The 72089-nt window shown below is 32.9% G+C and overlaps 2 protein-coding genes across 3 annotated transcripts; one reads left to right on the top strand and one right to left on the bottom strand.

Annotated features, from left to right (window-relative positions):
* Positions 1 to 37519: 37519 nt before the first annotated feature.
* Positions 37520 to 41527, bottom strand: LOC115713329 (protein LPA3). 2 transcript variants are annotated; one of them, XM_030641810.2, is made up of 10 exons: positions 41081 to 41527; positions 40804 to 41013; positions 40336 to 40383; positions 40209 to 40248; positions 40021 to 40121; positions 39431 to 39623; positions 39249 to 39347; positions 38641 to 38758; positions 38402 to 38540; positions 37520 to 37754 (listed from the first exon to the last, which is right to left on the bottom strand). In XM_030641810.2, exons 1-9 carry the CDS (start codon positions 41168 to 41170, stop codon positions 38420 to 38422), a joined length of 1020 nt encoding a protein of 339 aa, XP_030497670.1. In that variant the 5' UTR covers positions 41171 to 41527; the 3' UTR covers positions 37520 to 37754; positions 38402 to 38419. The 2 variants fall into 2 exon arrangements, with proteins under 2 accessions (XP_030497670.1, XP_030497674.1); XM_030641814.2 differs by having other exon boundaries at positions 40804 to 40998; positions 41081 to 41519.
* A 22518-nt stretch (positions 41528 to 64045) lies between these two features.
* Positions 64046 to 65733, top strand: LOC115713325 (scopoletin glucosyltransferase). Its single transcript, XM_030641806.2, has one exon. The coding sequence runs from the start codon at positions 64161 to 64163 to the stop codon at positions 65697 to 65699; it is 1539 nt and encodes a 512-aa protein (XP_030497666.1). The 5' UTR covers positions 64046 to 64160; the 3' UTR covers positions 65700 to 65733.
* Positions 65734 to 72089: the final 6356 nt, after the last annotated feature.

The following is a 72089-nucleotide window of genomic DNA, read 5'->3' on the forward strand; positions in this document are numbered from 1 at the left end:
AGTGTAGCATCACCAGAAGGAACAGCCTTTTTATTCTTCATGGCTTTTGTTCGCTTCTTGGTGTTCTTCCACTTCTTCTTCGATTTGGGCTTCGAAGCACAGGCAACATTTGCTTCAGGTTTCATCGTCCCATTACCATTCCTAGGATTGTGAGGTTTACTCCCTTTCTTCTTGGGTCCTCCAATCAAATTTTCATAAGTTTGAAGGTCATTGACTAATTCATGAAAGTCAATTTCCTTCTTATTCATGACATAATTTGATGTGTATGGTAGAAATGCTGGAGTCAGGCTATTCAAGATAAGACTTACTTGAGTAGCACTGTCCATTTCAGCACCATGATCCTGGGCTTCTTGGAATTAACTTGACATAAGGAGAACATGGTCACGCACGTTTTGATGAGGTTCCATCCGTGCATTAATGTACTTCTTAGTCGCGTCAAAGCGTGACTAAAGTGATGCCTTACCGAATAGCTCATTTAACTTCGTCATAACTTCAGCAGCCTTCTCGGTTTTAGAAAACTGAGTTTTGAGGGTGTCAACCATGCTAGAAAGCATAAAGTATAGAGCTTTCTCATTTGCTTTCTGCCAACGCTCATACTTTTCTTTCACAGCTTTGGAAGCATTGTCCCCAGGCACTTCAGGTGACGGCTCAGTTAAAACAAACAAGACACTTTCTCCTATGAGAGCAATATTAATGTTCTCATTCCACTTATTAAAGTTAGATCCATTCAGCTTGTTTTCAGTCAACAGTGATAACATCGGATTCATTTTGATAATACAGGATACTGCAAAATAATAGAAATCAACAAATAGAAATTAATAATGGTTTAACACAAAATCAATTCAGAAATTATAAGCACATAGCAAGTAGGAATGATATGAGAAAATACTTAAAAAAAATCAATCCTAAATAATTTCCAAGGTTTTTCAACAAACTGATATCAGTGTCCCGTTTAGGCGAGAGTCAAAGGCACCATCCATTGAATAGAGTTGTCAGCTCATCTAAAATGTTAAACATTCTAGCAACCTTTTATTCGATCAAGATTGGAATCCAACGTTGTCCCGTTTAGGCGAGAGTCAAGGCTATTCTATCTTATGAGCTACTTGTTGGAAATAATTTTACCAGGATCTAGATTTACTAACAAGTATGTTGGATTAACAACCTAATATGAATTCTAAAACAATGAAAATAAACACATATAAAGTTAGAAAACCTTACAGTGGGTGCAGCGGAATAATATGACTCCTTCCGTTCAGATCTCTAGCCCTTGATTCCTTTCTGTAGCAGAGCATCACCAAGATCTGAACCTGGATCTTCTTTTCTCCTTCTTTGATGTAGAATTTTCATAGTCTTCCATACTATGATTGAGATACCACTTGATGTGTGTGGGCACTACTCATCTCACAAGGATTTCGAATTTTTCTCTCTCTTTTCTCTCTTAATTTCGTGGCTTTTCATGCATGCAAGAGAAGAGAGCAAGGTTGCTTTATATAGGGAGAAGGGAGAGCACAACTTTCCAAATAAAACAGTTTCCTTAATTACTATGTAATCAATTAACTGCCTTATTTAGTGTGATCCACCACTTTCCTATTATAGCTAGGCTTTGATTAGCAATTACATGACAATTAAAAAATAAAAATAATAATTGGGAAACACAAAGGGACTGCTCGGCCATAGAGGGAATATGGGCCTCACTTGGATTTTGAAGTTTCCTCAATTTTATTTCAATTTCTCCAAAAATGCCATTTTTCCAATTCTAATCATTTAAATGCCAAAACTAATTATTTAATAACTAAAATAGATTATTAAATAATATTGTCATTTAAAATAATTATTAATTAGACATACAAAGTCTCTTAATTAATAATTAAACCTAGAAACCCTTTTCTTTACGATTTTATCCTTAAACTGTGAGAATTCATAAAGTAGACATAGTCTAACTTTTAGAATTATAATTGATTAATTAAAATCAATTAACTGAGTCTTACAAGCAGTATGGTCTCAACTAGTATGGGGACCATGGGTCTATATAACCGAGCTTCCAATAAGTCGAACCGAATTTACCAAGTAAATTCCCTAACTTATTAATTCCTCATTGAATCCACACTTAGAACTTGGAATTGCACTCTCAGTCATATAGAAACGCTCTATATGTTCCACGATATAGACATGTCATTAGTTATCCATTGTTATAACCCTAATGTGATCAATGATCCTCTATATAGATGATTTACACTGTACAGGAGTAAATTACCGTAACACCCTACAATGTATTTTATCCTTAAAACACTTAACCCTGTATAAATGATATTTCACCTAAGTGAAATGAGATCTCCACCATTTACCTTCGTTTGGTTAAGCTCGAAGGAAATAATCCTTTACTTCTATTTGCCAAATAGAAGCTATAGATTCCATATTTATGTTAGCGCTCCCACTCAATTGTACTACCATGTTCCCAAAATGTACGTATCACCCTGATACAAAACTAGGCTTAACTAACAAATCAAAGAACACGAATAACACTCTTGAAATTGAGCCTAACCATATGAGGATTTCGATCATGTGATCTAGGATCAACTTATGATATTGAATTGAATAGATATTTACGGTAAGTTTCAAAATCTAATTCAAAGTTCAATATCGGTCCATTCCAATGCATACTCCATGCATCCGATACTGGTAAACTTTGCCAATATCCTGGAAAGGACATAACACTTTTCCAAGGTGTAAGAATACCTATCGCTGATTATACCATGTCAGTCTAAATCCAGTGTTCTGACAAATCAGGGAATCTACTTTTGAACATATAATTTAAGATTATATTCCACTGTGCTGACAGCACTATAATCTTTAACCAACTCATATGTTCTGGACTTAAAAAGAATTCATACATTATATACATATAATCATGAAATAAATCATGTGAACCATGCAACATAAAATGTTATTTCTGATCTTTATTAATAAGTAAATCTGATTATATGAAATGAGTTTTATTTAGGGCATAAAGCCCAACAAACTCCCACTTGCACTAATATAAAACAAAAAGTGCATTTCAAATAATCATTAACACCTCGATATACCAATCAAGTGTAATAGTAGTAAACTCCTCGTAATAGGATCTGACAGGTTGAATTAAACACAACCTCTTCTCCACTATTACTCTTCCTTAATCACAAAATCCTTGATAATGTGAAATTCCTCTCTATATGTCTACTCTTTTGGGATACTGGATTCTATACTTTTGGGCAACTACTCTTTTGTTATACAGGAAGTAACCCTAGTAGTTAAGGCAAGTTGGAACACTGCCACAAATGTATAGAACTTTCCTTAGACTGAAAAAGTATCTTTCCTGCAACTTTTAACATTCAGTCTCTTTCTGGTAGACCAAGAGATTTCAGATAGGTTTTTACACTTCTCCAAAATTGCTACTCCACCCCCAAAGTAATCACCATCTCATCAGCAGACTTTCTAGCACACAGGCAAGTCTCAAAATCTGATGTGGTGTAGTCTAAGAGTTTCAAAACCACCCTTATTGACTAACATATAGTTCCTCTTCTTAATCTTAAGATTTACTTGATTGTCTTCCAATGTTCTTCTCCTGGATTAATCTGATACCTACTCATTACTCCCACTCAACAGCAGGTGTCTGGTCTAAGGCATACAAAAGCATATCTGAGACCTCTCACTGTTGATTTAAGAAATTCTTTCATGGCTTTATCTTTTCTGGAATAGTTGAAACTTTTCCTTAGATAAATAAAATCTATGTCTAAGAAGTTGTGAAGCTTCTATAGATTTCCATTGGAAAGAAAATGTATCAGCATCTCATGCTTGCATTAGAGTAAGTAATTACCAGGTATACCACAAGCCATAGGTTTAGATAAACTCATACCTATAATACTAGGAACAGGAAGTTTTGTTAAGTCCATTGAATAGACTTATGAACGAAAATTTCCTTTCATGTCCTTGTAATAGAAAACTTTAGGTTACTCCATGTGAATGGATCAAACTATAGTTCTCTTCGCTTTCTTCTTAGTTTCTTATCTTGACAATCCATTACTTGTTTAAACTCACAATGGATTTAATCACTAGTGTCTTCCAAGTCATAAGAAGGTGAGTTCCTAGAAACTCTCCCACTACGACAAGGTACCGTGAACTATGTCTAAGAAAACTAAATGGTATAGACCTCTTCAGTTATGTTAAGACAACAGAGGCAGTGGGATCATCTTGTAAAATAAGATGATAGAACACTTTTGGAATCAAAAAAAAATATCTCCTTTATTTGCTACTTTATTTTCAGACTTAGTCATTTTCTTAGAAAAGCAGTATTTGTTTAAACAAACACTTTCTTATCTAATGACTATGGGATGCTCCACCCCTAATCACTTAGAATAGCTAACAAACATACAAACCAAGGTTAGTAGTTCTAGCTTTTCTTAAGATTTCGATTAGGTCATCCATGAATCTAGTAATGATTTACATTAAGTATACAACCATTGCATCATTCTGAAATTTTATTTCCATAGAAGGATTTAGGCAACGACTAGTAACTAATCATCAATATGCAACTCGAATTTCTGGGGAGGTAAATTTGGATATTATTCAAAATCAAATTAATGATCTTTGAACTGCATATCTACTAACTTTTTCTCCACCCCTATCAGTTCGCAAGATCTTTAACCACTTACCTTCACCATTGCTAGAAATTCATGAAATTTTTCAAACATTTCAAATTTCTTTTGCATAAGGTAAAATCTAGAGTGATCGTTTTAAGAATACAACGAAAACTCATATCCACCCCTGAATGTACATCCATCTGCGAATGAGATGAACTTAATTTCAGTGGATATAGGCATATTAACTCTTTGCAGAGAATGATCTTGTCAAAACCACTATGAACAAGATACAAATGCCATAGATTTATAAAATATGTGGTTGTATCTTTTGATGACTTACTTTAGTTACATCAAAGAGTTCTTAGAATAGTGCAAGTGGATTCTGGTCACAGAATACTAAACTCATACAGTTTGAATCCATTGAAAGAAAATGGTTATTAAACACTTGTGAAAGTGTAACTGTATAATTAGTAATTCTCTCTTGGACCACCACTACTAATCTAACTCTATGATTTGCCTATACAAGTAGGAGATATCTAAGATTGAGGATTTATATCATTTAGGGATAGAATTCCGGGAATATAATCATATGCGTCATCTAATTTCTTAAGAGAAAATATGACTTTATATGATTTATAGACCATTCATCCAATGATATGTCATTAAGCTAATTCGAAATGAATAAGCTAAGAGGAATTAGGATAATTTCGTTTTAAATAAGAATCCAACGATGCTCCGATTAGTGAGAGTCAAAGTAATCTTATTTATATAATCTTCTTGTTTCATATTGTAAAACACTAGTCTGAGGTGTCATCAATTGATGAACAGCTAGATGTTGCATATACAATATTTATCTTTCGAGATTTAGCACTACTATGTTAGTCTAATGGTGAAAATCCATTAGGGATTTATCTCATTAGAAAAACAAATCAAGTTAGACCAACAATGAAGATTCGAAATTAAACTACAATTTAATAACAGAAAATAACATGGTTCAATACAAATTCATACACAATTCAGAAATTATGAAGCAAATAGCAAGTAGGAATGACAAGTGAAAATACTAAAACATACAATCCTAAATAATTTCCAAGGTTTTCAACAAACTGATATCAGTGTCCCGTTTAGGCGAGAGTCAAAGCTACCATTCATTGAATAGAGTTGTCAGCTCATCTAAAATGTCAAACATTCTAGCAACCTTTTATTCGATCAAGATGTGAATCCACGTTGTCCCGTTTAGGCGAGAGTCAACTATTCTATCTTATGAGCTTCCACCATTATTTCATATTCTTGCAAGTCTTATACAGTCGCCACCATTAGGGTGGTCATAAACTATATAAAAAACTTACAAGATTACTTATCTTTCGAGATTAAACGGTGCTAACTTGCTAATGAACGTTCCTCCATTAGGGAGGATTACTCACTAAAACAATAGCTATGTAAAACCAACAATGGAGATCGAATATCCTTATAATAATAAAGCTCATTATTTAATGAAGGGTTGTATTTTCTTCTAATATTTATTTTGATCCATTTATTTTAAATATATATTTATTTAATTAAAATTTCCAATTTAGAATGAAAAATTCCAAATATAAATTTTAATTTAATATTTATCAATTATACTTAGATGGATAAATAACGTGAATTATTTCCATCTTAGTAATAATTTCCATAAATATTTAGAAAATTATTCAATTTAAGTTGTTTCAAAATTAATTTGAATTAATTTACAACTCAAATTTAATTTTCTATAAATATATATTGCATTTTCGAAAATGCTTTAAAATAAAATAAAATAAATCCTGGAAAATTACTCTAATTTTATGTTGTGCCAAAATTAATTAAAAATTAATTTTCAACAAAAAATATAATTTTCCTATTTAATTAAATATCTAAGAAAAATTTCAAATATTTAAGTATCATGATTAAAAAATCAACTTAAATATTAATTTTCTATTTAATTAAATACACTAGAAAAATACTTCAAGCAAAACAGATAATATCTATCTAGACTTTTCATAGACTAATTAATTCAATTTCTAATTATTATATATTTTAGTTCATTTATTTTAATTAACCATCAAATGAAAAAGTCACTTATTTAAGTTGGTCCAAAATTAAATAAATAATTTTCAACTTTAATCTATTTTTCAAATAAAATTCGAAATTTCTACATTAAAGAAATGTAATTTCGAAATTTTGGGAAATGATTAATAAAATAAAATAAAATAAAATATATTCTGAAAATTATTCAAACTTAAGTTATTCTGAAATAAGATTCCAAACTTAAAATAATTTTCAACTTTAATTAAATAACATGAAAATAACAATATCAAAGTATCATGATGAAAATCAACTTAGATATTGAAATTTTTAATTTAATTAAATGTATTAAATTCAAGAAATAAATAATTAAGTAAAGAGGAAACTTAATTATTAATTCTAGTTTAATACTAGGAAAATATTCTAAACTTAGATTGTACCAAAATTAATTATGAGACAATTAATTTCACAATCAATGATATTTTCCTATTTAATATTAGAAATAATAACTAGTACTAGAAATAACTATCTAGAATATATCATTGACTAAGTGTTTTTCTAAAATTAACTTTAAAATATTACAATGAAAAATAAATTTCATATATTTTAAAAGTTAATTATGTTGCTAATTCAATTTTAATTAGGTTAGACTAATATAATTAACCTAATACAATTATTTAAATACGGCAAATGGGCCTTCACAATTGGGGTAGTTCATGTGAGGAGGAGCTGGGTTCAGTATGTCGTACCCACTTCTATGGCCCCCAACTCTCACACAAGGCCCAAAAGAGAGGAATTTAACCTTAAAATAAACAATTGTTATTCATTGAATAAGCCCAAATCTAATTGGGCCTAAATAAATTTTCTTATGTCAAAATTTATTTTAGCAACCTAGTCCATTTACTTAGTAAAAACTTAAATGGGCTTCCTATATGCATCTAAGCCCAAAAGCAAACATATAGGCTCACACAGGTCAAATGATTTGGATGGGCCCTATCATGTTACTAGGTTTACACAGATGAAAGAAGTACAAAATTTACCTGTTACAAATTATTTATAAGATCTATCGTCAATTGGACTATGATTAAAATCAGATCATTGGATCATGATCTGTCAACAAGTTAATCATAGCAATTTAGATCAGATAAATAATAGGTTTGTTAAAAAGTTTTGAATAAACAATATTAATAAACAAACATTGTCCATGTAACAAATGTGAAAATAAGATATTAATATAATTAAATTATTATTCTTAAACTAACCAAATAAAGGAAACTAATTTTAAAATATCTAGGTTTATTTGAATCAAATTAAATTAAATATCTAATAAGATCAATGATTTGAAAAGAAAGAATCTCCAATATCACTTTCAGATCTTATAATTTAATAAAATAAACCAATTTTAAAATAGATTTGGTTAGATAATTATTATTTTAGAAATAAAATAATAAATGAATAATAATTACCATAATATAATATCTCAAATTAAGCAATATTCAAATCTCTACAAAAATATCTATGTTATTTAAATATTTAAGATATGATTTATAAATTTCCAATAAGAAAAAAAATGATATATATAGAAAAAAAAATATCATTTTTAAACTTATAATTTATAAATAATTAAATATTTAACAAAATAACAAATTTTTGAATTTGAACAACATTATGGTAAGTATATCTATAAAAATATCTATGTTAATTTCAAATTTATTAATTATTTAATTTGTCATATAAGATAATTTTAATATAATATTTCAAATAAAAAGACAAAGTTATCTTTTAATTTAAAATATCTTAAATATCAAAATATCTAATCTTATAATTAAATAATAAATAAATATTAAAGAACTTAACAAATTTTTAAATCTGACCATAATAGGAAATATTTAAAAATTGGAAACAATCCATAATAGAAATATTTAAAATTGGAAAAATTCCAAATTAAAAATATTTAAAATTGGAAACATTTCAATTTAGAAATATTTAAAATTGGAAAAATAAATTTTGGGAAACAATCCCATGAAAAAATTGATTTTTGGCGAAAAAACCTCAAAAATTCGCAATTTGTGAGGGAACTGCCAAGATAGGCTGCATGCAGCATCCATGATTTCCAATCTTCCAAAATTCATATCTTTCTCAATTTTTATCGGAATCGAATTCCGTAAAAACGAAAATTGCTCAATTTTTCACAAGGAATCCAAATAAAATATTTTCAAAAATTGAAAAAATATATTTCATGGAGAAATTTCGTACAACACATACATTCATCACATAAGCACATAAACCAACATGAAACCATCCAAATCAACACAGAAACATGCAATCATCGTTTTAATTCATATTACATGAAAGTAAATCATTACCATGGCTCTGGTGCCAGTTGTTGGAAATAATTTTACCAGGATCTAGATTTACTAACAAGTATGTTGGATTAACAACCTAATATGAATTCTAAAACAATGAAAATAAACACATATAAAGTTAGAAAACCTTACAGTGGGTGCAGCGGAATAATATGACTCCTTCCGTTCAGATCTCTAGCCCTTGATTCCTTTCTGTAGCAGAGCATCACCAAGATCTGAACCTGGATCTTCTTTTCTCCTTCTTTGATGTAGAATTTTCATAGTCTTCCATACTATGATTGAGATACCACTTGATGTGTGTGGGCACTACTCATCTCACAAGGATTTCGAATTTTTCTCTCTCTTTTCTCTCTTAATTTCGTGGCTTTTCATGCATGCAAGAGAAGAGAGCAAGGTTGCTTTATATAGGGAGAAGGGAGAGCACAACTTTCCAAATAAAACAGTTTCCTTAATTACTGTGTAATCAATTAACTGCCTTATTTAGTGTGATCCACCACTTTCCTATTATAGCTAGGCTTTGATTAACAATTACATGACAATTAAAAAATAAAAATAATAATTGGGAAACACAAAGGGAGTGCTCGGCCATAGAGGGAATATGGGCCTCACTTGGATTTTGCAGTTTCCTCAATTTTATTTCAATTTCTCCAAAAATGTCATTTTTCTAATTCTAATCTTTTAAATGCCAAAACTAATTATTTAATAACTAAAATAGATTATTAAATAATATTGTCATTTAAAATAATTATTAATTAGACATACAAAGTCTCTTAATTAATAATTAAACCTAGAAACCCTTTTCTTTACGATTTCATCCTTAAACTGTGAGAATTCATAAAGTAGACATAGTCTAACTTTTAGAATTATAATTGATTAATTAAAATCAATTAACTGAGTCTTACAAGCAGTATGGTCTCAACTAGTATGGGGACCATGGGTCTATATAACCGAGCTTCCAATAAGTCGAACCGAATTTACCAAGTAAATTCCCTAACTTATTAATTCCTCATTGAATCCACACTTAGAACTTGGAATTGCACTCTCAGTCATATAGAAACGCTCTATATGTTCCACGATATAGACACGTCATTAGTTATCCATTGTTATAACCCTAATGTGATCAATGATCCTCTATATAGATGATTTACACTGTACAGGATTAAATTACCGTAACACCCTACAATGTATTTTATCCTTCAAACACTTAACCCTGTATAAATGATATTTCACCTAAGTGAAATGAGATCTCCACCATTTATCTTCGTTTGGTTAAGCTCGAAGGAAATCATCCTTTACTTCTATTTGCCAAATAGAAGCTATAGATTCCATATTTATGTTAGCGCTCCCACTCAATTGTACTACCATGTTCCCAAAATGTACGTATCACCCTGATACAAAACTAGGCTTAACTAATAAATCAAAGAACACGAATAACACTCTTGAAATTGAGCCTAACCATATCAGGATTTCGATCATGTGATCTAGGATCAACTTATGATATTGAATTGAATAGATATTTACGGTAAGTTTCAAAATCTAATTCAAAGTTCAATATCGGTCCATTCCAATGCATACTCCATGCATCCGATACTGGTAAACTTTGCCAATGTCCTGGAAAGGACATAACACTTTTCCAAGGTGTAAGAATACCTATCGCTGATTATACCATGTCAATCTAAATTCAGTGTTCTGATAAATCAGGGAATCTACTTTTGAACATATAATTTAAGATTATATTCCACTGTGCTGACAACACTATAATCTTTAACCAACTCATATGTTCTGGACTTAAAAAGAATTCATACATTATATACATATAATCATGAAATAAATCATGTGAACCATGCAACATAAAATGTTATTTTTGATCTTTATTAATAAGTAAATCTGATTATATGAAATGCGTTTTATTTAGGGCATAAAACCCAACACTACTACCATTGTTTCGTAATTTGCAAGTCAAATATGGTCGCCACCATTAGGGTGATCTATACCATATAAAACACTTACAAACTACTTATCTTTCGAGATTAAACGGTGCGAAATTGCTAATGAACGTTCCTCCATTAGGGAGGATTACTCACTAAAACAAACGTGATGTAAAACCCACAATGGAGATCGAATATCTTAATAATAATAAAGCTCATTCTTTAAAAATGTATTTTCTTTATTATTCTAATAAATAAATTCTCATTAAATTCGAAAATTTAGAATTTAAATTTAAAAATAAGAATTTAATATAATATTTATAAAATTATACTTAGATGGTGATTGAAATAAAATTAATTATTTCCATCTTAGTAATAATCTTAAATACAAATATTAAGGAAATTAATTTAAGTTGAATTAAATTAAATTAATTGGCAACTTAAAAATTTCCTTGAGAATATATTTATTGAGTTCGAAAATTTAAAGTATAAAAACTATACAATTTTCGAAAAAATAATAAAAAATAGAAAAGAAATACTTCAAGCAAAAATATCACCTATCTAGATTTTCTTTTGACTAATTAATTCAATTTCTAATAATATATATTTTTTAAATTTCTTTTATTATAAATTAATCAATACATGAAAAAGTCATTGATTTAAGTTGGCCCAAGAATTAATTAAAATAAATAATTAATTTACAACTCAATCTATTTTTCAAGATAAATTTGAAAAATATTGCATAAATAAAATGCAATTTTCGAAATTGATTAAGAAAATAAAGAAATATATATATATATATATTGAAAATTATTTAAATTTAAGTTGAAAAATTAAATTTCAACCTAAAAATAATTTTCTATTTAATTAAGTGTCATGAAAAATAAATATTTAAGTATCATGATGAAAATCAACTTAGATATTTAAATTTTTCAAGTTAATTAAATGTATTAAATTCAAGAAATAATAATTAAGTGTAGAGAAGACTTAATTATTAATTTCTAGTTTAATACTAGGAAAAATATACTTAATAAAATTGTACCAGAATTAATTATTTAAATAATTAATTTCACAATGTATAATATTTTCCTACTAAATATTAGAAACAATAAGTAGTCTAGAAATTACTATCTAGAAAATATCTTATTTGACTAGGTATCTTTTCAACAAAAATTTGAAAAATATCTAATTTAAGTTATATAGAAAAAATCTAAAACTTAAATAATTTCAAATTTAGATTTAATTAAATATCAAAATTAAGTTATAACCACTTAATTTGAAGATAACTTTTTAAGTTAATATTCAAAAAGATATTAACCTAAAAAAGTATCTAAAATATTCCATTTTAAGTTAATATTCGAAAAGATATTAACTTAAAAAATATCTTAAGAATCTTTAATAACTAATGCTTAGGATTCCTCAACTTGATTTAAAATTTAAATAAAATATTCAGATTTAAGTTAGATAAGAAAAATTAGTTGATACAACTAATTTATAACTTAAATAGGAATATTTAATTAAATAAGTTCGAGAAAGAATCTAGTTAGTTAAAATTCTATATTTAATTAAATACAAGATAAATACAAATAGTTTGTCTAGAAATAATATCTAAAACTAAAAGTGTTTTTCTTAAAATTAACTATAAAATATTAAAATGAAAATAAATTTTCATATATTTTAAAAGTTAATTATGTTGCTAATTCAATTTTATTAGGTCAAACTAATATAATTAACCTAGTACAGTTATTCAAATCAGGCAAATGGGCCTTCACAATTGGGGTAGTTCATATGAGGGGGTGCTGGGTGCAGTATGTCGTACCCACTTCTATGGCTCCCAACTCTCACACAAGACCCAAAAGAGAGAAATGTAACCTTAAAATAAATAACTGTTATTAATTGAATAGGTCCAAGAACTAAATGGACCTAAATAAAATCTATCAGGGTGTGACATTTTATTTAGCAACAACCTATATGCATCTATATAATAAAATAAACACATAGGCTCACACACGTACACACTTGGATCGATCCTATCATGTTGCTAGGTCATACACAGATGAAAGAAGATTGTAAAATTTACCTGTTACAAATTATTAACTTGACCAAGGGCGCCATCAGATCATTAGATCTGGCAAAAAGTAACCATGGCTATTTGCAATCAAGTAATAATAGGTTTTAAAAACTTACAAACAAGCTAAAAACACATACTCCTGCAACAAGGTTAGCTGGATAGTTGGAAGTAGGATTTATTTAATTTTAAATAAATAAATTTCGAAAATTAAAGTAATTAAATAAATAAATAAAATAAATATTTTATTTTGAAAAAATAAAATAAATAATAATATTAATTTATTTTTCGAAAAATAAAATTAAAATTAAAATTTAATTTTCGAAAATAAAAAAAAAATATTTATTTAAATTTCGAAATTATAAAAAAAAATATTTAAAATTAAACCTACATTTTTCAAAAATTAGGTTTCAACCAACCTAAATATCATTTCAAAAATTTGCTAACTACTTTTAAAAATTAAATGTTATTTTATAAATAAAAATTAAATAAAAATTAGAAAAGATAAATTAAATATCTTTTTCAGATTTTAAATTTAATTTAAATAAATAAAATAACAAAATTTAAAAATTAGCAAAATATCTTACATCTATTTAAAATTACATGATTATAGTTATCTTATTTTAAATTTAAATAAGGTCAAAATATTTAAAAAAAAAATTAATTTAAAAAATTTAATATCTGACCTTAAATTTAAAAATAAGATAAGATATAATCAAATTTAAAAAATAAGATAAATAATTAAGCAAAAAGATAGATATTTACTAATTTCAAATTCAAATTATACTAATATCTTGAATTAAAATAAAAAAAAATATTAAATTAATTCATTATGATAATTAGAGTTGAATTAGGAATAGTAAATCTATAAATACAAAACTACACAAAAAATCGGAAGTTAATTCCATGAAAAAGCATGAAAAAAACGAAGAAAAACAAAAATTTTGGGAGCTGTACGGACAGTATGCCAAGCATAAGCATACTGTCCGCGCGCGCGTCCCTTGGTGACAGCCGAGAAAACTCGGCGGAACAGGGGACTTTGCAGGATTTGCGCGCGCGTAGGTGGGGCACCAGACGAGGTCCGCGCGCGCGTGTGAGTGCACAGCCCCCTTATCTTTTTTCGAATCTTCAAAAAATCATAACTAATTCAAATTAAATCGAAATTGAGTTCTGTAAAAAAGTAACTTGCTTAATTTTTTCCATATTATCTAATAAAAATAATTCCAGAAACAAAATTTCAATTATTTTTCACGAAAATTCACAAACATCAATCAATCATCATATAACACTCAATACAACATGAAACCATCCAAATAACAAACAATCGTTTTAAAGTCCAAATTTCATGGAAGTAAATCAATTACCATGGCTCTGAGGCCAGTTGTTGGAATTTATTTTACCAGGATCTTAGATCTACTCACAAGTATGTTGTTTAAACACCCTAAATATGAACTTTCTAAAACGATAAATTAAACACATGTAAAGTTAAGAAAACCTTACATTGATGCAGCGGAATTAATGTCTCCTTCCGCTCAGATCTCTAACCCTCGTATCCTTTCTGTAGCAGAGTATAATCAAGATCTGAGCCCGAATGTCCTTCTTCTTCAAGTTTGATTCTTCACAGTCTTCCAATGTATGATTGAGTTACTGCTTGTTGTGTGTGGGCACTCACTCTTTCACTAGGGTCGAAATTAATGAAGGAAAAAGAGAAGAGAGGGTTTCGGCCAGGTATAGAAAGTAGGGAAGGCTCAGTTTTTCTGAAGAGAGAAATTTCTGTCAGAAAGGCTTGTGAAAACTTATTATTTGACTGAGCCATCACTTTCTATTTATAGGCAACTACTAGGTTTAGGTTAGGAATTATTTGGCATTAAAATAATGAAAATATTAATTTGAAAAACCTCAATAAGTGGCCGGCCAAGGTGTAGAAGTGGACCCCACTTGATTTTGCAGTTTTATCAAATTTTATTTCTATTTTCTCAAAAATGCCAATTTTCTAATCCTAACCTTTTAAATGCCAAAACTAATTATTTAATAACTAAAATAGATTATTAAATAATATAGTCATTTAATTTAATTATTAATTAGACATATAAAGTCCATTAATAAATAAATAAACCTACAAACTCTTTTCTTTACAATTTTACCCCTGCTTAGTGAAAATTTATAAAACTAGACATAGTCTAACTTTAGAATTATAATTGATCAATCACGAATCAATTAATGAGTCTTACAAGCAGAATGTTCTCAACTAGAATGGGGACCATGGATCTATATGCTGCACTTTCAATAAGTGAACCGAATTTACTAAGTACATCCCTACTTATTAATTCTTCGTTGAATCCACTCTTAGAACTTAGAATTGCACTCTCAGACTTATATAGAGCATATTGTATGTTCCACGATATCAATATGCTATCTCATTTAACCATTGTTATAATCTTATTGTGATTTAAAGATCCTCTATATAGATGATCTACATCGAGATGGGATTTCTTTACCGTTCTCACACCTCAATGTATTTTGCCACTTAAAACACTTAGCTACCTGTAAATGGTGTTTAGTGATCTAATAAATAGTCAGTTAAACAAGAGCTCATCCATTTACTTCTATTTTCTAAGCTCGAAGGGAATCATCACTTTACTTCTATACATCAGTAGAAGCTATAGATTCCATATTTATGTTCAGCACTCCCACTCAATCATACTATCATGTTCCCAAAATATACGTATCACCCTGACCTAAAAGTAGGCTTAACTAATAAATCAAAGAACATGAATAGCACTCCTGAGTTGAGCCTAAGCATATTAAGATTTAGATTCTTTTAATCGTAAGATCAACTACTGATATTGACTTGGAAAGATATATATAACGGTAAGTTTGTAATATCTTAACTTAGTTACAATATCGGTCCAGTCCAATGTATACTCCATACATTCGAAACTAGTATACTTTACTAATGTCCTGGAAAGAACATAATACTTACTCCAAGTGTAAGTACACATCATCGCTGATTATCACATTAGTGTAAATCATATAACACTGATGAAACAGGGACCAAGACTTTTGATTCATATGATCACAATCACATTCCACTGTGTTGACGATACTGTAATTGTGAATAAACATATGATCTGGATTTAACTGATTCTGTGTGTAAATGTAATAAACATATTTAAACCATTAGTATGTAAAATTCATGCAAACATCAATCACTTCAAATTTCTTATATTGACAACTAATCAGATTGTAAAGAGTTTTATTTAGGGCATAAAACCCAACATTCTTCTAAATTTTGAAACCCTCAGTGATAGAGTAGTGCCCACACACAGCAAGTGGTACCTCAATCATAGATTGGAAGACTGTGAAGGATCACACACAAAGAGAAGGACATTCGGGCTCAGATCTTGATAATACTCTGCGACAGAAAGGATACAAGGATTAGAGATCTGAGTGGAAGGAGACATTATTCTACTACCATCAATGTAAGGTTTTCTTAACTTTATATGTGTTTATTTATTGTTTTAAAAAGTTCATATTTAGGGTGTTAAACAACATACTTGTGAGTAGATCTAAGATCCTGGTAAAATAAATTCCAACAACTGGCCTCAGAGCCATGGTAATTGATTTGCTTGCAATAAATTTAGACTTTAAAACGATTGTTTGTTATTTGGATGGTTTCATGTTGTGTTGTGTGTTAATTGATGATTGATTGATTTTTGTGAATTTTTGTGAACAATAATTGAAATTTTGTTTCTGAAATTATTTTTATTGGATAGCATGGAAGAAATTAAGCAATTTACTTTTTTACAGAACTCAATTTCGATTTAATTTGAATTAGTTATGATTTTTTGAAGTTTCGGAAAAAATCAGGGTCGTGCAACAGGGCCGCGCGCGCTGACGAGGGTGACACCCTCGGACAGCACGCGTTCAGACAGTTTCTCGACCGAGCGCCTGTCTGAATCACGCCCATCCGTGCGCGGAAATCCTGCAGCCCTCCTCTTGCGCCGAGTTTTCTCGGCCCAGCACTCCCATGCGCGCACGCGGGCAGTATGCTCAGCATACTGTCCGTACAGCTCGCATTTTTTTCGTTTTTCTTCGATTTTTCATACTATTTCATGGATTTAACTTACGATTTTTTGTGTAGTTTTGTATTTGGACATTTACTATTCCTATTTCAATTCTAAATATCATAATTAAATTAATTAATATTTTTTTAATTTAATTCCTGATATTAGTGTAATTTAAATTTTAAAATAGTAAATATCTATCTTTTTTGCTTAATTATCTATCTTATTTTTAAATTTGATTATATCTTATCTTATTTTCAAATTTAAGGTCATATTTTAAATTTTAAATTAAATATTTTTTTAAAATAATTTGTCCTTATTTAAATTTAAAATAAGATAACTATAATCATGTAATTTTAAATAGAAATAAGATATTTGGCTAACTTTTAAATTTTTTTATTTTATTTATTTAAATTAAATCATAAAATCTAAAAAAGATATTTATTTATCTTTTTTATTTTTATTGAATATTTAATTTATAAAATAACATTAATTTTTAAAAGTAGTTAGCAAATTTTGAAATGATATTTAGGTTAGTTGAAACCTAATTTTTCAAAATTGTAGGTTTAATTTTAAATATTATTTTATTATTAATTTCGAAAATATATATATATTTTTTTAAAATTCGAAAATTAAATATTTTTTTTATTATTTAATTATTTTTCGAAATTTAAATATTTAAAATTAAATAAATCATACATCCAACTATCCAGCTAACCTTGTTGCAGGAGTATGTGTTTTAGCTTGTTTGTAAGTTTTATAAAACCTATTATTGCTTGATTACAAATAGCCATGGTTAACTTGTTGACAGATCCAATGATCTGATTTTAACTCATCGTTCCATTGGTCAAGTAAATAATTTGTAACAGGTAAATTTTACAATCTTCTTTCATCTGTGTATGACCTAGCAACATGATAGGATCCATCCAAATGTGTGCCTGTGTGAGCCTATATGTTTATTTTATTATATAGATGCATATAGGTTGTTGCTAAATAAAATGTCACACCATGATAGATTTTATTTATTTCCATTTAGTTTTTGGACCTATTCAATTAATAACAGTTATTTATTTTAAGGTTAAATTCCTCTCTTTTGGGCCTTGTGTGAGAGTTGGGGGCCAATAGAAGTGGGTACGACATACTGAACCCAGCTCCCCCTCACATGAACTACCCCAATTGTGAAGGCCCATTTGCCTGATTTGAATAACTGTGCTAGGTTAATTATATTAGTTTAACCTAATAAAATTGATTAGCAACATAATTAACTTTTAAAATATATGAAATTTTTTTCATTTTAATATTTTAAAGTTAATTTTAAGAAAAATACTTTTAGTTTTAGATATTATTTCTAGACAAACTATTTGTATTTTTCTTGTATTTAATTAAATAAAGAATTTTAACTAACTAGATTCTTTCTAGAGCTTATTTAATTAAATATTCCTATTTAAGTTATAAATTAGTTATTTTAACTGATCTAACTTAAATTTGAATATTTTTATAAATTTAAAATTAAGTTGAGGAATTCTAGGCATTAGTTATTAAAGATTCTTAAGATATTTTTTAAGTTAGTTTTAAACTTAAAATGGAATATTTTTCACATTAAGTGGTTAATACTTAATTTTTTGATATTTAGTTAAATTTAAATTTGAAAATATTTAAGTTCTAGATTTTATTCTAACAACTTAAATTAGATACTTTTTCAAATTTTTGTTGAAAAGATACTTAAGTCAAAAAAGATATTTTCTAGATAGTTATTTCTAGACTACTTATTATTTCTAATATTAAATAGGAAAATATTATACATTGTGAAATTAATTATTTAATAATTAATTTTGGTACAATTTTATTTAAGTATATTTTTCCTAGTATTAAACTAGAGATTAATAATTAAGCCTTCTCTACCCTTAATTATTTATTTCTTGAATTTAATACATTGAAAAATTAAATATCTAAGTTAATTTTCATCATGATACTTAAATATTTATTTTTCATGACACTTAATTAAATAGAAAATTATTTTTTAGTTGAAATTTAATTTTTCAACTTAAATAATTTTCAAAATATATTTTTTCTTTATTTTATTAATCAATTTCAAAATTGCATTTTAATTATGCAAGATATTTTTGAATTTATCTTGAAGAATAGATTTAGTTGTAAATTAATTATTTATTTTAATTAATTCTTGGATCAACTTAAATCAATGATTTTTTTTTCATTTATTGATTAATTTAAAATAAATAAATTAAAGTATATTATTAGAAATTGAATTAATTAGTCAAAGGAAAATCTAGATAGGTGATATTTTTGCTTGAAGTATTTTTTCTAAGTATTTATTATTTAAGTATTTCGAAAATAAAGGTTTATACTTTCTTTTTTAAAAGACAATAAATATATTCTCATGAAAATTTAATTTGAGTTGCAAATTAATTTAAATTAATACAACTTAAATTAATATTTTCTTAATATTTATATATCAAAATTACTACTAAGATGGAAATAATTCAATTTTTATTTCAATCACCATCTAAGTATAGTTTTATAAATATTAAATTAAATTCTAATTTAGAATTTTTTATTCTAAATTCGATATTTAATGAATATATTTTATTAAAATAATAAAGAAAATACATTTTAAAGAATGAGATTTATTATTATTAAGATATTCGATCTCCATTGTTGGTTTTACATAGCGTTTGTTTTAATGAGTAATCCTCCCTAATGGAGGAACGTTCATTAGCAAGTTCGCACCGTTTAATCTCGAAAGATAAGTAACTTTGTAAGTGTTTTATATGGTATGGATCACCCTAATGGTGGCGACCATATTTGACTTGCAAAATATGAAACAATGGTAGAAGCTCATAAGATAGAATAGCCTTGACTCTCGCCTAAACGGGACAACGCTGGATTCCAATCTTGATCGAATAAAAGGTTGCTAGAATGTTTAACATTTTAGATGAGCTGACAACTCTATTCAATGGATGGTAGCTTTGACTCTCGCCTAAACGGGACACTGATATCAGTTTGTTGAAAATCTTGGAAATTATTTAGGATTGTATTTTTTAATATTTTCTCTTATCATTCCTACATGCTATGTGCTTATAAAATCTGAATTAGATTTTGTGTTAAACCATTGTTGATTTCTATTTATTATTTTGTAGTATCCTGTATAACCATGATGAATTCCATGTTATCACTCTTGACTGAAAATAAGCTAAATGGATCTAACTTTCCAAAATGGAATGAGAACATTAATATTGCTCTCATAGGAGAAAGTGCCTTGTTTGTGTTAACTGAGCCGTCTCCAGAAGTGCCGGGGGAAAATGCATCCAAAGCTGTGAAAGAAAAGTATAAGCGTTGGCCAAAAGCAAATGACAAAGCTCTATACTTTATGCTTTCCAGCATGGTTGACACCCTTAAAACTCGGTAAGCTAAAACCGAAAAGGCTGCTGAAGTAATGACGAAGTTAACTGAGCTATTCAGTAGGGCATCTCTTCAGTCTCGCTTTGACGCGACTAAGATATACATCAATGCACGAATGGAACCCCATCAAAACGTGCGTGATCATGTTCTCCTCATGGCAAGTTATTTCCAAGAAGCTCAGGATCATCGTGCTAAAATGGATCACACTACTCAAGTAAGTCTTATCTTGAATAGTCTGACTCCAGCATTTCTGCCCTATACATCAAATTATGTCATGAATAAAAAGGACATAGACTTTCATGAGTTAGTCAATGACCTTCAGACATATGAAAATTTGATTGGAGGACCCAAGAAGAAAGGGAGTAAGCCTCAAAATTCTGGGAATGGTAATGGGTCAAACCTGAGGCAAATATTGCCTCTGCTTCTAAACCCAAATCAAAGAAGAAGTGGAGAAACACCAAGAAGCGTGCCAAAGCCATGAAAAACAAAAAGGTTGCTGCTTCTGGTGATGCACTCAAAGGAAAGTGTTTCTACTGCAATGAGAAAGGTCATTGGAACCCCAATGTCCTAAACTTCTTGCAAAGAAACAAGGTATTTCTTTCTATAAACTTTAAGAGTTTTGGTGAATTATTATCCAATTGGATTATTGATTCTGGACTAACTTTGTTTATTTGTTTCTTCTTCTTGTAGGCCAAGCTACTTGAACTCAGATGTTATCTTAGTGAGTTGGATCGGAAAGCTGGACAAAGGGTAAAGATCGTCCAAGATGAAGATGAAGCTCATTTATCTATTTTTGAATTAATTGTTTTAGTTTAAAGACACTTTGGATTTCGAATTTTAGTTAGGGATTTTTATCCCTATTTTTCTCATATTGTTGCAATACATTTTTTTTTAATATTAATAATATTTTATTTTATTTTCTATTCAAACAAATTGTAATTTATCAGATTGAGCTTCATTTACTTTATCTTTCAACACAATTACCACATTATATTTATATGTTTGTATGTGTAAGTGTTTTTATTATTGATGCAAATTCTATAATATTTACAACTCTTCATAGAGTTATATATTAAATAAACACTAGAAATTATTTCTATGTTTATTAATAATTGTTAATTCTAATACAATTATTGAGAATTTATTTAATAAAAGGATCTTTTGATCTTATAGGGGTGGAGAAAAGTTAAGAAAACTATGCAGTTCAACGATCTTTTATATCTAATGAACTCTGGATTGTATTCAACTCCACATAATCTCTATAACACTTAGAGAATCATGATCTTTATAACCTTTAGGGGTGGATCATAATCTCTATATACTTAGGGGTGGAGTTTAATCCACAATACCCTATGTAACACATATTTTCTTTAAACATGGAAGTAATATAATGACTTAGCTATTATCAATATAAATCCTTGATCTTGATTGTATGTTCCAATTTAGTTTTACTGTTGTAGTAAATAATGATACCTATAAAAGTTCTTTAATAATGTTTCACACTACCTTAATTGAGTGGGAGAATTTTAAAATTCTTTACCCATCTTCATTAGGTTGACACTTGTGATAGGAACTTAAGAACACTTCTGAAAAGTAAATCTAACCATTCATGTGGATAGATATAACTTATCAGAATTATGAGAATAAGATAAAAGAACTCTAGTTCAGTCTATTCGAATGACTTGAACTAAGAATTCTTAATCCTCATAAAATTTTATGGTATCTTAATTTTGATTACTTAATCTCTAGCAAGTATTTTTCACTTCAAAAACTAATTTGCTATGTTGATGATTTAGTATTAAAAGAAACTTAAAGTTTCAGACTGATACAAAAGGTCACAACTAGATAACTCTCCAAACAATAAAGAGGTTAAAAGCATTATTTAACCAGACATCTACTATTGAGTGGGATCTATCTGAAATGTAATCAAATAAGGAACATTAGAAGATATTCAAGAAAGATTTATGAAAGTGATCTATATGTTAGATATTAAGGAACTGTATATCAGTTATCCTTGTATCTACCCCAACTCATTCAAAATTTTGAGATGGTGGTTACTCTGGGGGTGGAGGAGTTATTCTATAATAATTCAAGCTCTACCAGAGAAGATTTATAACTTTGTAAATTCGAAATTACCAGAAAGTTATATTACTGAAGAAAAGTCTACGCTGTATTATCTCAATTCCATATTTTAAAATATGAGACATATGTCTTCTGTTTATTCAGATGTACTTTAAAACAGTAAGGATTTCAGTATCCCTTGATGAGTAATGCATATAGTAAAGGATGTTTCATAAACATATTTATGAACTAGTTTCCAGAAGTTTCGGTGGATTCAAATGTACTACACTTGATCTAAAGATCAAGACATCAGATTGACATATTTGCACACTTTATTTTATGTTAGTGCAAGTGGGAGTTTGTTGGATTTTGTGTCATAAATAAAACCCTTTACAATCTGATTAGTTATCAATATAAGAAATTTGAAGTGATTTATGTTTGCATGAATTTTACATGCTAATGGTTTAATATGTTTATTACATTTACACACAAAACCAGTTAAGTCCAGATCATATGTTTATTCACAATTACAGTATCGTCAACACAGTGGAATGTGATTGTGATCATATGAATCAAAAGACTAAGTCCCTGTTTCATCAGTGTTTTGGATTTACACTAATGTGATAATCAGCGATGATGCGTACTTACACTTGGAGTAAGTGTTATGTTCTTTCCAGGACATTAGTAAAGTATACTAGTTTCGAATGTATGGATTATACATTGGACTGGACCGATATTGCAACTTAGTTAAGATATTATAAACTTACCGTCATATCTTTCCAAGTCAATATCAGTAGTTGATCTTATGATTAAAAGAATCTAAATCCTGATATGCTTAGGCTCAACTCAGGAGTGCTATTCATGTTCTTTGATTTATTAGTTAAGCCTACTTTTAGGTTAGGGTGATACGTATATTTTGGGAACATGATAGTATGATTGAGTGGGAGTGCTGAACATAAATATGGAATCTATAACTTCTACTGGTGTATAGAAGTCAAGTGATGATTCCCTTCGAGCTTAGCTAAATAGAAGTAAATGGATGAGCTCTTGTTTAAGTGACTAATTCTTAGATCACTAAACATCATTTACAGGTAGCTAAGTGTTTTAAGGGGCCAAATACGTTGAGGGGTGAAAACGGTAAAATTATCCCATCTCGATGTAAATCATCTATATAGAGGATCTTTGATCACAATAAGATTATAACAATGGTTAAATGAGATAGCATATCTATATCGTGGAACATATAATATGCTGTATATAAGTCTGAGAGTGAAATTCTAAGTTCTAAGAGTGGATTCAACGAGGAATTAATAAGTAGGGATGTACTTAGTAAATTCGGTTCACTTATTGAAAGTGCAGCATATAGATCCATGGTCCCCATTCTAGTTGAGACTATACTGCTTGTAAGACTCAATAATTGATTTGTGATTAATCAATTATAATTCTAAAGTTAGACTATGTCTAATTTGTGAATTTTCACTAAGCAAGGGAGAAATTGTAAAGAAAAGAGATTCTAGGTTTATTTATTAATTAAGAGACTCTACATGTCTAATTAATAATTAAATTAAATGACAATATTATTTAATAATCTATTTTAGTTATTAAATAATTAGTTTTGGCATTTAAATGGTTAGAATTGAAAAATTGGCGTTTTTGAGAAAATAGAAATAAAATTTGTGAAAACTGCAAAAACCAAGTGAGGCCCATTACACACCATGGCCGGCTACTTAAGCAGTTTTTTCAAATTGATATTTTCATTATTTTAATGTCAAATAATTCCTAACCTAAACCTAGTAGTTGCCTATAAATAGAAAGTGATGGCTCAGTCAAATCATAAGTTTTTCAAGTATTCTGTCAAAAATTCAATTTTTTAGAAAACTGAGCCTTCTCTCTCTCTTCTATAGCCGAACCTACCCTCTCTCTTTTCTTCTTCTAAATTTCGAAACCCTCAGTGATAGAGTAGTGCCCACACACAGCAAGTGGTACCTCAATCATAGATTGGAAGACTGTGAAGGATCACACACAAAGAGAAGGACATTCGGGCTCAGATCTTGATAATACTCTGCGACAGAAAGGATACAAGGGTTAGAGATCTGAGTGGAAGGAGACATTATTCCGCTGCCATCAATGTAAGGTTTTCTTAACTTTACATGTGTTTATTTATCGTTTTAGAAAGTTCATATTTAGGGTGTTAAACAACATACTTGTGAGTAGATCTAAGATCCTGGTAAAATAAATTCCAACAGGCTCACATTCACACTTCACAGTTTCAGATGAAATTCACTTTCTAAAAATTGAGCCTTCTATTCTATACCATAGCCGAAACCTTCTTCTTCTCTTTTCTTCTAAAATTTTATCCAGCCTTGAGTGATAGAGTGAGTGTCCACACACATCAAGTGGTATCTCAATCATAGTGTGGAAGATTGTGAAGAATCCAATCAACAAGATGGAGAATTAGCATCAAAGAATGAGAGAAAGAGATCCAGGTTCAGATCTTGATAATGCTCTGCTACAGAACGGAATCAAGGGCTAGAGATCTGAACGGAAGGAGTCATTATATTCCGCTGCACCCAATGTAAGGTTTTCTAACTTTATATGTGTTTATTTCATTGTTTTAGAAATTCATATTAGGATGTTAATGAAACATATTTGGTAGTAAATCTAGATCCTGGTAAAATATTTCCAACAGACATACCTTAGTAAAGAACGTTCTTTCTTAACTATTAAGCCTTGTGGATAGATGTATGGGCGCCTAGATATAAGTCGGTAATATATCATTGTTATATGCTTTTCTTACTGAGTCTATTGACTTACAATTGCTATTTTCATGTGTAGGTAAAGGAAAAGCAAAGGTTGAATAGGAGTGAGCTCCGAGATTGGATGGTGATTGTACATGTTGAGACAGCGCGACCTGGAGTGTTCGGTCTCGGGACATCTTGGATTCTATTTTGTAGTTGTTGTAAGACAAGTTGTAAAAGTATTTCGATAATGTTTGTAAAAGTTTAAATACGGGATCCTAGTTTACGTAGATAAATATACATAAGTTTATAAATTTTAATAATTTAAATCAAAAGTTTTAATTTGTCATGATTTTTGAGGAAAATCCTTTGATTAGCGAAGGTGGCACGTTATTTAGAAAATCACTGTAGCGTGCCTAAGTATCAGGGTGTTACAATTTTGGTATCAGAGTCGCCAAGTTTGTCTACCGAAGATCATCAAGACATGTACAATCATCGTCAAAGAAAAGCTCGACTCGCGGTTCAGTAAGCCTTTACTTATTTATAATGTATGTGATTAGAAGAGCATGTTAGGAAGCATAATTGTAACACCCTAACTACCTTAGGCGTATTACGTGATTTTTAAACGTACTGTGCAGCTCGTTGCTAATCAACGAGGTTTATGGAAAAACGTGATTAATTAAAATTTTGCTTTTTAATTAAACTTATAAAACCATATTACAAAAGACTCGGGATCCCGATTATAAAAATATTTACAAAAGTTTAACTGTTTAACTGTTACATAAAAATAAGGGTCGTCTAACGACCAGTTACAAAAATTTAGCCTTGCTGTCCCGAGGATCGTACGCTCCAGGCCTAACCGCCCCGACATGTACAATCTCATAAGCTCGCTCACGGTCCATCAGCTATAGCCTTGCCTTTACCTACACATAAACGTAAACTGTGAGTCGACAGACTCAGTAAGAAAAGCATAATAATATAACACATAATTCTAACTGTCGTGTCCAACACGATACTGAGTCCCGCTACTGCCATGTCCAACATGGTACTGAGCCACTACTGCCATGTCCAACATGGTACTGAGTTTTGAACGTTCACAGGGACGGTACTATTGACAAGTATCCTCCTGATCGGTCGAACCGGTCATACTCCGCCGCCGGTCATACTCCACTGTACCGACGGGATAGGTCAATAGATCGAACCACCAACCAAATGTCACTGATCGGCCGAACCTGGCCATACTCCGCCGCCGGTCATACTCCACTCGTACCGACGTGACAGGGTTGGATGGTTCGAAGCCTATATACATAACTCATGTAAATTAACAGGCTTCCTACATGCACGCTAAACATGTATTCTACATTTGCATACCGTTATACTAATCTTACCCGGATTCCGATTTCGTGTGTGCCTCAACCCGACTAGAACCGAAGCCGAGCGGCGGACATCGGCTCCTAAACCATAAAAATCACAACGCTATAAGTGACACGCTTAATCACTTCCCGGACTAAAACTTGGAACTAAAAGTTTCCCTATCGATAAAAAGCATGGCAATACCCCTAAAAACATAAAAACGAGGAAAACTAGGGTTCGAAAAATTCCCCAACCGGCAGACCAGGTTGCCCAACCGAATTCCGGTTCGGGAATTATCGAACCCTCATCCGAATTCCGGATGCACAACCGAATTCCGGTTCCTCGCGCAGCAAACCAAATTTTTCATAACTCGACCAATTCAACCCCAAATGGTTCCAAACTTTCCGTACTGTTCTATACCTTCCCTAGAACATTTCTAAGGCCTCAAACTAACCCAGAAACCACAGAATCAAAAATCACCATTAAAGCTCAAGCTTTGAGTTCTAAACTCAAACTTGAGCAATTCCCACAAACATGCATTCAAACCTAGTTAATTCTACTCAAATATGCATGAAATCACCTCTGAAAACTATTAGAAACTACAAAGAACAACACAATAACAGAATCACTATATTTTCCTCCAAAAACCACATTTTTGCATAGAAAATTCAAAGCTTTAAACAATCTATCCAATATGCTTTCAAAATCACTTAAACAACCCTAATCTAACATGCTTAAACTCAGAACAACAACCAGATTTCAGCAGCAACAATAACAACTATTCAAGCATGCATTTCATCAATTTTCATAAAAATCTCAAGAAAACTAATTAGAAAAAGCTAGACAAGAATTACCTTGATTAGAGACACACTAACTAGCTGAAATTTACTTGAAATTGAAGAGGAAAAATCACCCTTGAAGCTGTCTCAAATGGCCAAAAAGAGAGAGAGAGAGTTGAGAGAGTTTTCTTTGAGAAAAATGTAATTTTTCTAAGTTTGGGAAAAAAAAATGAAATAAAAGCTATAAAATCCCATTTTATTCAGCCAACAATTAAACACTTAAACATTTAAATTTTCAAACAAAAAGTCATTAAAAGACAAAACACTAATGGGGCAAAAAGACCATTTTGCCCCTCCACCATAAAATCATGAAAATCATACTAAAGGGGTATTTTTGGGACATTCTAAATTCCCGGCCATTCCCGACATTCCCAATGTCTAAAACCCGTCCCCAAATTACTAACATACTAAGTTGTGATTTCTACTGAGCCAAACGCCGAGTTCCAAAATACCGGACACCGGAAATGCAAAATATAAAAACTACTGATGACATAATCATGCATTTCTGAATTCCATAAATAACAGTAATAAATTATTTAAATAGCTATAAATAATTTCATAATTAAACATAAACAACTGCTAATTTCCAAATTAACTAAGCGGGCTTTACAACTATCCCCCCCTTAAAAGGATTTCGTCCCCGAAATCTAACCTGAATAACTCTGGATATTGAGCTCTCATATCTGACTCTAGCTCCCAGGTGGCTTCCTCCACCTTGCTGTTTCTCCAGAGAACCTTGACCAATGCTATGGTCTTATTCCGAAGGACTTTATCCTTTCTATCCAGGATCTGCACTGGCTGTTCCTCATAGGTCATGTCTGGCTGAAGCTGAAGACTCTCATAACTGAGTATATGAGAGGGGTCTGAAACGTATTTTCTCAACATTGAGACATGGAATACGTTGTGCACTGCTGATAAGGCTGGAGGCAATGCTAACCGATATGCCACTTGACCTATCTTCTCGAGAATCTCGAAAGGTCCTGTAAATCTAGGGCATAACTTGCCTCTTTTCCCGAAACGTTTAATCCCCTTCATCGGAGATACTCGTAAAAACACATGTTCCCCTACTTGGAACTCAACATCTCTGCATTTCGGATCTGCGTAACTCTTCTGTCTGCTCTGTGAGGCAAGCATTCTAGCTTTTATCTTCTCTATCGCCTCATTGGTCCGCTGTACTGACTCAGGACCTAAGTATTTCCTCTCCCCTGTCTCATCCCAGTGGATAGGGGATCTGCATTTCCTACCGTACAACAGTTCATAGGGAGCCATCCCTATCGTACTCTGATAACTGTTGTTGTAAGAGAATTCTATCAACGGTAGATACTTACTCCATGAGCCTTCAAAGTCCATAACACAGGCTCTCAACATATCCTCCAATATCTGAATTGTCCTTTCGGACTGACCATCTGTCTGAGGATGGAATGTTGTACTGAATTTTAGCTTTGTACCCATTGCCCGTTGCAAACTTTGCCAAAATTTGGAGGTGAATTTCGGATCCCTGTCCGAAACTATAGACTTCGGTACCCCGTGAAGTCTCACTATCTCTCTGACGTACAGTTATGCCAACTGATCCACTGTGAACGTTGTTCTAACCGGCAGAAAATGAGCAGATTTCGTAAATCGATCCACCACTACCCAGATGGAATCAAACAAACCCGTGGTCCTAGGTAACCCGACCACAAAATCCATCGTGATATCTTCCCATTTCCATTCTGGTAGGGTTAGAGGCTGCAACAACCCTGCTGGTCTCTGATGTTCAGCCTTAATCTGCTGACAAGTGAGGCATCTCGATACAAATTCTACCAAATTCTTCTTCATACCGCTCCACCAGAAGTACGGTTTCAGATCTTGGTACATCTTGGTGGTGCCGGGATGCAGAGAATACGGGGTAGAATGAGCCTCCTCAAAGATCTCATTTCTCAGTTCCATACTGCTCGGAACACAAACTCTGGCTTTATACAAAAGCATCCCACTGTCTGACACTGAAAAGTCCTTGGCTTGACCAGCCAATACCTCATCTCGGATCTTCACTAACTCCGGATCTGTCATCTGAGCGACTTTTATTCTTTCCAATAGATCAGATTGCAGCGTCAAGTTGTGAAGCTGACCTACCACAAACTCAATGCTGGATCTAACCATATCCTCTGCTAGCTGAGGTGAGATCTGAATCATGCTAGCTACTTGCCCGGGACCCTTTCTGCTCAGGGCATCAGCCACTACATTGGCTTTTCCGGGATGATAGAGAATCTCACAATCATAATCCTTCACTAATTCTAACCAACGCCTTTGTCTCATATTCAAATCTTTCTGAGTAAAGAAATATTTGAGACTTTTATGGTCGGTATAGATCTCACACTTCTCCCCATAAAGGTAATGCCGCCAAATCTTCAGTGCAAAAACCACTGCGGCCAATTCTAAATCATGAGTCGGGTATCGCTGTTCATAATCCTTTAACTGACGGGAGGCATAGGCGATAACCCGGTCGGCTTGCATCAATACACACCCCAAACCCTGTTTGGATGCGTCACAATAGACTACGAACTTCTCCTCGTCCGAAGGCAAAGCTAGCACCGGAGCAGTAATCAATCTCTGCTTCAGCTCCTGAAAGCTAGCTTCACATTTATCTGACCAGATAAATCGCTGATTCTTCTTTGTAAGCTCGGTTAGGGGCATTGAAATTTTGGAGAACCCCTCCACGAACCTACGGTAGTACCTAGCTAATCCCAAGAAGCTTCTGATCTCTGTCAATGTCTTCGGTCTCGGCTAATCTCTGACGGATTCAATCTTCCCGGGATCCACCTTGATCCCATCTTTACTCACAATGTGCCCTAGGAAGGACACCTGAGATAACCAGAACTCACATTTCTTGAACTTGGCGTAAAGCTTATGTTCTCGAAGTCGTTGCAGTACCATCTCAAGATGTAACTCATGCTCCTCTTCTGATTGAGAGTACACGAGGATGTCGTCGATAAACACAATCACACAGATATCGAGGAAATCCTTGAATACTCTATTCATCAGGTCCATGAATGCTGCAGGAGCATTGGTTAGTCCGAATGACATAACCAGAAACTCGTAATGTCCATACCTAGTGCGGAAAGCCGTCTTTGGAATGTCCTCCTCTCGGATTCTCAACTGATGATAACCCGAACGGAGATCAATCTTAGAAAAGACTGTCTTCCCCTGAAGCTGATCGAACAAGTCATCGATCCTAGGTAATGGATATTTATTCTTCACTGTCAGCTTGTTCAATTCCCTGTAGTCGATGCACATCCTCATAGATCCATCCTTCTTCTTGACGAACAAAACCGGGGCTCCCCAAGGTGATACACTGGGCCGAATGAACCCTATGTCAAGCAACCCTTGGAGCTGAATCTTTAATTCCTTAAGTTCAGTTGGAGCCATCCTATACGGGGCTTTGGAAATCGGTTCCACCCCTGGTGCCAAGTCAATCACGAAATCAATCTCCCGCTGAGGTGGTAACCCTGGAAGTTCTTCGGGAAAAACGTCCAAAAATTCCCGAACTACTCTGATGTCCTCTGGCCGAATGGTGTCTGGCCGAGTGGTGTCCACCACCACGGCCAGAAACCCTAAGCACCCGCCGTGCAACAATTCTCTCGCTGACATAGCCGAGATCACCGGGATCCGAGATCCCTGAACTGAACCCACAAATACAAACGGTTCTTCACTTTCCGGTTGGAAGACCACCATCTTCCTTTTACAATCAATGCTCGCCGAATATTTAGATAGGAAATCCATTCCTAAAATAATATCAAATTCGACTAAGCTCATCTCTATCGATCGGCCGCTTAACTCTCTACCATCTATCCCGATCGGCATAGACCTAATCCACCTATTGGAGATAACCAATTCTCCGCTGTAATGTGGTTCCAAACCCTGATTCATATCTATCATAGGGTCTACCCAATTTACTAAAGACTCTGGCCGCCACATAAGAATGTGTAGCCCCAGAGTCAAACAGCACTGAATATAGCGAGTTGTTAATAGAAAGCTGACCTGTGACTACTGATGGGCTGGCATCTGCATCAGCCTGCGTGATAGCGAACACCCTGGCTGGAGTGGGTATCGCTGGAGCTCTCGGTGCCTCTGGTCGGAGCTGGGGACATTCCCTCTTGAAGTGTCCGGCATGCCATAATGAAAGCATCCCTGACCTTTGCACTCACCCCGATGGTGCCTCTTGCGGCTAGGGCACTCGGGATAGGAGAATCGGGTCTCGGCACCACCAGACGACTCCCTCTCGTTCGGTTCCCCGAACCTCTTGTTCGACTCGAGCCACGGAAGCGTGGGTGCCCTCTTCCTCCGATCAATGGCCGAACCACTACTCCCCCTGCTATAGCCTGATGCAGGAGGGGTAGGAGCTCCGCCACTCACCGGAGTACTGGCTGATTCTGACATACACCCCACTGCGCCCTCAGCTCGCAGTGCCTTCTCCACCATCTGAGCATAGGTGGTGCTGTCGTCGGTGGTAATCATCAGATCATGCCTGATCTTGGGATTCAACCCGTCCAGATACTTCTCCTTCTTGCTGAAGTCGGTCGGCACAATTCCCGAGGCTAACCTCGCCAACCGATCAAACTGAGTAGTATACTCAGTGACGCTCATGTTCTCCCGCTGGGTCAGGTGAACGAACTCTTTCCTCTTGGCGCTTCTGACCGCCTCATTGTAATACTTTGCGTTAAAGAGTTCCTGGAACCTTTCCCAGGTCATGGTGGTGACGTCATGGATCTGAGACACCATGTCCCACCATACCAATGCGTCCTCCTGGAACTGAAACGTGGCGCACACCACTCTGTCGTTACCGGTGACACCCATGAAATTCAAGATTTTGGTAATCACCGTCAGCCATTGCTCGGCTTTCATTACATCCGGACCTCCCAGGAATACCGGAGGTGCTTGCTTCCGGAACCGCTCATACAATGGTTCCAATCTATGGGCCGCCACCACTATCTCGGCACAGGCGGCGAGGGGCAGGTGCCACTGGAACTATAGGCACTGGAACTGCAGGAGCACCCTGCTGTCTCAACCTCTGAATCTCGAGGTCTTGTTCTTCGATCCGGGCTTGCATCTCCGCAAACCGTAACTCTCAGTTCGGGGCTCCCTGATCGGCTGGGGGAGCCTGGGCAGCCTGTGGCGGGTTCTCATCACCCCGGCCACGAGCCCTGCCTCGGGGACCTCTACCTCGGCCCCTAGCAGGTGGGGGAAACTGAGCTCCCTGTCCTTGGTTCGACCCTACGGAGTTGCCCTGACTCCTGGTAGTCCGCCTGGCGTCCATCTAGTTAGAACCGCCTGCGAAACCAAGAGTTGGCATATCAGGTCGTATTCAAGGAGAGCTTACTAATGCCGCTTAATTTGGAAATTAAAAACGAAACATGCGCCTATTCTACTATCAGGCTACTAACATGCTTCCTAACAGGCTTTTCTTTTTCATAACTGAATAAAATAAACTACTAAAGCAATAAAGGCTTACTGAACCGTGAACCGAGCTAACTGCTGATGATGATTGTACATGTCGTGACGATCTTCGGAAGACAACCTGGCGGCTCTGATACCAAATTGTAACACCCTAACTACCTTAGGCATATTACGTGATTTTTAAACGTACTGTGCAGCTCGTTGCTAATCAACGAGGTTTATGGAAAAACGTGATTAATTAAAATTTTGCTTTTTAATTAAACTTATAAAACCATATTACAAAAGACTCGGGATCCCGATTATAAAAATATTTACAAAAGTTTAACTGTTTAACTGTTACATAAAAATAAGGGTCGTCTAACGACCAGTTACAAAAATTTAGCCTTGCTGTCCCGAGGATCGTACGCTCCAGGCCTAACCGCCCCGACATGTACAATCTCATAAGCTCGCTCACGGTCCATCAGCTATAGCCTTGCCTTTACCTACACATAAACGTAAACTGTGAGTCGACAGACTCAGTAAGAAAAGCATGATAATATCATACATAATTCTAACTGCCGTGTCCAACACGATACTGAGTCCCGCTACTGCCATGTCCAACATGGTACTGAGCCACTACTGCCATGTCCAACATGGTACTGAGTTTTGAACGTTCACAGGGACGGTACTATTGACAAGTATCCTCCTGATCGGTCGAACCGGTCATACTCCGGCTGCTGGTCATACTCCAGCCCGTACCGACGGGATAGGTCAATAGCACTGAACCACCAACCAAATGTCAGCCTGATCGGTCGAACCGGTCATACTCCGGCTGCTGGTCATACTCCAGCCTGTACCGACGTGACAGGGTTGGATGGTTCGAAGCCTATATACATAACTAATGTAATCTAACAGGCTTCCTACATGCACGCTAAACATGTAATCTACATATGCATACTGTTATACTAATCTTACCTGGATTCCGATTTCAGGTGTGCCGTCAACCCGACCGGAATCGAAGCTGAGCGGCGGATTACTGGCTCCTAAACCATAAAAATCACAACGCTATAAGTGACACGCTAAATCACTTCCCGGGGACTAAAACTTGGAACTAAAAGTTTCCCTATCGATAAAAAGCATGGCAATACCCCTAAAAACATAAAAACGAGGAAAACTAGGGTTCTGAAAAATTCCCCAACCGGCAGAGGTTGCCCAACCGAATTCCGGTTCTCGGGAATTATCGAACCCTCATCCGATTCCGGATGCACAACCGGAATTCCGGTTCCTCGCAAGCAGCAAACAAAATTTTTCATAACTCGACCAATTCAACCCCAAATGGTTCCAAACTTTCCGGACACTGCTCTATACCTTCCCTAGAACATTTCTAAGGCCTCAAACTAACCCAGAAACCACAGAATCAAAAATCACCATTAAAGCTCAAGCTTTGAGTTCTAAACTCAAACTTGAGCAATTCCCACAAACATGCATTCAAACCTAGTTAATTCTACTCAAATATGCATGAAATCACCTCTGAAAACTATTAGAAACTACAGCAACAACACAATAACAGAATCACTATATTTTCCTCCAAAAACCACATTTTTGCATAGAAAATTCAAAGCTTTAAACAATCTATCCAATATGCTTTCAAAATCACTTAAACAACCCTAATCTAACATGCTTAAACTCAGAACAACAACCAGATTTCAGCAGCAACAATAACAACTATTCAAGCATGCATTTCATCAATTTTCATAAAAATCTCAAGAAAACTAATTAGAAAAAGCTAGACAAGAATTACCTTGATTAGAGACACACTAACTAGCTGAAATTTACTTGAAATTGAAGAGGAAAAATCACCCTTGAAGCTGCCTCAAATGGCCGAAAAGAGAGAGAGAGAGAGTTGAGAGAGTTTTCTTTGAGAAAAATGTAATTTTTCTAAGTTTGGGAAAAAAAATGAAATAAAAGCTATAAAATCCCATTTTATTCAGCCAACAATTAAACACTTAAACATTTAAATTTTCAAATAAAAAGTCATTAAAAGACAAAACACTAATGGGGCAAAAAGACCATTTTGCCCCTCCACCATAAAATCATGAAAATCATACTAAAGGGGTATTTTTGGGACATTCTAAATTCCCGGCCATTCCCGACATTCCCAATGTCTAAAACCCGTCCCCAAATTACTAACATACTAAGTTGTGATTTCTACTGAGCCAAACGCCGAGTTCCAAAATACCGGACACCGGAAATGCAAAATATAAAAACTACTGATGACATAATCATGCATTTCTGAATTCCATAAATAACAGTAATAAATTATTTAAATAGCTATAAATAATTTCATAATTAAACATAAACAACTGCTAATTTCCAAATTAACTAAGCGGGCTTTACAATAATAGTTTTTAATTATTTATTTTAATGCATTGCCTTAAAATTCATAAGTGCTGTATAGAGTTTATGTGATTGTTGTCTAACCTGCCTGACTTATGGGTTCGCCGGCTAAGTCCTATTAAATGGACGCCCATCAAAATACAAGGAGTCAAGGTAATAGGGTCGAAATCAAAGGTGATCATTGAGGTTAAAATCCCTTGAATCCCCGTGGATGCGGTAGAGGCATGGAAGTTTCAAGGTGGTAAACATGAAAACTCACCTCAAGCTCCTTCGGATTAGGAGCAGAGATTTGCAGAAATGCAAGCTCAAATTTGCCAACAAAACGAAGAGATTTTGAGGTTGAGACAGCACGGTCCTTCTGCAGTGCCTCCACAGCAAGTGCTAGTTGCTATGGTTCCAGCGGTGCCTGCAGAACAATCTGTTGCCAGCAAATTTAGCTATTTTAATTAAAATTTATGATATATCATTGAGAACCATAAGGGTCCCAAACAGAGGAGATAGTTTTAGCCATTCTTGTTGCTAAAATTTAGCTATTTTAATTAAAATTTATGGAAAAGGGTAGAATTCACAGAACCTAATCAAAACTACATACAATATGTGCACAAATGCACCTATTCTGCAAGATGTTCAAAATCCAAGGCCTAAATCCTTTTCGTCTACGACTTAAGGCAAGCTTGCAAAAAAGAATGCCAAATCCATACAGTGGATGAGGACATGTGTAATTTCAAAAGCGGTACAGCTCAATTACTTAAGGCCCAACTAAGATAATTCACCAGATCCATTATCAAAGCCATGTCCTCCGGATGCTGGATTGAAGACTTGTCTAGGCGAGAAAACCCTCCATCATAGTGAGTATTCGAAAGACCTCAGTCAGAGCGTTTGGGGAAGTAATAAGTGAGCATCCAGACATCTAGCTCATAATTATATTCATTAATTACAAGATCCTGCGATATTAGGACTTAACTATCAAGATCTCATCTGATGATCACATCTTCACAATATGGAAATATAGTAATTGATGATCAAGCATTAAAGTGTCTTTATTATCCACAATAGTATGATACAGTTTGACAACTATCAACGAGATGTGGCCTCCACGTAATTAAACAATCAACGTCTCAAGGGCTGAGCCTCACCAAATTGGCCCAAAGTCATTATACTATCTTTATTTACCCCATCAGTGGGCAAGAATCTTAGCACTATAAATATAAGGAAACTCATATAAAAGTTAGAATCTCAATCCTTGAGCTTAGGCAAAATCTAAGGTTCAAACACTTGTGTAAATCATAAGGCTTTTCCCGTCTTGTAGCAATAATAGTGACTCGTGGACTAAGGTTTGTTAATGCTCTAACCACGTAAAAAATCTGATTTCATTCTTCGATGATTATTAATTCTTTAGCTTTCTTATATTTTATTAGTTTATGAAAATCTTGGTAAACAAATATCATCGTAATTGGAGTCAAAAAGTGTTTTCTTAGAATAAAAGGACTGTAATTAAGAGGTTATTCTTATGATCTTGAATGGGTCGAACTTAAATTAATAAAACCTATGATATAAATTTGGCATAAGTAAAATTATATTTTGTATTTATTTTTAATATTTTAATGTAAAATTTTTGCTTAACAGTCACATAAGCGAGCATCAAGTTTGTATTTAATTTGTGTGTACACATATCATTACTCTTGAAAAAAAGTCTAATTTTCTTTTGTTGTAGTTGTTAATGCGCATCAGTGGTACCTAGCACCTTCTATAGGTGTTGTCTTACGATTGGTTAGCGATATTCTCTAAAAGCTATTTTCTTAAGTTATATGAGACTCAATACTTAATTACACCAATAGAGATATTACACCGAGGAAGATGCTAGGCACTAGTGGTACCTTTTAGCATTTCTCGTATTTGTTAGATATCAAGAGAGCATTGCTATTAGGCACTAGTGGTGTCCAACACACCAAGAGATGGCGCTTTATAAATGGTTAGCAATAGCTCATAGTTATTAAATTAAATTATTCGTGAGCTGATATTTAATTATACTAATAACAATATGACACTTCTAGATGATGCTAGCCATTACTGGTGCTTTTTAGCATTTCTCGATATTAGGATCTTTGACATCGATTCTACTGCTTATGGTCAAATGACCATTTTCCCAAGGCACTCAAAATGAATACAATTCTACTAGATGTACAATAAAACAGTAATACTCAAGGCTAAACAGGAAATAAAAAACTAAAGATTACAATTCAAATCCCTATAAATTATCCAATAAATCACTCTGAAGTTATATGTTTTGGTATATTATGCTGCAGAGCGCGTCAATGCTTATGTAACAGACTGAAAAAATAAATTAAAGTTTCAGTCTGTTCAGATAAAACTATCTACAATTAATCTGAAACCAGCACATGTACATACATAGTTCATTGAAGTTTCTTCTCTGTACAAAACCCTGAAAGGAAAAACTGAAATGTGTAAATAATGGAGATAGAGACTAAATCAAATCACAGCGAATATATTTATATATATATGCCACAATATCCATGCAATTATGAATATGAATATTTACTGTAACTACTCAGGGGTGCTCTTGCATTACAGTAAGCTATTTTAATCATTAATATAACTTAATTAGAGCATTAGTTAAATTGGTTGCAGCACACAATTTAATTAGTAATTGGAGTTTGATCAATATTTCCAAATAGACTTAAAGCCTTCAATAATGCATAGAAAAAATGAATGAATGAATTTTTAAGCATTATTGGTAAGATTTGTAAACTAAGGTTCGACACAGAAACCTATAGAAAGCAAAGAAAACAAAGGGAGACATACATTGTCTGAAAGTAACAAGTTTTTTCACAAGGCTGTCTTCTAGAAATAACCCTACCTAGGACAAAGCTGAACTATTAAAATGTTGAATATTTGATAGTTTAATTAGTACTTCATCGTCAATTCAACTATTTTGACACACATGGGACCAAAATGAAGAAAGTTGAGCTGAAGGTTACTTTCTCTTTTGACTACTAAAGAAGAAAGATATGCAAGTAACATTTATAATACAAAAGTCTAAGTTATATACGGAAACAAATATGATCTTACCAAATGAGTTAGATTATATCAAGCTGATGGAAGAATATCCAAAGCAACTTCCTTCAGTGAAGGCATAGTTTCTTGTTGATGAATGCAAATGTATTTGTTCCCTACTCTTCGAAGGACTTTCCAAGGACCGGGATAGCTCCTAAACGTTTTGAAAGAGTTGCAAGTAATAAATGTACTTAGTATGCAATCGAATATATAAATATTAACTATCAAAATAATCAATCTTCTAGGCAGCAAACCTGAAAAGGGTTCCCCCTTTGGATCCCTTAAAGTTGTGGATATAATATACAGTCTCCATCAGTGGAAACAGGGTCTTTGAAAGTGCAGCCAGTTTCGGATAGAAAAATGGTGGATAATCTTATGGTATTCAAGAAAAACAATACAGACTTGATTATGAAGATCATTGGTAATACAGGTTAAACAGTAATCAAAACAATCAATTTTATTCCTTCACACTCAAGGAAATCAATCATCAAACATATGGGGAAGGTGCCAGACCATTTCATATCAGTCATTAATTATTGGAGTCCCAAAAATAATATGCGAAATGCAATGACCTTAGTACCTCAATCATATACTTAAAAGTTCTATCCCTTACAATTTGTAATATTAATATCTATAATTTCTCTGCAAGAGCAAAATTAGCACAAGTACAAAATAATAAATACTAGTTATGCATACTTAACAAACTCGAAGATATCTATTAACAAAACAGGTACAAGTGTGTATGCTGTGCTAATGGCAGTTTATTTGCTTAATTATTAAAATAGATATACTTAGCATGATCTAGATGAGCAAATGAACAAATGAGTTCATGGATAAGAGTCAGCTAATGAGAAGAGGATACAGCCAGATCTTATGCGGTCAAGTTCTCCGTTAAATATAATCAATTTTCGGTTGGTGTTCTTGACAGCTTCTATGTAAAGCTCTTCAACAACGAGCATTTCTGAAGAACTGGATAATATAAGATACTGAAGTTACTTGTTCAATACTAAGTTATTCACTATTAGACAGGACTGTGTGAGTTACCGTTGACATTAAAATATGGATAAGCGACAAGGAATAGTTCATCTTCTGGCTTCACACGGTCCTTCATTTTTACTTTTTCAACAAAACCAAAATCTTCAAAAAATGATGGTTTTGTCAAATAATCCAATTTGAAGGAGGCTCCTCCAAAGACTGAATTTCTTGCAAAAGTTACTTCATTGGCCTCAGGAAAAAACTGAAAGTTCCATTCCGAGCTAGTTTTATAAAATAGTTCTAAGGAAGGCAATAAATTATTATATAGGACATCACATGCTGATATTATAACAAAATAGGAGAGCACACTGAAGATTATTCAACTATCATATACAGATCAAAGAGATATTTAAACACACAAGTATTTTATTTACACTTTCTCCACTACTCTTCCTTCTAGCATTTTAAACATTTGAAACTTTATCAGTGTTTTCCTTGTACTAAATAGCCATTTCAATCTATTTCTTAAGACATGCTTCCTAATCTATCCACCAACAATTTATTATAGTCTGTCTGAGACTGCCCGAATATTAGCTTCGTAGCCATAACATAATAGAGAAAGATTAGATAAATTTGTTGTCATATATCAAGAAGCTCACTATTCTAGTTCGCACAGCTTTCACTGTATCAACAAAACGATCACAGAAGTCACGAATTAACACCATACTCTCCGTCATCTCTATTCCACCTTCACCATCCCCTGATACAAGAGTAATAAAGAAATTTGAGATTGTCTCTAATGCAAATCATACCATAAGTATTAGGCATCCCTATTCCTGTGGACAACCTGGTACAGATTCAAGCCCGGCAGTTGGGAATTCAATCTCCTGTAATGTTATATGTACTCCGAAGTCAAAAACTATGCAATATACCGTAACTACTCAATTTTATACCAGCAGGGCTCCATAACTCACCATCAATTGTCTGTTGTCTTTCAAAGCCAATGCAGTTGCTTTTTTGGCCTAACAATTAAGAAACAGAAGTAAATAAAAGGGCTTAGAGAATTCAATAAATAAAAGGCAATGAGAATTCAACAGAGAATTTATTTTCACATGAAAGTGTCTCATAGTAGTTGTGGCATAAAGTGCTGATAGAATTCAGTTTGAAACAGGCGATGCCTAAATTCCACACCAATTTCCGGGAACAAGAAAAAACTCTGTGGAAGATGAATGTTTTATCACCTTGTTAGGGTTTGAGGACAATGTAGAAAGTTAATGGATTCCTGGTGGTGGACTTTCAAATTGTAATTTCTTCTATTAATACAAGTTTAATTTCTTAATCATAACAAATAATTGAAATAAGCTGAACAGAATAAAACAAATTAATCAAAAAATAGTGATATTAAGATAGAATAAATTAAAGAGAGTTACTACTGTACTTACTTGTTGGAGAAGCTCAGAGTAGTCTTGAGGAAATGGAACATCCAACTCCACTGAAGCATTGTCAATGTCACCACCCTTTACCCAATTGCTTACAACTTTCACATTTTCCTTAGACCCCATAAAACTTGCCCCTGTTCCTCCACCCAAACTTCCATAATTACACTTCACTCTCAAATGTCTGCACTTATTCCCAACCTGCACTTCCATAAACTAAATATTAAAAATAAGTACAGAACATTTAATCAAAAATAAATAAATAAGAAATGTAGGAGATTACCGATTTTTGTGTCTGTGAAGTTGCAAGAGATAGAGAAGGAATGGCGGTAAGCCGTGTTGACGATGAAAGAATTGATTCAGATATTGGCATTTCTCTCGTGTGGAACTCAGCTCACCTCTCACGCCTCCACTGCCTTTAGGAGAGGAGAGAGAGTGTGTTAAAACCCGCAAGCACTAACTGTATTACACGTGGCCAAGATAGCTTCAAATAAAATAAAAACCGAACTAAAAAAAACAACCAAGCTAATGTATTAAAAGAAGGGTTATTTGCGGCAAAACCTCTTAAAGTGGATAGGTTTTTCCAACTAATTCCCTAATCTAAAATTTTGGTGGTAAAACTACATAAACCACTAGTCCGTTAGTAATTAGCCTTTTCCATCCATTTTTGGCTGTTAAGTGCCAGGTTGGAATGTCCACGTGTACACAGTGTACACGTGGCACAATTTAATTGGTCCACCTAAAAAATTAATATAAAAAAATAAAAAAAAATAATTATTTAAAATTAAAAAAAAAATTATAAATAAAAAATTAAATAATTTTTTTTTCTTTCTTTTTTTTCCTTTCTTTCTTTTTCTTTTTCTTTCTTTCTTTTTCTGGTTTTTTCTTTTTCTTTCGTCTGAAACAAACCCTCTCTCTTTACATCACTCTCTCTCGATCTCCTCTCTCTCTCGATCTCCTCTCTGTTTTTTTCTGTTTTTCTCTTTTTATTTCGTTTGAAACAAACACAAACCCTCTCTCTCTCTACATCACTCTCTCTCGATTTCCTCTCTCTCGATCTCCTCTCTCTTTCTCGTTTTCAATCTAGGGTTTTCAAAACCCCCTTGGGCGGCCACCACAGTTCTCCACCCTCACAAGCCTCGCCTGACACCAAGGAGGAGATCGACAGATCTCCGATCTCACGAGCCCCATCGCAGAACCCCACACCTCACGAGCCTCGTGTTCAGTAAGCCCTCTCTCTCGCCCTTGCGATTTTCTTTCTCCGTTAGTTGCGATTTTATTTCTCTTTAATCTGAGGTCTCTTTGATGTGTTTAGATGTGGATGTGGGGTTTTGTTTGGATCTGAAAAAGAGGTTTCGGTGATGGTTTTGGGGATCGAGTGCTGAGAGAGAGGGGGATCGAGAAAGACTGTTCGCAAGAAAGAAAAGAAAAAAAGAAAGAAAAAGAAAAAGAAAGAAAGAAAAAAAAAATTTAATTTTTTATTTATAATTTTTTTTTTAATTTTAAAATAATTTTTTTTTTTTTATTTTTTTTAAATAAATTTTTACGTGGACTAATAAAATTGTGCCACGTGTACACTGTGTACACGTGGACATTCCAACCTGGCACTTAACAGCCAAAAATGGATGGAAAGGGCTAACTGCTAACAGACTAGTGGTTTAGGTAGTTTTACCACCAAAATTTTAGATTAGGGGGTTAGTTGCAAAAACCTGTCCACTTTAGGAGGTTTTGCCGCAAATAACCCTTAAAAGAATTGAAATGATAGTAAATGACGCCAAATTATAGGAGTATGTTAGTTTATGTCTTTATTTCAAAAAAATGTAGCAAATGACCCTAAATCATAAGATTATGTTAGTAAATGTCCTCATTTCAAAATTATTTTTTTATTATTATTTTTTTAGAATTAGAAGCAAATTATTCAAACATTACGGTATATCTATATTAGTTTTGTTAAAATCTTTTTTTTTTTCAAGTTATGTCAATTTTTTTAATTTTTTATGAGTTGTTTTGGATTGTTGGTATATAGATTTTGTTGTACGGTATATTTCTATTTTGTTGTATGGTATATTATTATTCTTAGATGATATTTATTTTTTATTATGATATGTATAATAGTGGTATATAATTTTATTAGCATAATAAAATATTTTAATGTATGTATATAATTTTATTGTCATGCTACATATATTTAATTATTATTTTTATATTTTTTGATTGTATGATTATTTATTTTAAATAATATTTAATTAGTTTTTATTTTATTATATACAATGGTCATGGTATATATATTTTAATTGTGGTATATAATTTGGTTAGTATAGTATGTTAGACTTTTATTTGGGCTTACATTAAATTTTATTGGTTTTATTAAAACTTGGGTTGATTGGATAGTTCTTTGCTGGGTTAGCCCATGTTGTTGGTGATCAATTGTTAATGGGCTTAGCATCTGTGAGTAAAGTCTAGGTGAAGCAGAAGTGTGGGCTTTTCTAGTTGACTGAAGCCTTTGATGAGCAGGCCCAGCCCAACTAGGGTTTTGTAGCTAAGTCCCCTCCCTAACTCTATAAATACATATTGTCTCATCACAATTGTATACCTTTTGATAATCAGAGAAAATAAATCGCTTCGATTTAGAGATCTAGGGAGGAAGACTTAGTTGATAGTATTGCACTATCAAATTGGAGTAATCGTCATGGATCAATCAGAGATAATTGCTATGGATCAATCAGGTACACATACTCAATTATCATATACTACTATTGTGTTCTATGTTATATACAAATAGATCTTGGGTTAATTGTTAATTTATATAACATGTGGTATCAGATTGCCTATTGTATATGATTTAGAACCTATAATTAGTATAATTAATTTGTATATATTAATTATCCATAATTTCATATTAATTTCGTTATTCTTTTATGTGTAATTTTTTGTTTATAAATCTTAAAACTTTAGGGATTTTATTGATTTTTAAATTCTCTTTCAATTGATATATTATGTGTTTGAATTCATAGTCTATATTAAGAGAATTTTAATTTTAAAGTTTTAGGGTTTATATGATTATAATGTGAAATTATAATTGTGTATTTTGATTTTATGGTTTTTAATCTAAAATTGATTATAGATATCTCATTATTAATTGTTTATGAATGTTCTTAAATGATTAATTTTGTATTGTAATTAAGATTGATATTCCAAATTATTTTTTTTTTATGCTCTTTATTTTTTGGATCGCTTTTCTTTAGATCTATTGTTTTTTAGTCTTTAATACCCGAAATTAGTAGCATAGATCAATTAGAAATTCAATCCCGAGCAAAACCCATCCAAATTCCGGTGTTTTCGTCGAGTTTTTGGCCGGAAAACACGACCAGACCCGATCGGAGAGAACCGGTCGCGTGACCCGACTGCTGGACCCGCTGGAGGTTGAAGACAACTCCCAGCCGCGAAGCCCACTCGCGCAGGCGGCGCGTGGGGGCGCGTGGGGCCGGCTGGGAGGTCCGTTTTCGACGTTTTTTTTTTTCAGCGTTATTAGAATTTAATTTTTGATTTTTCTATGATTTTTAATTAATTTTTTGACTCCGTTTAATAATTATTATTATTTTAATGATAATTATGCAGTTAAAAAATTATTAAAAATAATTTTTGATGATTTTTCAAAATCCGTAAATCATAGAAAATTTTTTGAGTTTCTTCTCGTTCCATAAAACATAGTCACTCTCTTATTTAATTTGTTTTGACTATGTAGTCTCCACCAATTTTCTTATATTCACATCTTTTGATTAATTGTTGTTCTAAAGTTATAAAACTTGATTATTTGATATAAAAATAATGTGTTATGGTGGACACTTTATTTTTTTATTATCAATATAATAAAAGCAATTATATATCTCTTTTGGAAATTTGGTTGAAAATTATTAATTTTCAATGATTGTTTTATCACCAAATTTCACATGTTGAAGAAAATATTATATTTTTTGGTTGACTATATGTGTAATTACTTGCCCAAAGGTAGTATTTACATATATTAGTTCACATTCCATGAAGTGAGTTAATATTAAATATATATATTTTAATTATTTGCCCAAAGGTAATAATTTAAATATATAAATTTATTATTATTTTTTTGCTTGAATTAATACATATTTTTTAAGAAATTTATTTGCCCAAAGGTAATAAAATTCTTAAATGATATGTATTTTTTCTTTGTTGTTAACTTCATGAAGGTAGATCATGTGTGTGTTATATTCTCACCCCAAAGGGGAGTTTATAATGACCAGTTGATTCTACAATATTTTCTAATACATTGCTCATATTGCTTATTCAAGTTTTAATTTTTTGAATTTTTCAGTCTCCTTTTCTGTGAACAACAATAATGCTTCCATCCATATTTTGAATGCTTCCAACTACAAGACATGGAAACGAGATGTGGAATTTACTTTAGGCATAATGGATATGGACTTGTGCCTACGAGAAGAAAAACCTGCTGATCTTACTGACTCCAGTACAGCTGCCGAGAGAACTCATCATGCACAATGGGAAAAGTCAAGTCGACTTAGTCTTCTTACTATGAAAAGATCCATTCCTGAACATCTATTGAGTGGTTTGCCAGACACTACAAATGCCAAAGAGTTTTTCAATGCTGTAGAAAAATTATACGACACTGGTGAAAACGCTGAAGCTGGACATCTTATGGATGAAATGACAACCATTAAGTATGATGAATTAAAAGGAGTGCGAGATTTTATTCTGAAATTGGTGAATGTTCAGTCCAAGTTAAAAGATCATAATATTCCTCTTCCTGACTCTTTCATTATTCATCGAGCTCTTCATGCTCTTCCTGCCTCTTTCAGCCTTATCAAGACAGCCTACAACACTTACAATCAAACATGGACTATCAGCGACCTAATTTCTCAGTGTGTGGCTGAAGAAAGCAAGCTTAAAAGGGAGAAGAATGAATCTGCTAACTATGTTTCTCACCTCAAGCCCAACAAAGGAAAAGGAAAATTCAAGAATAAAAATGATGGTGCTACAAAACAGAATGGTAATGGTAAGGAGCATAAGAATAAACAGAAGAATAACAACGGAAAGTCCAAATACTCTAATGTGAAGTGTTACTTTTGTGAAAAATTGGGGCATCGGAGAACAGACTGTCACAAATTTAAGACTTGGTTAGAAAAGAAGCAAGCACAATCAGGTAATCCATTGGCATGTGTTTGTTTTGAATCTAATCTAGTTGATGTTCCTATTGATTCTTGGTGGTTAGACAGTGGTGCTACTGTTCATGTTTCTGCTTCCTTACAGGGGCTAAGGGATCTCAGGAAGCCAAGTGAGAGGGAGTCCAAGCTTAAAGTGGGCAATGATGTTGGAGTTGACGTTATCTATGTTGGAACATTTATTCTTGAATTACAGTCTCGTGATAAGATTATTCTGAACAATACTTTTTATGTTCCTACTTTTAAAAGGAATTTAGTTTCGCTTCCGCTTTTGGTTAAACAAGGATATTCTTTTCATTTTGCAAATGATAATGTTGACATTATGCTTGACTCTCGAATTATTGGAAATTGCTTTTATTCTGATGGTCTTTACAAGTTGTCATTGGCTCCTTTAGATTCCTCTTTTAATGTTGTGAATACTGTGGGTAAAAGACCTCATATTAAGGAAACATCCTTATTGTTATGGCACAAAAGATTGGGTCATATTTCCAGAGAAAGGGTTGATCGTTTAATTAAATCTGAAATACTTCCTCCTCTTGATGCTTCTGATTGGGATACTTGTGTTGATTGTACTCGTGGAAAATTGACTAAAACAAGAAAGAAGACTGCAAACCGCAGTCAATCTTTATTGGAAATTATCCACACAGACATCAGTGGTCCTTATTCAACCACATTGTGCAGAAATAAGTATTTTATCACTTTTATCGATGATTTTTCTCGTTATGGATTCACCTATTTAATTAAAGAAAAATCTGACGCCCTTGATAAACTCAAAATTTTTCGAAATGAGGTTGAGAAACAATTAGGAAGAGTCATCAAAGTTGTTCATTCTGATCGTGGAGGAGAATATTATGGTCGTTATACAGAATCTGGACAACACATGGGGCTTTTTGCAGAGTACTTACAAGAAAATGGTATAGTTGCTCAATACACTATGCCTGGTTCACCTGAACAAAATGGCGTTGCTGAAAGAAGAAATCGCATTCTCATGGATATGGTTAGAAGTAGGATGAGTAGAACAAATCTTCCAGAGTTTTTATGGGGTGAAGCACTTATGACTGCAACTTATATTTTAAATCGTGTTCCCAGTAAATCTGTTCCCAAGACCCCTTTTGAGTTGTGGACTGGGCGGAAGCCTAGTCTTAATCATCTTCGAGTATGGGGTTGTCCAGCTGAAGTAAAGATTTATGATCCTAATTTGAAAAAGTTAGATCCGAGAACAAATCGCTGTTATTTCATTGGTTATCCAATGCGCTCGAAAGGCTATCGCTTTTACTGTCCTACTCGTGGTACGCGAATTGTTGAATCTCAGACTGCTAAATTTCTGGAATTTGATGTTGCTGAAAAAATTCCTTCAACATCTCTTGAAATGGGGGAGTCCTCTAAAGGAATTTGTATTCCTATGTCATTTTCAAGAGATGATAATAGTAGTCTCCATCCTACTCCAGTTGGTAATGCTCCCATTGTTGATGAATATATTGCTCCCGATATCGAAGATGATGAAGGTCCTATTATTGATGAAGGGCCTATTAATGATGAAGCTCCTATTGTTAATGAGAATCCTGTTATTGAAGAAATTCCAGTTGTGGAAGATGTTATTCAAAACAATGATCAACAAAGAGAAGTTATTCCAGAAGTACCTCCTCTAAGAAGATCTCAGAGACAAAAGAAGTCAACAAAGTGTCATGATAATTTTGTTTATCTTGGAGAAGGAGAATATGATATTGATCATTTTGTGGATCCGGTCACTTTTAGTGAAGCACTTAATAGTCCACAATCTTCAAAATGGTTAGCAGCTACGGATGATGAGATCGACTCCATGAAGAAAAATGGTGTATGGGAGCTAGTTTTATTACCTGATGGTTTCAAACCAATAGGTTGTAAGTGGATTTTAAAGGCTAAAAGGGATAAAAAGGGACAGATTGAAAGGTTTAAAGCGCGTTTAGTGGCTAAAGGCTTTACTCAAAGAGAAGGTATTGATTACACTGAAACTTTCTCACCTGTTTCCACTAAAGATTCATTCAGAATTATTATGGCCTTAGTTGCGCATTTTGATTTAGAGTTGCATCAAATGGATGTTAAAACTGCTTTTCTGAATGGAGAATTGAATGAGGAAGTCTATATGTCTCAACCTGAAGGCTACAAGGAGAAAGGAAAAGAACACTTAGTTTGCAAGTTGAAACGATCCATTTATGGTCTCAAACAGGCATCTCGCCAGTGGTACTTGAAGTTTGACAAGGTTGTGACATCGTTTGGTTTCGTAGAGAACAAGTTTGATCAGTGTATTTATATGAAGATCAGTGGGAGTCGTTATATTTTTCTTGTTCTTTATGTAGATGACATTTTACTTGCCAGCAGTGATTTGTCACTACTAAATGAGACCAAAAAATTTTCTGTCTTCCAATTTTGATATGAAAGATCTTGGAGAGGCATCCTATGTTTTGGGGATTGAGATCCATCGTGACAGGAATCGAAAAGTTCTTGGCTTATCTCAAGAAGCTTACATTAATCGTGTGCTCAAAAGGTTCAACATGGATTTATGTAAAGCTGGTTCTGTTCCTATTCTGAAAGGGGACAAGTTCACTAAGCAGCAATGTCCTAAGAACGACTTGGAAAGAGGAGCAATGAAGAACATCCCTTATGCAAGTGTAGTAGGGAGTTTGATGTATGCTCAGGTTTGCACTCGACCTGACATAGCTTTCGTAGTCAATGTTCTTGGGAGATATTTATCTGATCCTGGCCTTGATCATTGGGTTGCAGCCAAGAAAGTTTTGAGATATTTGCAAAGAACGAAGAGTTTTATGCTTGTGTATAAGCATGTTGACAATCTTCGAGTTGTTGGTTATTCAGATTCAGATTTTGGTGGTTGTGTAGATGATTTAAAGTCAACTTCTGGCTATATTTTCACCTTGGCAGGTGCTGCTATTTCTTGGAAGAGTGTCAAACAGACTTTGATCACGTCATCTACTATGTATGCTGAGTTTGTTGCATGTTATGGGGCATCTTTGCAAGCTTTGTGGCTGAAGAATTTTATTTCGGAGATACGAGTGGTTGATTCTATTTCCACACCTATGCTAATCTATTGTGATAATGATGCTGTTGTTTTCTTTTCAAAGAATAACAAGATTAGTAGTGCTTCTAAACATATGGAAATAAAGTATCTCACTGTCAGAGACTTGGTCAAGAAAGGAGACATTGTCATTGAAAATTGCAAGACCGAGTCGATGTTAGCTGATCCTCTAACCAAAGGGTTAAGTGCCGTGCTGTTTAATAAACATGTTGTTAATATGGGCATTTTAGAATCTTTTGATCTTTTGGGTTAGTGGGAGTTTTGTTTTCTGTTTGTTTTTAGAAATTATTATTTATAATTTTCTGAATAAAGTTATGAACTACATTTTATGTTTCAATATTTTTTATTATTGAATGGATATGTTTTCAATTATGTTTTGTTATATTCTCGAGAATGATTGAATTGAAAGCATGTGGTTCATATTGTTGTGATCATTGTCTTTTAAATTTATTTGCTTATTGACAATGATATGTTGTTGGCTTAATTCTTTAAGCAAGTTTAGTGACACTTACTTATTTTAAGTGGTGTATGTTTAATTTCACTGGCTTATTTATTAAGCATCACGGTATCAGTGAAATTGAGGACTGATAAGGATATTATGTTATTTTATATTGATCACATGTTGAACATAATTCCTTACCACACTACTAGACTTATTGACCATGTCGATTTAATACTTTGGTATTTGTGATTATGAATGTCTTTTGTTGAGCTAAAAACAATATGACTGTCATAGTTCATTATCAAAGGTTGAATTGGACCGGTATGTTGAGATGCTATCAGAGAACTATCAGTTTTTAAAGTGGCCACAAATGTTTTCCTGTTGTTCAACCCATGAGTCGTTTTCAAATAAAATTATTTTGATATAATATATATGTATTAAAATCAATGTAGCCCAAGTGGGAGAATGTTAGACTTTTATTTGGGCTTACATTAAATTTTATTGGTTTTATTAAAACTTGGGTTGATTGGATAGTTCTTTGCTGTGTTAGCCCATGTTGTTGGTGATCAATTGTTAATGGGCTTAGCATCTGTGAGTAAAGTCTAGGTGAAGCAGAAGTGTGGGCTTTTCTAGTTGACTGAAGCCTTTGATGAGCAGGCCCAGCCCAACTAGGGTTTTGTAGCTAAGTCCCCTCCCTAACTCTATAAATACATATTGTCTCATCACAATTGTATACCCTTTTGATAATCAGAGAAAATAAACTGCTTCTGATTTAGAGATCTAGGGAGGAAGACTTAGTTGATAGTATTGCACTATCAAATTGGAGTAACTGCTGTGGATCAATCAGAGATAATTGCTATGGATCAATCAGGTACACATACTCAATTATCATATACTACTATTGTGTTCTATGTTATATACAAATAGATCTTGGGTTAATTGTTAATTTATATAACATAGTATACATATATATATATATATTAGTAATCTATATTTTTATTATTATTTTTTGTATATATATTTTGGCGTATGGCAGGGGCGGAGCCACAGCCGAGGTAAGAGTGGCCATGGCCCCCCCAACAATTTTAATATCCTTTTGTATATATATGTAAATATTTGTATATTTGTAAATAAAAATATATATAAATAAAAAACATACTAATTAATATATATATATATATATAATATATAAAAGTAAACTGTATAGACAACTAATAATATATTTAGTATAAATTAAGTGTTTAATTTATTAAAAATAAAATAAAAATAAAATTTTTTTTAGAAGTGAATTGACATAAAATTAAATTTATATGAGTAGAAGGTAAATAAAATAAGTCAATTGCTTATTAATTATTAATTTTTTCTTCTACTATCTCTACCACCTATTATTGTTATATTATTTTTACACATTTGGCTCAAAATCATTCACTAATTGATAGCTTTCATCATTAAAGTAGAAGTTGAGATTTATGATCTCTTCTAATTAAGTGTTATATTTTATTAAATATAAAAATTATTTTGTTCATATATATATATATATATATATTTGTTTTATAAAATATTTACCAAATTTAAAATTTAAGATATGCTTTAATTAAAAGTATATTAATATTTTTAATTTGAATAATATTGAGTACTTTTTATTTTATTTTGATATTTTTTATAGACAATTTTTGATATACAAAAAAAATTGTTTTTAATTTTAATATTGACAATAAATATATGATAAATTTTTTATTTTATACTAAATTTACAAAATTTGGCCCCCCTTGCATTCAAGTCCTCGCTCCGCCCCTGGTGTATGGTATATGTATTTTTTGTTATACGGTATATAATTTTTTTAAATAATATTTAAGTTTTATTTTCTATTGTACTTTTGTTGACATGATATATAATTTTATTAGCATCCTATATATTTTTATTTTTATTTGTTGTTATTATTATATATATTTTTATTGTAAGGTATATATTTTATGTTATATGGTATATAAGTTTTATTGTATAGTATATCATTTTATTTTAGATAATGCATGTTTAGTTTTTATTTTAGTATACATAAAGGTGATATATAATTTTGTTAATATGATATATATAATTTTTTTTAATAATATTATATTATTTTGTTTTATTTTTTATTGTAGGTATATACGTTTTATTGTATGGTATATGATTTTTGTTGTCTATAATATATTATTTATTTAATATGATATTTAGTTTCTATTTTAATATATATAAATTTTTTGGTATGTATTCATATTTTAGTGGTTGTATATATAATTTTGGTAGCATGATATATATTTTTTTTTAGTATTAATTTAGTATTATTATAATTTCTTTGTGGTATATAATTTTATTACTACGGTATATTAATTTTCTGTACTACGATATATCTAATAGGGTAAATACTCATTTGGTACCTTATGTTTTGCCAAAAAGCAAACTTGGTACCTTATGTTTTTAATAATGATTATTTAGTACCTTTTATTTACAAATTCTACACATTTTGGTACCCTCTCCTTGAATTTAGAGAACCCAAATTTCTAATATGACTATATTACCCTTTTAATATTTATTTAATTTTAAATATTATCTATTCAAATAAATAAAAAACCAAAATAAAAATCTCATTTTTTTAAAACAATATAAAAGATACCATTGTTAAAGAAAACAAATATCTTTAAAAATATTAAAATGCAATTCGTTTTCTTTTTCTTCACATCAATATAATAATGTATATTTTAATAAAATGTAATAATTTCTTGCGAAAAACTTATTTCACAGTTATTATTCTGAAAGATCACCCATGACAAAAGAAAGAAAATAAAAAATTAAATAAAAAAACGTACATTCTAATCAGACTAATTCATTGACAAAAAAGAATTACACTTATACTTTAGAAAGAAAGAAAAAAAAACTACTAGAAATATTTTTATATACACAGGGACATTATTGAGTATATGTTATAGAAATTTTATGTTTAAATTGATCCTTTTAAATTTAGAATGTATATATCATACATTTAGGGAATATAATTGTATCAGGGAGGAATATAGTTAAATCTTGTAAAAAAAATTTGATCCCTGCTCTGGAACGTTCTAGGGTTCTCTCTTCTGGTTCCATCCAGTTTGCCAACCGTCGTTCGATCTTCCTCCTCCTCTTCTCTTCTCTTTCTTCATTTAATGTTTTTTAGGTTTCTTTTATCATCATTGCTTGTGTTTAATGCCGCCTCCATTTTCCCCTTCCCGATACCTCATTTAATGTTCTTTCAGAAAATCTTTGGCTATCCCTCTCCCCTTTTCTTATATATTAATGTTACTTATTTATGTTTCTGATTCTTAATCATTGTTAGTTTTTAATTGCAGCCTCCATTTTTCCTTTACCGAAACTCCATTTAATGTTTGCTCAGAAAACCCTTGGCTCTCCTTCTTCCTCCCCTCTTTTCAAGCATTCAATGACTGTCATTTTCTTCAGGTGGAGGCGTATCATTGCCCTACTGCTGGGCAGAAGAGGATCTAGGCCTCCAGCACATACAATGGCGTTTGCATCCCCTCATCTCCCAGTTTCCTTCTGCTCCAGGTATTACTTTCACTTACTCCTCTATTTAAGTTTCTGTAGTTGGTGTTGTGTTCACTTTTCTCCAGTTTCACCCCCTAATTACGATCATTTTCCTCTCTTTTCCTTATACCTAAAAATGGCTACTCTCCCTAATTCCCACTCTACCCAATTAACTGCTGAAGAAGCCTTTGTCCATGATTTTGACCATGTATCCATCCACCCCGAACCCCAATCCCAGTCCTACTGCTTGGTTGTTAAGATTTTGTCTCCCAAAACTCTGAAAGTCGATTAGATTCAGAAGGCCATGAATGAAGCCTGGGTTGCCCGTTGCCCTTTTTCTTTCTCTGAATACCACTCGGGTCTTTTTCTGGTGCAATTTGGCTGTGAGGGTGACCGTCGCAGAGTCATGGAGGGCCAGCCATCGCACTTTGATCGATCCCTCATAATTTTTCCTATCCCTGATGGTTTTGATACCATCCTCCCTTCCCAACTTCGCTACATCCCTCTTTGGGTCCAGGTTCACCATATTCCTTTTGGCTCCCGTTCCTATGGATTGGCCCAGTTTGTGGCTGATACGATTGGTGACCTCATTGAGGTCCATTTGATCTCTCTATATGATTCTGTCACCCCGTTCATGCGTGTCCGTGTTCTTCTTGACACCACCAAATCCTTGCACCATGGCATGAATGTCCATTTCAGGAAGTTGTCCCTCACTAAGTGGCTCAAATTCCTCTATGAGGGCATACAAAACTACTGTTACCATTGTGGTAAGCTTGATCACACTTTCAATAAGTGTGGAAATTTCTCCACCACTGTGATCACCACCCTTTTCCTCCCAGCCTAAGTTATAAAGATATCCTTCGAGCCCCTGCTAAATCCATCTACAAGAAAAGTATCTTTGAACTTTCCACTTCTATTCCTTTTGAGGAACAACCTACCCTCTCCAACACTGGCCATCCCTCTATTGAAGATCACACTGACCATTTCACTATCCCTACCATGACTGACCCCACTCCCACCACGGTCACTTCCCATCCTCCCACTACTTTTACCACTCCAACCATGGCTCCTATTTCCTCCTTTACTTCCACCATTACCACTTCCACTCCATCTCCACCCATGCATTCCACCATTCACTGCCCCCTCCCAGTCCATCCTTTTATGACTTCCACCACTAATCCCTCAACCACCAAAGGAAAGGCCCCTATGTACCCCGAGACTTCTCTGCCAGTTCTCAGCAGCCCCCCTTTATCCAGCCTCCGTATTAACGATACTCCTTCTGCTCCTCTTTCCACCAGGAAGCGGTCCTTAGCCAGGCAACATTGTCAAGTTGGTTCTTCGGTTCGCAGCATGCTGAAAAGAGCTCGTGCTTCTCACTCCGATTTTGCGGTTGTTCCTTCCATGTCTAACAATGAGGAAACGGCGGGTGTTGCTCAGCAACCCCGCCAAGAAAAATGAGTCTTAGTTGGAATGCTCGCGGTTTAGGGAGTTCCCGAGCATTCCAAAATTTCTCCCTCCTCTGCAAGCAGCATCAGCCTCAGCTCTTTTTTGTTATGGAGTCCAAACTTTCTGTGTACTCTACTTTTGTTTCTAGGGCTAAACTATTTTTTGCTAATGTTTTTCAAGTCCCTAGAAGTGGTTTAAGGGGAGGTTTGTTTTTGTTTTGGAAGGATGATATTAATGTTAATATTTTGTCTCACTCCCTCAACCATATCGACTGTATGATTACTATTAATGATATAAATTTTCACTTGTCTTGCTATTATGGATCCCCTTATGTTGCTGATAAACAAAATTCTTGGACTTTATTGCATCGTCTTTTTGATGTTGCCCCTTTCCACCATGGCTTATAGTAGGAGATTTCAACGATTACCTTGGTTTTAATAATCGCGATTCTCACAGTTTACCTCCCCCCCCATTCCATGCATTCTTTTCAAAACTTTATAGGTAAATACTCTCTTTCCCTGCTTTCTTTTTCTAGAAGCCGCTTCACTTGGAAGCATGGTACCACTCTGGAGCGTCTGGATTGGGCCATTGTCAATCAAAAATGGACTAACTTATTCCCTACGGCCTCCCTCCATCACTTGGGTTTTTTTGGCTCGGATCATAGAGCTCTGAAAGTGTTGCTGGAGGGCAATCCGAACCTGTTTGCTCGTAACCCTACTTTTCGATTTGATAATCACTGGTTACTTGAGCCTGATTTCCCCAAGCTTCTCAAAAATAGCTGGGTTACGGACTCCAACACAACCAACTGTTGGAAATTATTTTACCAGGATCTTAGATCTACTCACAAGTATATTTATTAACATCCTAAATAAGAACGTTCTAAAACGATGAAATAAACACATATAAAGTTTAGGAAACCTTACATTGGGTGCAGCGGAATAATATGACTCCTTCCGTTCAGATATCTAGCCCTTGATTCCTTTCTGTAGCAGAGCATTATCAATATCTGAACCTGGATCTCTTTCTCTGAATCTTTGATGCTGAAACTCCTTTGCTGATGATCTTTCTTCACGATCTTCCTCACTATGATTGAGGTATCACTTGATGTGTGTGGGCACTACTCATACACTAAGGTAGTTCAAAATTCAAAGGAAGAGAAAGAAGAAGTGGCAGCTAAAGATAGGGAGAGAGAAGGCTCAATTTTTCTGATTCAGAAAGTGTCAGGAAAAAGTCTTATTTTTCTAAAGCCTTCACTATCTATTTATAGCATTCCACTAGGGTTAGATTTGAATTATATGGCATTAAAATAATGAAAAAATCAACTGAAAATACTACAATAGGTGGCTGGCCATAGCTTTAATGGATTGGGCCTTGCTTTTTGCAATTTTGCAATTTTAACACCTTTTGTATCTGATTTTCTCAAAAATGCCAATTTCCTAATTCAACCATTTAAATGCCAATTCTAACTATTTAATAACTATAAATAATTATTAAATAATATTGTCATTTATCATATTTATTAATTGAACCATACAAAGTATCATAATTAACAAATATGCCCCTATAAACTCTTTCTTTACAATTTCGCCCTTACTTAGTGAAAAATTCACAAATAGACATAGTCTAATTTGAGAATTATAATTGATTAATCAAAACCAATTACATGAGTCTTACAAGCAATATTATCTCAACTAGTGGGGGGACCATGGGTCTATATAACCGAGCTTCCAATAAGTAGATCAAGAATTTAGCACTAAAATTCACTAACTTATTAATTCTTCGTTGAATCCACGCATAGAACTTAGAATTGCACTCTCAGTATATAGAATGCTCTATATGTTCCACCATATAGACACATCATTAGTTATCCATTGTTATAATCCTAATGTGATCAATTATCCTCTATATGAATGATCTACACAGTAAATGGATTAAATTACCGTAACACCCTACTATGTATTTTATCCTTAAAACACTTGACCCCGTATAAATGATATTTCAGCTTATGCGAAATGAGATCTCCACCATTTATTTTCGTTTGGTCAAGCTCGAAGGAGATCATCCTTTGCTTACTATTTACCAGATAGAAGCTATAGATTCCATGTTTATGCTAGCGCTCCCACTCAATTGCACTACCGTGTTCCCAAAATGTACGTATCACCCTGACCTAAAAGTAGGCTTAACTAACAAATCAAAGAACACGAATAGCCTTTCAAGATTGAGCCTAATCATAACAGGATTAAGATCATTTGATCTAGGATCAACTAGGCGATATTGACTTGAATAAATTTTACGGTAAGTTTAATAAATCTAAGTCAAAGTTCAATATCGGTCCCTTCCGATGCATACTCCATGCATCCAACCTGAGCTTTACTTTAACCAATGCTCTAGAAAGAACATAGTATTTCTCCAAATACAAGTAAACTCTTGTTGTAGATTATCATATCAGTAAAACCCTGTGTCTGATAAATCTAGGAAACTTTATTCACATAGTCATGTTTACTTTCCAATGTGTTGACGGCACAATAAACAGGATCAAGTATGTGAAAAGGATTTCAGATGAATTTATACATTATGTACATATAATCATGAAATAAATCATGTGAACCATGCAACATTAAATGTTATTTCTGATCTATATTAATAAGTAAATCTGATTATATTGAAATGAGTTTTATTTAGGGCATAAAACCCAACACCAACCATAATAACCCAATCCTCAATTTTCTCTCCAAACAGCATAACTGTTCTGTTTCTTTGTCCTCCTGGGGCCGAAATAAAAATCAATTCTCTCACAACATTAAAAGCATCTAATCGGACATCGAACAGCTTCTGGCGGGTCCCATTGTTTCCCATTCTGACGCCAAAAAAGCCAATGATCTTCAACGTACTCTGGATAACATCTTGCTCAAACAGGAAATTTTTTGGAAGCAACGATCCAGAGTAAATTGGCTTAAAGCTGGTGACAAGAACACTCGATATTTCCATAACCGAGCTACCACGAGGAAACGCACCAACTTTATTAAAGCCCTCACCTTGGATGATAATTCTCAAATCACCAATCTGAATGATATTACAACCTCTTTTGTTCAGTTCTATACTGAACTTTTTGCCTCCCAAGGCACCAATTCTGATGCTATGGCTTTTGGTACGCAAGGTCTCCCTAAGCATCTCACTCCCATTCAATCTGCGTTTCTTACCTCTCCTTTCACTTTTGATGAAGTCAAAGCAGCTCTTTTCCAGCTTGCTGGAGATAAAGCCCCTGGTCCTGATGATTTCAATCCTAGTTTCTTTCAGAAAAATTGGGATTCTGCTGGTAGCGATCTCTGCCAGGCGGCCTTATCTGCTCTCACAACCAATGCTGACCTTGCCCCTATCAATGAAACCATTTTGGTTCTCATCCCTAAAATTAAAAATGCTTCTCGAGTCAAGGATTTTTGACCTATCAGTCTCTGTTCCACTTTCTACAAGGTCGTCTCCAAAACCATTGCCAATCGTCTCAAGTCTATTCTTCCGGATCTCATTTCTCATAATCAGGGCGCTTTTCTCAGTGATCGCATCATTTTCGACAATATTATTATTGCTAACGAGGTTATTCATGCGATCAACAATCGTAAGCACGGGAAAGTGGGTTGGGCTGCTTTAAAGCTGGATATGGAAAAGGCCTTCGACAAAGTTGAATGGGCTTATATTCAGCACATCCTTCAGCACTTTGGCTTCCCCTATCCTTTTATTTCTCTCATTCTCAATTGTCTCTCCTCTGTTTCTTTTCGTCTCCGCATCCTTCAGCACTAAGGTTTCTCCCTCCTCCTGCACTGAAATCAAGGATATTCTTTCCATTTATCACCACGCCACTGGACAATCGGTCAATTTCCACAAATCCTCTATCCTTTTCTCCCCTAATACCACCTCCTCTGATTGCCACATATTCAGAAACACCCTCAACTTGGAGAATAAGCCTTTCATTGACAAATACCTAGGTGTCCCTCAGTGTTTTTCAAGATCAAAAAATTCCTCTTTCCAGTTCCTCCTTCAAAAAGCTAGCTCCAAGTTGTCTGTTTGGAACCAAAATCTTTTCTCTAGAGCTGGCAAAGAAATTCTTTTAAAATCAGTTATTCAAGCTATTCCCTCTTACGCTATGTCCTGCTTTCGTCTCCCAGTTTCTCTTTGCAATCACGACAGCAGACTGATGTTTAAATTCTGGTGGGGGTCCCTCGGCCACAGTCATAAGATTCATTGGAAAAAATGGGACAACCTGTGCACTTCCAAGTTTTTTGGAGGGTTGGGTTTTCATAATATTGTCCACCATAACCAAGCTATGCTGGCCAAGCAAGCTTGGCGAATTTTCACCTCTCCTGATTCCTTAGTTGCCCAGCTCCTCAAGGCTAAATATTTCAAGCGAAACGATTTCTTGCATGCTGCTATTGGCCATTCGCCCTTGTTTTGTTGGCGCAGTATTCTTTGGGGTCGAGAACTCTTGATAAAGGGTCTTATTTGGAAAATTGGGGATGGCACCACAGTTAATATTTCTGAATCCAATTGGCTTCCTCTCCATGGCAAGGTCATGTTCAAGCCTGGCCTTTCTCCTCCTTCCCAAACTGTCTCTTTTTTCCTTACTGAAGACCGACATTGGGACCTTACTAAACTCCGTTTTTATTGTGACGAGGAGATGTGTAACGCCATTCTTTCTGTGCCTGTTGATCCTCATAATAATGATACTCTCATCTGGAATCATCATCCCTCGGGTTGTTTCACTGTTAACTCTCCTTATCACTTGGCAAATTCCACCTCCTCAGCTCCTGGTCCTTCTAATCCTGCTACCTATAAAAGTTGGTGGACTTCGGTTTGGTCCTCCAATATTCCTCCTAAAATTAAACACTTTGTTTGGAAAGCGTTCAACCACATCCTTCCTTCCAATCTTAATCTCTTCTATCGTAAGTCTGCACCCTCCCCTTACTGCTCCATTTGTCACTCTCATATTGACTCCAATACTCACTCTCTCATTCAATGTTCCAGGGCAGGTAAAATTTGGAAAAACTCATCTTTTTATCAGTTTTATTTTAAGAATAGAAATTGCGATATTAAGGAATTTTTGCTCAGAGATTTTGATTGTTTTGATAAAGATCAATTTCCTACTTTTTTGGGTTTGATTTGGGCCACTTGGAATAACAGAAACAGAACCATTTTTCATCATAACAGTTCCACTGATTTCAGATTGGAGAATTCTCTCAGTTGTTATTTGCAGGAATACAGGGACGCTCAAAACCACATTTCTTCATCGTCCTCCAGTTTCCATCAGCCTCCTACAAGACTCCAAGTCCCACGTACAATGTTTCAGCTTACAGTTGATGCAGCCCTTTCTCCCTCCTCCAATAAGCATGGGTATGGAGCTGCTGTTTCCGATTGCCATGGTAAAGTCATTGCCACCCTTATGGCTCCTGCATCTTTAGGGCTTCCTCCAATCTTTGCTGAAGCTGAAGCTCTCAACCGGGCGCTACTTTGGTGTCAAGCAGTCTGTTTTCCTATTGCTGTTATCGCCTCCGACTGCAAGAATTTGGTGCATCGCCTCCACAAGCTCTCTCCTGATCGTTCAGCCCTCTCGGGTCTTATTTCTATGATAGTCTCCTCTTTGTCTTCTTTTCCAGGTGCCTCGGTCCACTACATCTCACGGTCTTCAAACACAACAGCCCACGGCCTTGCCCGAGCAGCCCTTGGAACGAACGAATAGTTAATTTGGAACCATTTCAGTTCCTTTCAATGAAGATCTTAGTCCCAGCTCTCTTGTTTTAGTCTTTGATCTTCTTCTTCAAAAAAAAAAAAAAATTGTATCAGGGAGTTGAAGAGGGATACTATTTTATTTTATTGATTAATGTCTCGTGTCTTGAGTATCTTATTTTTATGATTTGTGGCTTGACTTTGCGTGTATCTAGGCTATTTGTACTCGATGGTTGTTTGCCTTTTTTTTTAATGAAAGTCTAATTAAAAAAAAAAAAGAAAAGAAAAACTATAACAGCCCATATTTGTGTAAAGTTATCATATCTTTATATATTAAAAGTGCCTATCTAACGGCATTTCTTGGTTTAACAGAATATACTTAAAAAATAAAAGAATATTCTGTTAAATTTAACGATTACGTTTGATCTCCCGTTAATAAATAAACCCAATAATTAAACCCAACAAATTAAACAATCTTTTAAATATTAATAATCTCTATTTAAATTAAAAAAGTCATCTTACCCCATCTCTCTCTAACAAACCTATGAATATTAATAATTTTTTTTATTTATCTTTTAAAAAAGAAAAATATAGATAAAAAATCTAGAAAAGATAATATAAATGTGAGACTGTATATGAGTATTTACCTTATATGTTTGTGCTTATTTTTAGTTTTATTTTTAATTTTACCACCAAGAGGAGAAGGTTGAAAAATATTAGAATATGAAAATATTATTGGTGCTTATTAGTAATTTGCAAAGAATGTGAAAGTCTATAAATATATAGTTGTGTAGCTATTATTAGATATGAAATGAGATAATAGAACTTTTTTCAATTAGAAGATTAATGTACATTTTACTATTAATAACATACATTATTATAACACAACTATGTTTTACTTACGAAATATACTGACACATATTTTTTTTTATAAAACAAATTGTTCAAATAATTATACTATTTTAATTATTAATTAAAATAAAAAACTAAATTATTAAATAAAACTAACACTACGTGGCTTGGCACGTAACAATCACCTAGTATATATATATATATGGAACACTTCTTAATGGGTAATACCCATTGATGAGAACTAAAAAAAAATAATAAGGTAATAATCCAATAACCTTTTCATGGCAAGTTTCTAAAAATTATTTTTTTTAAAAAAAAAATTATATTTATTTTTTATAAAATTGGAAATAATAATTACAACTAATAATTTGAAAATAAAATTATAAATTATTTTTAAAAATTAATTAAAATTACTACTTTATTATTTTATGAAATTATGAGTTTATTAATAATTTATTATTGTAAAACTAAAAATCATTTACATGTATATTAATGTATTTTTTTTATTAGAAGAATAGGAGCTTGATTGTGGAATCCAATTGTCTTAATATTATTCATATTCTTAAAAATAAAACGCTACAATACTTCTTAGTTCTTACTTAGGCTATCATTGTTAGAAAAATATTATTACCATCCAATGATTTTTTTGATATTACCATGAATCATTCTCCTAGAATAACTAATCAGGTGTTGTTCATTATTTATATTTTTAGGATTGGAAGATGATAATCTTGTCTAGGGATCAAATATAATTTTTTGTGCTGAAATTCTTGTGTTGGCAATTGTCATTATTCAATAATGTTTATGATACTTTTTTCTTCCTTCATTTTTTTTTTGTTAAAATTTTCTTTATTGGTTTTGTTCTTATAGATTTGGTAAGCTCAAGTATTTAAAAAAAAAAATAAAAACATATAAATAATTGTTAATTATTATAAAATTAAAGATTTTAGGTTTAAAAAAAAATCTTATACATTTTATGTGTATTACAGTTTAAAGCTTAAAATTATTATTTTTTTTATTTTCAGTAATGCAATTTAGAATTCTAGTATGAAGAAATTTTATAAAAAGATAAATATACACTTTTTTCTTTTTAATCTTTAAAATGATTTTTATTAAAAAAAAATAGTTTGTTAATTTTTTTAGTGTTTTATTTATTAAATAACAATTTTATTTATAAATTTTTTATTTCTATTAATAGTTTTATCTATTTTAGGAATATAGAGAATAACAAAATAGGAAATATTAATTTTTTAATATTTAATTAATAATTATAAATATCAATCATTAGATATTTGATCCAATGGTCAAGAATAAAATACCCATACATGGGTAATACCCATTAAAAGTATACCCATATATATATATATTCTCCATTGAATCATAAAATAAGATGTGAGAACATATAAGAATACCATAAAAAACAGAGCAATAACAATAAAAGAAAAAGAACCAAACTAACCTTTACAACTTAAATTTTTGGCAATATACACAGTCTTGACTTCTCAGTTTGGCTCTTCAGTTGTCTTCTGAGGTCGTCTTCTCTGTCAAAGGTGATTGCTGTGCTCCTTTAGCGTGTATAAGACGAAACAAGAGAAACTGTTCGTTTCCCTCAGCTTGTAATATCATTGTTTTATGTGTAAAATGATTTTTCATAATAATTAAAACAAATAATGTTTAAAATCATTTAAAAATTAATAAGTATTAAAATTAGGGACAATTTAGTCATACTAAAAATTTGAATTCAATAAATTAAGAAAGAGAGTACCACATGTGTAGAATTTGTAAATAAAAGGTACTAATTGATCATTATTGAAAACATAAGGTACCAAGTTTGTATTTTCACAAAACATAAGGTACCAAATAGATATTTACTCTATCTAATATTGCTGTATATATTTAAATGATCTAATATATTTATTTATTTTTGTTACAATATAATAATATGCAATACTAAAAAAATTATATAACTCAATTTTGTTATTATATATATATTTTTTAAAAAATATGTGATAAATCTATTTTTATAATTTTTATTAGCTAATTTATTAGATTTGATCATTTTCTTAATTTTTTTAAAAAGTGGACATTTACTAACTTAGTTATCAAATTTAAGGTCATTTTGCATCTCAACCCTTAAAAGAATTCTCCCCAAAACGGCCAAAATATAGAAAGTCAGCAAGCTAGTGTATTGGAAAAAAATGGCTAAGATTTTTTTTTTTCTAATAAACTTTAACATGTATAAAATTATGTCTTCTTAAAAATTCTTCTAAACTATTAAGATTGTTAGATTTAAGAATTTTTGTCTAATTTCATTTAATTTTACTATTTCAGTGATTGTTTATCTACTAAACCATGCTCTTTAGATTTTGATATCTACCAAATTATGCTCCTTAAACTTTGATATGTACTAAATTATCTCCATAAACTTTTATTCATATTAGACTTTTTTTTACTAAAATTGGACAAAAGTCCTTACATCGAACAATTTCAATAGTTCATAGAACAGTTTTAACGACTTTAAAAATTCAAAGAGCATAGTTTAATAGATATCAAAATTTAGAATATAAAAATCATAATTAACCAACAAAAATTGTATAAATAATTTGAAGGGATTCAGTAAACTGAAAGTTTAATATGTGCTTACGAATAAATATTTATTAAAAGAAAATTTGTATTCAAAAAAGAAACTAAAATCATATTAAAGAAAACAGTGTTTTCATTGTTTTCCCAACCATTTTATTTTTTAATAAATGAATATGTAATAAATGAACACAACTAACTTTCTTTTCTCTGCAAGTCAAACCAACCAGATTCACAGTCCTACCTCTCTTTCAATTTCTCTCTCTATTACAGTCCCACGTATTACATATCAATCTCACACCTATCTAACAGTCAAAACTCAAACACCATTTCTTCCTACTCATAATAAATGCAACTCCTTTTCTTTCTTAATCACTAAGCTTTCTTCAACAGAGTGTTTTTCCGTTCTCTCTCTCTCTATATATATATATATTATATATAAGTTTGTATTAGTGAAAACAAAGCACTGAGAAATCCACTAATCCATAATATGTCGAAGGAGATATGGGTAGTCCCATTTTTCGGGCAAGGCCATCTTTTCCCAAGCATGGAGCTTTGCAAGCAAATAGCTTCTAGAAACATCAACACTCTCCTTGTTATTCCTTCCAATCTCTCCTTCTCAATTCCCTCCTCTCTCCGCCAATATCCACTTCTCCAAATCGTCGAAATTCAACCAACTTCGGCGCCATCGGCGCAGCCGGGGCCTGACCCAATCGATCAACCTCCCCATGGTAACCCTGATCAATTCGAGATGGGCCTTGAAAACCTCCTCCAAGCCCAAGTAACAGGCCCAGATTCAGTTCGGCCCATTTGTGCCATCCTTGATGTCATGATGGATTGGACGACTGAGGTCTTCAACAAATTTGATATCCCCACGATTGGTTTCTTCACCTCTGGTGCTTGCTCAGCTGCCATGGAGTATGGCCTCTGGAAGGCTCAACCCATTGATCTCAAGCCTGGTGAGGTCCGTTTGCTCCCTGGATTGCCCGAAGAAATGGCAGTTACTTACTTGGATACCAATCAACGACCACATCAGCCACCTGGTCCGCCACTACACTTATTTGGTGTTGGACATCAAGGCCCATTTGTAGATGGTGCACATCGGCCTCCAGGCCCACCACCACCTCCCTATTTAGGTAGGGCCGGACCAAGACAAAGAGGCCCACCAAAACATGGTAGCCAACCACCATGGGTTGATGGATTGAAAGGGTCTATTGCTTTGATGATTAACACGTGTGATTATCTTGAACGTCCATTCATCGAATACTTAACCAAGCAAATAGGAAAGCCTGTGTGGGGTGTGGGACCACTTTTGCCCGAACAATTTTGGAATTCTGTTAGTTCGAATTCGATTCTTCATGATCATGAAATTCGTACAAATCGACAATCAAATGTTTCAGAGGATGATGTCATCCAATGGTTGGATTCGAAGCCACGTGGCTCGGTGTTGTATGTGTGTTTTGGCACTGAGGTTAGTCCATCAATGGAAGAGTACTCAGAACTAGCAGATGCATTAGAGGCGTCAACCCAACCATTTATTTGGGTGGTCCATTCCGGGACGGGAAGGTCAGGTCCTCCACCAAGTCTCGGAACAACCCAAGAAGATTATTTCCCTCATGGGCTTGCTAGCCAAGTTGGCCCAAAAGGTTTGATAATAAATGGTTGGGCCCCACAATTACTCATTCTAAGCCATTCATCGATTGGTGGATTTTTGACACACTGTGGGTGGAACTCTACGGTTGAAGCAATTGGGCTTGGAGTCCCACTCTTGGCTTGGCCCATTAGAGGAGACCAGAATTATAATGCAAAACTGGTTGTGGCTCATCTGAAATTGGGTTTCATTATTTCGGATAATTTATCGGAAAAGATAAAGAAACATGAAATTGTTAAGGGAATAAAGACACTAATGGGGGACGATGACATAAAATCACGAGCAAGAAACCTTGCAGCTATATTTCAAAAGGGATTTCCAATAAGTTCTACCACTAATTTGGATGTTTTTAGAGACATGATAAATAACTTTACTTAAAGTATATAAATTCATTATTGGTATTGTTTTTTCATTGTACTTGTATGATAATGTAACAATGGAACAATGCAACTCGTCCCGGTATGCAGGGTTGAGTTAGATTGGACTGGATTATTTCTTAGAATTTTTTTTATAAATATGGGAAAATAATTTAAATTTTAGAATAAATAAATAATACAAAAAGATATTAGATTAAAAAGTAATCAAAATTTAAAATATGAGAAACTAAGCAAGATATCATAATTAAATTTGATAAAACTTCAAATATAAAATACCATCGGAGAAGACACCGGCACTAGGAAAGTCAATGTCGGAAAATTTGTCGAAAAAATCACCATCGCTAAAAAATTTGCCGAAAAAGTCACTGGAGTTGTCACCGCCATCAGAAAAGTCATCGGAGTTTTTATTGTCACCAGAGTTAGATGTTTCAGACATTAAACCTAAAATAGAACCAGTTCCACATAAAAAAGAGTAAAAAAATACATAATAACTCAAAAATCGGTTATAATTAAAGAATAAAGAGAAAATCAGTTACTAAAATACTTAAACATAACTTAAAAACAATACTAGTTCCGCAACAAAGTGAATAAACACAAATATCACATAATACCTCAAAAATCGATTATGATAAAAAAAATGAGAATCAATTCCAAAAAAAACTGAGGTATAAATATAAACAAAACAGGTTCTATGATAAAATAAGTGAAACAAATAATACACCATAACTCAAAATATAAGATAAAAAAACCGATTAAATTTATCAACTAGTTAAAATATAAGACAAAGATACTAGTTCTGTAAAGCAACCAAGATAAATACTTACACAAAAAAATCAGTTAAATAAAAATAAATAAATCAAAAAGTGGTTCCTTAAATTAACTAAATTAAAAATCGGTTCTTGAAATAACTAAATTTATAACCAGTTCCTTAAATTAATTAAATTAAAAATTGGAACTGAAATAAATTCAAGAACCCTAATTTGAAATGACTAAATAAAAAATAAAAAAAAAAATAGGTGAGACATAAAATAAAATAGAACCAGTTCCACAAAAAAATGACTAAAAACAACACATAATAACTTAGAAACTAGTTATAATTAAATAAAAAAAAACAAGAGATAATCAATTCTAAAAACACATATACATAAATTAAAATAAAGCTTATTTCACAACAAAATGAGAAAATAATAATAATAATAACTCAAAAATCGGTTCTAATTAAAAAAAAAATAGAGGGAATCAGTTCCAACAATACTAAGACATAAATTAAATAGATTTGGTTCCATAACAAAATGACTAAGAATATACAACACACAATTACTCAAAACCCAGCTATAATTTTAAAAAAAATATATTATATATATTATGTTGGTCAAACTTTTCAAACGCGAATATAGAAATCTCCACAATTTGAGGAAAATAAGTAAAAAAATTACAATATAAAGAGAATTAATTTTTATGTATACACTTATTAACATCTAATGCAACCGGCTATGTTAAGATATACACTTATTATCAAATTCAATTATTTTCGTTTGTATTTTCATCTATATTTATTATTCAATGTCAAATCTTAGTGACACCCATGAAAACTACCAAAACCATGTGTTGATCCCGCTTTTAGCCAACGATAATGAGTTAATTTAAACGATCAGAAATGATAAATAGTAATAATTAAGTAATAAGAACACAAATTTTTTGTGCCGTCAACACATTGGAAAGTAAACATGACTATATGAATAAAGTTTCCTAGATTTATCAGACATAGAGTTTTACTGATATGATAATCTACAACAGAGTTTACTTGCATTTGGAGAAGTGCTATGTTCTTTCCAGAGCATTGGTTAAAGTAAAAGCTCAGGTTGGATGCATGGAGTATGCATCGGAAGGGACCGATATTGAACTTTGACTTAGATTTATTAAACTTACCGTAATATCTATTCAAGTCAATATCGCCTAGTTGATCCTAGATCAAATGTTCTTAATCCTGTTATGATTAGGCTCAATCTTGAAAGGCTATTCGTGTTCTTTGATTTGTTAGTTAAGCCTACTTTTAGGTCAGGGTGATACGTACATTTTGGGAACACGGTAGTGCAATTGAGTGGGAGCGCTAGCATAAACATGGAATCTATAGCTTCTATCGGACGAATAGTAAGCAAAGGATGATCTCCTTCGAGCTTGACCAAACGAACATAAATAGTGGAGTACTCATTTCACATAAGCTGAAATATCATTTATACGGGGTCAAGTGTTTTAAGGATAAAATACATTGTAGGGTGTAACGGTAATCTAATCCCTTTACAGTGTAGATCATTCATATAGAGGATCATTGATCAAATTAGGATTATAACAATGGATAACTAATGATGCGTCTATATGGTGGAACATATAGAGCATTCTATATACTGAGAGTGCAATTCTAAGTTCTATGCGTGGATTCAACGAAGAATTAATAAGTTAGTGAATTTTAGTGCTAAATTCTTGATCTACTTATTGGAAGCTCAGTTATATAGACCCATGGTCCCCGCACTAGTTGAGATAATATTTCTTGTAAGACTCATATAATTGGTTTTGATTAATCAATTATAATTCTCAATTTAGACTATGTCTATTTGTGAAATTTTCACTAAGTAAGGGCGAAATTGTAAAGAAAGAGTTTATAGGGGCATATTTGTTAATTATGATACTTTGTATGGTTCAATTAATAAATATGATATATGACAATATTATTTAATAATTATTTATAGTTATTAAATAGTTAGAATTGGCATTTAAATGGTTGAATTAGAAAATTAGCGTTTTTGAGAAAATCAGATGCAGAAAAGGTAAAACTGCAAAATTGCAAAAAGTGAGGCCCAAATCCACTAGTATAGGGCCAGCCACTTTTGTAGGAAATTTAAACTGATATTTTCATTATTTTAATGCCAAATAATTCAAACCTAACCCTAGTGGAATGCTATAAATAGATAGTGAAGGCTTCAGGAAATTTACACTTAAAATTTCACACTTCTGATTCAGAAAAAACTGAGCCTCTCTCTCTCCCTATCTTTAGCCGCCACCTTGCTCTCTTCCTTCCCTCTTCAATTTCGAAAATCTTAGTGTGAGAGTAGTGCCCACACACAGCAAGTGATACCTCAATCATAGTGAGGAAGATCGTGAAGAAAGACTTTCAGCAAGAAGGAGGTTTCAGCATCAAAGATTCAGAGAAAGAGATCCAGGTTCAGATATTGATAATGCTCTGCTACAGAAAGGAATCAAGGGCTAGATATCTGAACAGAAGGAGTCATTATATTCCGCTGCACCCAATGTAAGGTTTCCTAAACTTTATATGTGTTTATTTCATTGTTTTAGAAAGTTCATATTTAGGGTGTTAATCAACATACTTGTGAGTAGATCTAAGATCCTAATAAAATAATTCCCAACAAGTAGGTGAACAAAACATCTTTTTAAATCTTCAAGCTATATTTTCATATCCTAATATATTAAATATACCTTACCTCGAGAATCATGCCCTTGGGACGTGCGCTGACAGTTGTACTACTCAAGGGTACTGATGGTACTCTTTTAGGGGGAAATCCAAATTTTAGAATATAGAATTACAGAAATTCCCTTTCAAAAACCTATGAAAGGAATTTTAGAATTTACTAATACTCTTTTAGGCATTTTGAAACATGGAAATATAATTTTTCAAACTTTCTTTTAATCTTCAAGGAACTATAAGGCTACATCGAGATTTTGACTTGCAGTTCTGCTCAAATTTTTGGTGATCTTCAATAGTGAGTAACTCTCTGAACTTTATGCAATTCCTTTGAATTCTTTCATTTTTACTTTAGAACTGCTTTTGTGAATATTTATGGGTTTCTGTAACGTTCTAACCCGTAAGGGCGCCACATGTGTACTTTTACAATTTAGTTTATAATAATAAACTAACGGTTTAAGAAAACGTGATTTAATTAAAACTTTTAGAAAATTTATTTAAATCATAACTTAAACTTTTCTTCAAAACATTACTGGATTTGGGGATCCCCTTAGTTACAAACTTTTACTAAAAACCACTAAATCATCTTGTTACGAAATATTATGACATACTCAAAATAATATAAAAGAAAGATCTTGTCTACTGAGAACCAAAACATGGCGGGTTGATATGTACATTGCCAGGAGACCCCTGACTCATGGCTGGTCCAGTTTCGCCTTTCCCTTACCTGCACCACAAAGCACCCATGAGTCACAAAGAATCAACAAGAAAAGCAGGTAAAACACAAACATCACATATAGCACAACATTTTAAGTCTCACAGAACATACATTGCAACATATAGTTTAGGCAGTTATTCAAAGCATAATCAAATGCTAATAATCAACTATTTGTCTTATAAGACAAACCAAACTCGATATTTTATAAAGCATCCTTAACCCTCGTTATCAACGAATTTCCAATGTCACTATCGTTGCTTAATTAAGTAACCGATAAGTAAGAAACCTAACAACAATTTCAAAAGAGAGTCATAACTCTTTCTTAACAACAGTAATTACCGTATCTTATTTTTGACATGCTAAGCGGTACAATTCACTTTTCTTACCTCAAATCTAAAGTCAAGTGTGCGGGCTAACCTGAGTGAAATGATGTTCGACGATCTCGGGCCCTATGTCGCGACAATGGAAATTCGGTAAATATCTTAATCAATCACGAACCAAGATCTAAACTTAAAATCGGACAAACCCTTATCGATACTAGCTTAGAAATAACCTAAATATCGACAAAACACAGAAATCTAGGAACTAGAAAAATACCCCAAACAACTAACTGTTTTTAGAAAATGGGATTACCCACTGGGTCAAATAGTTAACCATTTCCACAGTACCATTTAGAAACAGTTAACTGTTTCCTACTATAGAAACAGGTAACTTTCGATTTTTATACCAAAACCAACCCAAAACTCCTCCAAACCTATTGAAACCTTCCAAAACATTTTAACACCATAAAATTAACGTAACCAAGTATTCAAAACACAGAAATACACCAATATTGCAAACTCGTCATTGGTGAGTGAGTTTTGGAGTTCTTCAACTCAACTCACCCTACTCAAAGCTTAACAACCATGGAAACATAAAAATCACACTTAAACAACCTTGAAACAAACTTAAAATCATACTCTGAACTTAACCAAATATACAGACCCAAAATTACTAAAAATCCCCCAAAAATATTCAACTCAAAATCCTACAAATCATTAAGATCAAGTAGAGAAGTTGTTGAATTTTGTGCCCTAAATAAAATTCATTTCAATATAATCAGATTTACTAATTAATATAAGATCAGAAATTACTTTTATGTTACATGGTTCACATGATTTATTTCATGATTAGGTTTAATATATAAATTCTATTAAGTCCAGAACATATATAAATATGTATATATATTTGTCCATGATTATAGTGTCGTCAACAAAGTGGAATATAATCATGATTATATGTTCAAAAGTTTAATTCTCATGATTTATCAGTTCAGTGGATTTAGACTGACATGGTAATCGATAATAAGGTATACTTACACCTTAGATAAGTTTTATGTCCTTTCTAGGGTATTGGTAAAATTTATCAGTATCGGATGTATGGAGTATACATTGGAAGTGATCGATATTGATCTTGGATAAGATATCATAAACTTACCGTTATATTTTTCTAAGTCAATATCAGTGGTTGATTGTAACGCCCCGATATTTTGCCTTATTTTACAAAAATACTATTTTCATGCATAATTTGAAAAGATAAAAAAAATAATTTAAATACAACAGTGGATTTTAAAAAAAATCAAAATGCAACAGAGAAGGATCCTTCATTTGTAAAACAAGATACAGTAAGTAAATAATTTTAAATAATGCATTTCCACTGTGTTAGATTTATCAACTGCTTAAAATAAAACTAAGGCACCACTGGCGTTCTAGATCGTTTGTCCGCCCGTAGCCGCTCACAGTATACGTACCAGAACTGACCCTGCTCACTATACATACTTCCCTGTCTAATACCTGTAGGGGGAAAGTAAGGGGGGTGAGCTAAAAGCTCAGTAAGGAAATGCTTATCAAACAATACCATATAATATCACACATACCATTAATGTATTTATTAAGTTTTAGCAATATCATACATGCTCTTTTATAACTATAACCAAATAACTGTACATATGGAAACCTTTATCATACAAGTCTATACTATTTGTTCACACCGTACACATATACAGAGATCATAACTCCAATATCATACTCATAACATAATCATATCAATACTATAGATAATAATAACATTATCACAACATTGGCATATCATAGCCATTACTTACATAACCCGGGCCTAGCCTGACCCTACAATATCCTGGGCCTAATCTGCCCATA

The sequence above is a fragment of the Cannabis sativa genome, chromosome 5 (assembly GCF_029168945.1).
Source record: "Cannabis sativa cultivar Pink pepper isolate KNU-18-1 chromosome 5, ASM2916894v1, whole genome shotgun sequence".
Classification (NCBI taxonomy): domain Eukaryota; kingdom Viridiplantae; phylum Streptophyta; class Magnoliopsida; order Rosales; family Cannabaceae; genus Cannabis; species Cannabis sativa.

Excerpts from the sequence above, each read along its gene's own strand:
- LOC115713325 (XM_030641806.2), top strand. The coding sequence starts at position 64,161 with ATGTCGAAGGAGATATGGGTAGTCCCATTTTTCGGGCAAGGCCATCTT.
- LOC115713329 (XM_030641810.2), bottom strand. The coding sequence starts at position 41,170 with ATGCCAATATCTGAATCAATTCTTTCATCGTCAACACGGCTTACCGCC. Across the intron at positions 40,122-40,208 it reads CGGGCTTGAATCTGTACCAG|GGGATGGTGAAGGTGGAATA; the intron begins GTTGTCCACAGG and ends CTCTTGTATCAG. Across the intron at positions 38,759-39,248 it reads TGACCGCATAAGATCTGGCT|ATTATCCACCATTTTTCTAT; the intron begins GTATCCTCTTCT and ends GAATACCATAAG.